This window comes from Carassius auratus, chromosome 26 (genome assembly GCF_003368295.1).
Source record: "Carassius auratus strain Wakin chromosome 26, ASM336829v1, whole genome shotgun sequence".
NCBI classification, from domain to species: domain Eukaryota; kingdom Metazoa; phylum Chordata; class Actinopteri; order Cypriniformes; family Cyprinidae; genus Carassius; species Carassius auratus.
This window is the reverse complement of record NC_039268.1, coordinates 20,008,881-20,080,969: the sequence shown is the minus strand read 5'-3', so window position 1 is coordinate 20,080,969 and position 72,089 is coordinate 20,008,881. Positions and strand designations below refer to the sequence as shown.

At 35.7% G+C, this 72,089-nt stretch overlaps 1 protein-coding gene across 9 annotated transcripts; it reads left to right on the top strand.

Annotated features, from left to right (window-relative positions):
• The first annotated feature begins 15,312 nt into the window (after positions 1-15,312).
• On the top strand, positions 15,313-68,953 carry LOC113044609 (runt-related transcription factor 1-like). 9 transcript variants are annotated; one of them, XM_026204725.1, is made up of 8 exons: positions 15,313-16,108; positions 16,193-16,339; positions 51,698-51,954; positions 52,941-53,097; positions 57,291-57,395; positions 59,002-59,169; positions 65,223-65,348; positions 66,180-68,953. In XM_026204725.1, exons 1-8 carry the CDS (start codon positions 16,045-16,047, stop codon positions 66,695-66,697), a joined length of 1,542 nt encoding a protein of 513 aa, XP_026060510.1. In that variant the 5' UTR covers positions 15,313-16,044; the 3' UTR covers positions 66,698-68,953. The 9 variants fall into 9 exon arrangements, with proteins under 9 accessions (XP_026060510.1, XP_026060514.1, XP_026060513.1 ...); XM_026204728.1 differs by having other exon boundaries at positions 15,315-15,986; XM_026204727.1 differs by lacking the exons at positions 15,313-16,108; positions 16,193-16,339 and adding exons at positions 44,623-45,272; positions 46,459-46,631.
• The last annotated feature ends 3,136 nt before the right edge of the window (positions 68,954-72,089 follow it).

Sequence of the window (72,089 nt, the reverse complement as noted above, 5' to 3'; positions counted from 1 at the left end):
CTGAGAGCACACGGACAGAAAGCGGCTGTCAAGCGTCACACAAGTTTACGTTAAAAACACACACGAGATGCAAAAACAGTCTGTTATGTCTGTGAAGGTAAACAGCTGGGAAATAAATCGCTTGTTTATTTTAGATCTCTGTGGCAGCAGCAATATACACTAAATCAATAAATATATCCACTGTCTCTTTTGAAAACTATGCAAAAACAAAATAAAATCATGCACATCACTGGCAAAAAAATATTTTTTTAATAATAATATTAATGCCTGCACACCAAAGCTCCAAAAATGCTAAATTCTGTCACATGCTGTAGGTGCTGTGATGTTAAAACCATGCAATTCAAAAACATAAATCTTAAATTTAGCCCTGAAGTTTCCCTTCTCAAGATGCTCCAACGAACAGAAGCCATGGTTTGTATTTCAGTATTGACTAACAGTTGGCTCTGCATATTTAACAGGTTTGATACAGGAAGTATTTTAACATTCTTCATCTTTAACGTATATTGTTGTCGTCATGTTTTTTTTTTTCCATCTATTCCTCTGCTAACTTCTCTTTTCAGTTGCGGTGAAATAGCTGAGTTCCTCTTTCCAGCAGTCTCATATCAGAAGCCACTCCTATGCAAAACACACACCCTGCAGCTGATCTCAGGTCAGTCCTCTACAGGAGATCTGCCCTAAAACTGAGCTGAGGTCAGTCTGCTCAAGTCATGCCATACAAGAAGAAAATGGCTTTCACAAGACTGCAATTGATAACAGACCACAGCAATGAGTAATAATGGTTATAATGTACAATTACCAAATTTATTTACCATTTTTAACAAGGGACTATGAAAAGAAAACTAAATTATTATGGTCCAACATATCTGACAGTTTCTTACCTGCTTCATTTATGAACAAATATATGCTTCATATTAACTTTATTCGTTTTCCTAATGCATGGACTTTTTATATGCAATTCAAAAATATAATAAAAAAAATTAGGCATAGATATTTTTATTTTTGCAGTCCATTTGGTGATGCTAGAGGCACAGAAATTAGTGCCACCTCAAAAAAAAAAAAAAAAATTGATCCAATATTTTATGCAGAATTTATTTGCAAATGATTCTCTTTTCTTTTTTTTTTTACCTAATTTTTAAGTTAAACCAGATTCAACTCGATTTTCAAGATCACTTCAATATAATTTAAACTGAAATGACTTGTGCAGTATAACATTTAAAGCAGCAACCATACTGAAGTGTTTGAGGTTAGAGTATGTAGATATGCATTACTGTTGCTCTTCAAATCAGTCTCTTATGATATTATATTTAAGATGGTATGCTGTCCTAGAAGTCAGCTGCCTATGTAGACAGCGACAGCAGGAAGTTCACTAGGCAGTTGATGCTAATATGTAATAGTGTGGTTGTTATGATTTGTTTCACATTGATTGATATTTGAAAGATATAATATTTGTCTGTGGCTGAGCTTCATGGGAACTTGTGGTCAGGAGCGCTGTGTGTGTGTGTGTGTGTGTGTGTGTGTGTTGTGAAATCGTGGATTTCATCATAGTACAACAGCCACAGACATTGTTCGCCTTTGTCCTCTTTGCCATCACGGGCAACCACTTCCACCACAAGCCACCGCTGATCTCAGACCAGATCAACGTCAGATCTGAGATCAGTAAAGTCATGGCTTACTTACTTTACTTATCAATAATGAAGCAAAGCGAGAGACTCCACACTGTCTTCTCAGATTCCCATCATCTGTCTCCGTTTAGAGGAGAAAAGTCTGACATCTGTAGTAATAGACCAGTGTTGTTATTGTTAGCTAAAAAATAGTTTTATTAATAAAATGATAACATAAAAAATATATATATAAACTCTTGAAAAAAGTTAAATTTATGGTGAATTTCAAAGATAAAATCTTGATAAAAGAATACTTTTTTGTGAAGTTAATAAAGATAATATTAATATTATACAAGCAAAACTAAAATACTATTGCTAATTGAAATACAGCTGAATTAAATTATAAAATAAGCAACAATTAGACAATTCTAAATCATACTTAAATTATTTTTGGCATTTATAATGGATTTCATATTTTAATTTGAATAAAGTTAGAATTATAAAAAATACATATTTTTATTTTTGACTCATAAAAATAATATAGGAAATATGAAAAATGTTATATAAATAATATTAAAATAACACTGTAAGAGGCACAAGTGTAAATTTGTGTAGAATTAATTTCCATCCAAATGGAACCCTGATGACTTCTGGGTAATTCCTGGTGCCGGTAAACCCATCAGTCCACGCTCCGTTCTCTCTGTTATGGACATCAGCGCTCTGTCTCACAAAGTGCTGCTTCTTTTTATTCAGTCTCTTTTATCTCTCTTTCTTCCAACAGCCTTTTATTTTTCAGAGCAGCTCTATAATTGAAGTTGATGTAAGTGAAGTTAGACTGAAGTTTCTGAAATAGACTCTCCGTCTGTGGCTGTGTTCTTAGTGGGAAGTTGATTTCATGGGATTACGGATGCAAAGGAACAGTTGGTGTTAGCATGTGAGGACAGTGAAACTAGCCATGCGTTGCTTACACATGTGGTGTGAATGCTGTAACCCGTTAATAAGAGCGGGAACAGAGCTGTCTGCTCACTGCTGAGGCTAGATGTGTGAAACAGGACACTGTACAACAGGCCATGGCATGCTACTGCTGGAAGTGTTTCATGTTGGACCATGCACTGTTTTATCATACCTTGACAGATCAGAGGCATTCTGCATCTTTTCACAATTTTCAAACTCTATGTATAAAAAAAAAAGTCTGCATGTGCATTCTTACTCTTTATTTAAATATTTAAGAAGTATTTTATGTACAGTAATAAAAAAACAAACACAAAAAAAAAAACAAAAAAAAAAACTAGTGAACAAAATTGAGTTTGCGGTAAATTCAAAGCTTATCTGAAAGTTTAATATAACAATGGATTTCATATTTTAAGATTGAAAAGTAGCAATTTATGATAGAATTCTTTATTGGTTTGAAAGTTTGAATTTCTTATGGATTTTATTCTCTACTTTAGTAACTAATTGTTTTCCCCTCTTTTTTCTTTTATGATGGTTTTCATATTTTAAGAGGAAATGTAAATTTCATATTTTAACATGGGAACTTATTTCCAATCCATTTTATTGATTTTGTGTTTAAAGATGTAAATTCTTGGAAGTTTGAAATGATGATGAATTTAAAATGTTAACATTGCTACTTTTGAAAAAGTTTGGATTGATGGCCAATTTAATTATTTTAGATTGAAACGCTTGAAAAACTTTAAACATTAAGATGAATTTCATATTTTAACAGTGCACTTTATGATGGATTTCATATTTTACATTTAAAACTCTTGAGCGGAAAAGTTGATGAATTGATGGATGAATTCAATAAAAAAATATAAATAAAAAAAAAAAAAAAAAAAAAAAAAAAAAATATATATATATATATATATATATATATATATATATATATATATATATATATATATATATATATATATATATATATATATATATATATATATATCTGTGCTTAATTTCATTTTAACACCTTGGGACTCTTGGAAACAAAGTCTAATTTATGATGGATTTCAGATTTTAAGATTGAAAAAAGTTAGTTTTTGTGATTGATTTCATAATTTGAGACTGAAAAGTTTGATTGGGACTCTTTGAAGCAGGTTTGAAGTGAAAGTCTACCTGAAATAAACTCATAAACTCCTATGAAACAGTAGCTGCAGCATCATCCGTGTATTACTGCACATATTGAGCAGATCTCAGTGACGTCAGCTTCCGTCTCCTCGAACATGATCCTGCACACCTGCTAACTGCTTCATTAGCTCACTTTACAGTGTGCTTGGAGGCACGTCTGTCTGTAATTAACCTATAGCTGGCGTTTGTGTGATTGTCTGCGAGCGTGTGTGTGAGCGTGAGCTGTAATTAGGCCGCCTTTGACAGCGTGGTGATCATGTGTCAGTAGTGTGAGGCGTGCTGTAATTACCATGTGCATGATCAAGTGTCACGGCTGGCCTGTTCACTGCGAGTGTGTGTGTGTGTGTGTGTGTGTGCCAGCCACTCCGTAATTAACATCTTTGATCTTCTAGAGAGAAAGTTGGCGAGAGATAAAACAGGTGGCTCAAGAAGAGCAAACAGCGTCTTTTTACCGCATTAATACACAGCCTTTATATCAACATAACTGGGTTAGTTGAAATTAAAATGATTTTAGAGTTAAACAAGCTCTGAATGCATTTAGTACATTTGTATATTTAATAATAATAGCAATAATAATAATAATAAAATAATTTGCAATAAAATAGTACATTTAGTTAAAGTGAAAGGAAATCATGTTGCAAAAACAAAAATGTGAGCAAATTTGACAAAAAAAAGGAAACAAAGAAACACTTTGAATTAAACATAAAATTCTGAAATAGAAAAAGATTAAATATTATTTTAATGTAAAATGTACTCCATTCATTTTTGGTTTTACATGCAAGATTATCTATATATTTTTGTTTGTTTGTTTGTTTGTTTTAAAAACAATGAACCGTTCCAAAAAATTAATTCGTATTTTTTTAAAAGCATTTTTTTGTTAGTAGGTGTTCATTAAATGGGTTAAAAGTGACAGGAAAGATGTTTTTTTTTATTTATTTTTTTTAACTACTAATATGTACCATTTATGTACTGATATCCCTTACGAAAGGAAAATATATTTACCAATATATTTCTTAAAATTTGTAATATATTATTTTCCCTTTTTATTTTCTAATATATTATATATTTGAATACATTGAATAATATATTGATCATACATATATTATATAAAATATTGCAAAATATACAAATGATTGCCACTTTCAAAATATTGCAGTATATTGGAAAACATAAATATTAAATCTCATATATAAGAATATATGCCAAATATACTGCTATATATTTTAGTTTCATAAGGGATGTACACTTTCGGTACTAATACGTACCTGTTTTAAGTTAAATAAGGTACAAAGGTGTGGCTTTTGAAAAAGTGCCGCCCCAATGACAACTCTTCGTATCTTTTTTCTGAGAGTGATCCTTAAACCTCATGCATCAGTCAGAGGTCAGGACCTCAGAACGACCTCTGAAGCTGTGGTCACTCGTTTGTGTTAACTTCTCGTTTCACAACTCAACCACCATCGTGACACAGACGTGACCTCGAACTGTGTTCATGAGGAAAAACCCAACGCTTTTTAACAATCTGGTGGTTTAACTTTAAGATGTGGTGTGTGTGTGGGGTCTTTACCAGCTACAACCAGGCCAGAGGCTCCAGTGTCAAGGCCAGCGACCTTTGACCCCGTCTAAACCACTGAACCGCGGCTCTAATGACTGGAGGTCGAGGGGTGCGATCGTTGTAACTTGCGATGCGTCTAAATTTAGAAAAACTTTAACACAAACATGCAAACACATCTTCAGTTGAGTAGCGTTGAAGCTGTGAGTAACGCTAATATGAACTTGCTCGGTTTGTTGTGAAATGTAAACCAACAAACTTACTTTAGAGGAATATAAATAAGCAGAAGTGCTTATTAGGTGATGACAGCATGTGGAGAGGGTTTGTGAGTGTGGGGTCAGAGGGCTTGACGAGGGGAAAGCAGATAATTGGCCCCTTGTGGATCAGCCCAAGAGCAAAAAAAATTATATATATATATATATATATATATTAAGACTCTTACACTCTATTCATAATAACTTTCTTACATTGCTTTTTCTTTTCTGTGTGAAAAGAAGTAAAAAATTATCTTGTTTTTGGTGAGAATTTTTTTATTTAATTTTATTGTATTTATTTATTTTTTCTTTTTACGTTTAACCTAATGATCATGTTTTTGAGAACTTTTAAATGTCACATTTTTAACTTTTAAATAAACTTTATTTACTTATGACTTCGTTTTTATTTGTTTAATTGTTTTTGTTTTAAACTAATTTCATTATTCGTTTATTTCGTCTTATGCTTATTTAAAATGATCTCATGCTCGTTTTTTTGTTGTAAATATAATGTAATTACATTACATTTATTTGTTTATATGTTTTTGTTGTGAAAACTTGTACATTTTATTTTATTTTATTTTATTTTATTTTAGATTTATTTTAAATTTAGCAGAATAAAAATGTAGATTTTGGCCTGTCCCATAACTAAGGAGATCTTGCCAAAAATATATATATATCATATAGCGGTGTCATAACCATTGCAATCATATTCAGTTACTTGAACTCTTGAATTCATGTTCAATTCATTGATTTACATTACAAAATAAGAAAAAATTATCATTTTAATTAAATCCAAATTTTTCACATTGCATTCAACAAACTTACTGTAAGAATGATGATTTTTTTTTTTTTTTGTTGCATGTTGCATTCAACAGAGTTACTGTAAGGAATAATGATAAAATAACTGATCAGATAAATGCTTTTTTTATTTATTGAAAATATATTTAATAATAACATAAGTAATAAGAAATGTCTGATGATCTGCTGAAAAAGAAGAGTTTCAGCTCATATTTTGTAGCCTGTTGTGGAAAGTGGTATAATATATTAACTAAACAATAATGTTTTATTAGCAGCACAGTTCATCTCCTCTCTGTTTTTACCCATGCTGCAGTGGGGCTGTTAGGGGTCGCTAACGTTTCCTCCTAACGAGGAGTTAACGATCGGACGGCCCCCGATGGATCTGACCGCTGCGTCCAGAGAGCAACAGATCCATCCTCTTCATCAGCGTTCGGCTTTAAAGCGTTATCAACACGACCCTCTAACTCGTTACCATCACTCGTTAACTCTTTAGTGACCGCTAACGCAGAAGACGGCTGCAAACGGCAGGATTCGTAAAACATTAATGGACGATTTACAGCCTTTATTAGCGGAGGAAGATACTTTAGGAAGTCCATTAAAAACAGAGGCGAAAAAAAAAAAAACTAAGAAAGCGAATTAATAATTAAAATAAACGAATTAATAAGTCAAGTAAGATATTTCTAATTGCATAGTTGTTTCTTCTAGGCAGCAGGGAAGTTAAATGCAGATCAAAGTGAGAATTTTGGTTCTCAGATTCGTTTTTTAGATTTAATAAACAAATAAAATTAGATAATAAATCAATTGCATGTACTGTAAATGTTCTCATAACAACAACAAAACCTGAGCATTGAATTAAACAGATGAATAAACAATTAAAACATTTATTCAATACATTTAAAAAATAAAATTACAAGTCCTTTCAACACCAAAGTGATAAAAGCATTATTTGTTAATAATTTCAGCAATGTTCACTCAAAAAGTAATATTCATTAGCTAACCCATGACGGTAAAATCAGCAACTATTGAGCAATATAATATATTTTTTAACTTGTTAATATTTGGAAAGTTTCCTTCTAATATGTAAACTTGTAGAGTTTTGTTGGTATTGGTTTTTTTGTGTAGCATCTTGTAATTAGCGGCTGGCGAGTGTGTGTCAGCGCTGTGTGCTCTCGCAGTAGTTGGTGCACGGCTGTGTGATGGGATGACATACAGAAGAGGGGTCAGAACCCTCTGTCACGCCATTTGCCTCGTATCCTCGACTAATTAGCAGATTAAACGCCATCGATAACACTCAGTCCATTAATTACTGCCGGCTGCAGCGCTGAGCAGAAGATGGGCTGGGGGTGTGTGAATCGATCATGAAGATAGATTCAGTTTAACTGAGATGAGTTTCTCAAAGCCTTTGTAATGAGCAGAGATTGTTGGGATTATTAGCTGCAGCTTGGGGATCTTTTGCATTTATTTTTGGGGGAATTAAAATGGGAATAGAGGGTGAATAGGAGTCTTAGAGACTCTAGAGAGTTTAAAACGTACAATTCTGACTTTATGATTTTTTTTGCACAGAATTTAGTTTATATCTTGTCACACTGAAATATTGAGTTTTTTCTAACTAGTTTTAAATACTAGTTTTTTAAGTTGTTTATATATATATAGACATTCTCAAAAACAACTTTTTGTAAAGTTTTAGAATTTTTTTTTTTTATGTTGATTTGAAGTGTCAGTTTTTGTGTTATTATTACTTCGCATATTACTTCGCAATATTTCACATAAATGCTTAGCCAACCATGGCTGAAACAAGCTTCCATAACTACAAAATGTGCTTAACAAAAAGTAATAATGCTTTTATTCAGCAAGGATGCATTCAATTGATCAAAAGTGACAGAACTGTAAATATATTCAAATATTGCACAGTTATTATTTTAAACTGTAAAAGTATTTCACTGTATTTTTGATCAGATAAACGCAGGAGGAGAGACTTCTTTCAAAACATAATCAAATCTTACCGACCCCAATCTTTAGTTTCAGATTTTTCATGTTTAATTATTCTTAAAATTGTACTTGCATCCTTGTGTGAGCGTGATGCATCTTCATATAATCATAGTAATTCAGTCTTACTCTTTGGTGCTTTTTCGGACTAAATCAGACCAGGTGTTCAAGTCTCTCCTGTGTGTGTGTGTGTGTGTGTGTGTTTTGTAGGGAGTGTGTGGTGAGTCATTTGCTATATACATTTACTGGAACGATGAGAAATGTGTGTGAAAATATTCACATCTGTCTGCGAGCTTCTCGATTTAGTGTCGTCCCTCACGTACACTTAGTGAAACTCGAGTGTATACTCAACCGCTGCTCTAACACACACACACACACACACACACACACACAGTCGAACAGACGTTAAACAACATTCTTTCAGTCAAACCCTTCTGTGAAAAACACACACAAAGTCATCTGTGATTGTGTTTGAAAGCACCAGTGATGTTTCAGAGATTCAGTGTCTCATCACACACATCTGCTCCAGCGTGGCTCAGTGATCGCTCATCACCGACATCACAAACACACACACACACACACACACACACACACAGACTGAACTGTGTGTTTGAAAAGACAATATCGTGACGATTGGACGTGATGTGTAAGTGTGACTGCTGAAGTGACTGAAAGTTTTATTTTGATGAAACGTGATGAAGCCAAAAAGTCACTCAGAAAAAGTAAATAGAGTCAAATATTAATTCAACACATGCTAATATTTCCATCTGTGTGCATCAGAAACTGAATTACTGAATCGGATTCATTTCTGAAGAGTTGTTAGAATTAATCAGTTTAAAGCAATATTATTTTACTATCATCAATATAATGTTATAGGATTAATTTGTATTTTTTATTTATTTTCATCTTAATTTAAAAATAATAATTCATGAATTTTTTCATGCATCTATTTAGTTTTCATTACATATTATTTCAGTTTTAGTCCTAGTATTTTTAAACTCCATCTTTAAATGAAACTTAGAATTATTATTATTAATTTTTTAAAACTTGCAGTTACTGTAACATAAATATGTGTGATTGTTTAGTTTTCCATAAAATTGTTTGCATTATGGCATTTTTTCATGCATTTGTGGTTTGTGAATTGCTTTGCACTTGCTTTAAATCTCTGTATATTTGTACGTTTATGTAAATCACAAAACAAAAGAAAGATGTAATTAAGTTTATGTATAATAAAACATATCATATTTTTTTTTATTTTAATTCAGTTTCTTTTAAATATGACTCAAAAACTCTAAAACTGCATACAATTTAATGAAAACTAGTTAACTAAATATAATCCTGTCTGGGTTAAACGCCTCACGTGTAATGATATCATTCTTCCTTTCAGGAATGAAGCGCACTGTGTGTGTGTGTGTGTGTGTGTGTGTGTGTGTGTGTTTGATTACATGTTGATGGGTCAGTGGTCAGAAATGCTCGTGGATGTTTGTGGATCAAAGCGCTGCTGTTGTCTTTGTCTTTCTGTTGCTTCACCTGGAGTCATGTTTCACTGTCTGCTGGGATCAGTGCCAAACTACGGCAGTTATGAACATTACCGTAATACTAACATACACAAAGATATGCACTGTTTCTGTTGTCTTTAATCTTTCATTCTGTCGTTGTCATGTTTGCTCACACACACACACACACACACACACACACACACACACTTGTTAAGGTAATCGGTCACAGAATCGACCTCCTGCAGCTCTACAGAAATACAACGGGCTGAAAGCCATTCAGACTGTTTTTCTAGCAATTTCATGTTTACATCTCGCAACTATTATCATTTTTTGTTTTTGTCACATCAGACTTTTCAATGGAATTGCATGTTCATTATCTCTATAATTCTGTTTATATGTCTTGAAATTCTGGCTTTTTTCTCAGAAGTTGTTCTGAACTATTTTTATTTGAAGTTTTGTTACTGTCAAACAAAAAAATGAACATTTTATCTCACTTTTTTTAAAATTTCTGACTTTTTCAAATTTGTGACACTTTTTCTTGCAACCCAAAGTTTATATCACAAAATCAGGCTTTTATATATATATATATATATATATATATATATATATATATATATATATATATATATATATATATATATATATATATATATATATATATATATCACAATTTTTTTCACACAATAAAAAAAATAAAAATACAATTCCGACTTTCAATCTCAGATTCAGATTTTTTTTCTGAATTGCAAATGTATTGTTAAATGTAAACACTTAAATCATAGTAATTTATCTCTGAATGTCATTTTATTTGAAATAAATAATCAAATCAAGTGTCATTTATTGTACGGAAAGATAAAAAAAAAAAAAAAAAACAGCAGTATCATGTTGGTTTGTGCTTCATGGATCATGTTCTAGTGATTTTGGTTCCTCTGCAAGGACAGATGTGTGAACTTCAGAAGAACTAACTTCATTGATTAAAAAAACCCAGCTGATTAAAAGAGACTGATAAAAAAATGACATTAAAGCACTTTTGAGTGACTTATGCTTCATGTTTTATTAGCTGGAGATTCCTGTCATGCTCTGTTAAACCACATCACAGTCAGGTGCTGAGATGTTTTCCCCATTACGTTCACTCTCAGTGTGTGTGTGTGTGTGTGTGTGTGTGTGTGTAACCATTCCAATCCCTCAGTTTGTTTTTTTTAGTGTTTTCAGCAGTAGTGAAGATAAAATCCCAAAATAAACAGATTTTTATCACTCTATACTGAGGTCATGGTTAAATGCCATAGTCTCTCTCTCTCTCTCTCTCTCTCTCTCTCTCTCTCTCTCTCCCTCTCTCTCTCTCTCTGTTTCTCTCTCTCCCTCTCTTCTTTTTTTCTTCTCACAACCAGCTGTGTTTCAGGAATATCTTGTAGTGTTTACTGATTGCATGACATTTCTTAACTATTTTTAACACACGCATCATCGTCCGGATTATTTTTTAATAAATTAATACATTTGTTTTACCAAAGATCCTGAAAAATCACAGTTTCCACAAAACTATTGTGCAGCACGACTGTGTTCAACACTGATAATAATCAGAAATGTTTCTTGAGCAGTAAATCATCATATTTTCATGATTTCTGAAGATCATGTGACACTGAAGACTGGAGGAATGATGGTCAAAATACAGCGGAGCATCACAGAAATACATTAGACTCTAACATGCATTCACATAGAAAACAGGTATTTTAAATAGTAAAAATATTTCCGAATTTTTACTGTATTTTTGATCAAATAAATGCATCCTTGGTGAGACCTCTTTAAAAAAGCAGATATCTTTGAGCAGATATGTATTACTTGGTTCCACTTAAAATATCTTACTCTTATTTGCAGTAAGTGGTTAAATCAAATCTCTAACATTAAGGAGGAGAGCATGCAGTGACTCAGGGTTTAATGATTATATTCATCATGACTCGAGTCTTTATCTACAGAGACATCGACAGAACTAAATATGCAAGGAAAGTCCCTGGTTTTATCTCCTCACCCAAACCACAGACAATGAAGCAGTTGTGAGAAAAATCTGTAGGAAAAATATTTTGTTGAGAAATTATGAGGAACTATTAAATGCATGATTTTCTATTCACTGTAATGTGCCTCTGATTATCAAAACTCAGAAATGGTTAGAAAAATGTCATGATTTGTCAAAAGTAACACATTGAACAAAATAGTTTGAAGTATTATTTTATTGTGGAACGTACTCCAGTGATCTCTGTTTTATTTAAAACTTCAAACTAATAATAAGTATTATACTAATATTTATCTATTATTTATAGTGCAGATGTGTTACATTTTAGTTTATTTTATAATTCTCATTAATGAATTGCATTCAGTTCTCATAATTCTGAATCATTCTATCTGGACACATTATATTTTTATTACTTAAATCAGCATAAATGTTAAAAAATAAAAAAGAACAACAATAAAATAACGTGTTGCATATATTTTAAAATTCTGAAGAATATTTATTGATTTGTTTATTTATTAAATAGAGGATATAAAATGTTTTCAGTATTTTTTAAATATGTTTTTGCATTGCAATAACTTTCTTAAATTGACTATAACTGTTTAACCATTATCAGTGTTCATCAGTGACAAGTGCAAGCATGAAAGCATGAAAATATATGAAGTATAGTGTGTTATGCACAATTTAAAACTCATCTACTCTTTCAGATTCTCTCGTTCTGTGTTTCGATGGACATCCAGGATGCAGCGAGGAGTGTTTTTCTCAGGGATGAGGATGTGTTTGTCGTGGGAAGACAGCAGGAGATGTGTGTGTAGGACAGCTGTGCGTCCCAGACATCAAATACAATAAATAAATAACAGATAGACAGCCCTCCTACGCACCACGCACAGTTCTGAAGCACATCAAGAACACAGAACCCTGGACCGTTTCAGGTTCCTTAGCTTTAGACTGAACAAAGAATCCTCTTTTGGGGCCACATTCACAAAAAGTACTTAGGAATAAAATTATTGACCGTATTTACTGATTCATGAAGTGATAAAAAGAGAAATCTTTAATACGTCAACAAAATAAAAGAAGACTTTTCAGCTTGGGTTCATCCAATGATCAGATTTAGTTTTGAAAATGTATGCATTACAATGCATATTTATTTTTGATAATGCATCATTTGCATATTGCATATTTAAATTACTTTCCAATACAAAAAAAAAAGATAAAAAGTTTGCAATTATTTATAACTAAGTATGGTGGTATCTATAAGCTGATTAACCTTAAAAAAAAAAAAAAAAAGATTTTGTAAACTTTTTCAAGAATTTTTTAGAAACTGTATGAAGTGTATTAGCTTCTTTCTCAAGAAGATGTTTCGTAAACCACCTCCTTTACGAAAACCAGTTCCAGTTCTTTAACATTATGTTGGTTCAAGGTCTGGAATCATGGATCTTGATTCCCAAATATTCCCAAATGGAATCTATCCCTGCCTTTGCATTGCATTTTAACTTTGCACATTAACAAATATCACACCAAAAAAAACCGTTGACTCTGCAGTTCAAAGCATTTTTGGAACCTTTATTTTTCGTGTTCTAAAATTCGAAATTCAAACTGGAATCCCTCGACGGCTTCAGCTTTATCAAGCAGGGATTGTATAGCACTGACGTCTGTGGAAGCGTGTCTGCGTGCTCTTCTGAAATCTGACTCTGGGTCGGGAGGGACAGCATCTGCTCCCAAACCTCCCGTCCAAACGGTGGAGCCGGGACACAGGTGTGGGTGTGTTTGGCATGTGCTGGAGGCGTGCTGCAGGTGCACATGTGCCAATTTGGGGCCGTCTTACCTGGAGGTGGACGCAGGTGTGTGGCGAGCAGATAATAGGGGCTTGAGGGGATGCAAGGGGCGTTTTGAGTCATGTGAGCATGGTGTTCCTTAGACGAAATGAAACGTCCTAATGGGCAGGAGGCTTGTGCGACACTTGGTCGTGTAATGCAATGCCTTTATTAAGGGCAGGTGAGACGGTAATGAGGCATGCAATTATGTCGAGACCCGGCATCATAACGCATAATGATGATTTCATTCGGACGGTTCGTATAAGGAAAATATACTGCTGCTATTATTGATGTTATGCTGTTAATAGTTGATATTGTGTTGTCTCTCATGCAGAATCAACAGATTCAAAGGTACCATGCAAGTCTACGATTTGAAGCAGGTAATGCAATGATGATGCAAAGGGAAAATGTTTATGCAATTCACTTTTAAAATAATGCATGTGTCATATGCCGTTTGATTTTCACTTTAATTGCATGTGTGTTGCGTAAAGTTAAAGTATTTGCTTGGGTTCCACTTACAAATATATAAATCGCATTGCATTAGAATTTCAACAAAGCGGATTACATCTATGGAGCAAATTGATTCGATATTTTGTTTTATAAAGCAATTAATTGCTGTGCATGAATTGTCTTTTCTAATAAATCTGGTTATATATACTGAAGATTTTAAACCGGTTTATTGTAAGTTAGTTTACAGTTTTATTTGCAAAATCAACCGGTTGGAATTAAATGTATAATGTATATGCATAGAGTATAAAATGAAAAACACATACTGTAAATAAGATTAATATTAAAGCAGGTGCAACGGCAATCATTTAATCATAATCATGCATAGCTTGAAATATGAGAAGTAATTATCAAAATGTATCAAATATATTTAATCTTCACTTTAGTTGCATATCAGATATGCCATTAAATTGCCAATAAAAACACAACTCTAGGTGTTTTTTAGAATTATGGATAAGAAGATCTCATACTAAATAAAAATATATCTAAGCCCCAATAAATGTCAATGCACTAAAAACCAAAATAAAAATGTTTTATTTAAATATTTTGGTTTTTAGTGCATTGACATTTATTGGGGCTAAACTATATTTTTATTAGTATGAGATCTTCTTATCCATAATTCTAAAATGATAATAATAATAATGATAATTTACACTGTGAATTTAGCGTCTGCTACATGCATTAATACAAATAATCATATTAAAAAAAATGATATATACATATAAATAATCACAAACTTTTTCTGGGAAGCTATTTAAATTTGCAATATGCAAATGATGCATTATCAAAATAAATATGCACACTGTATTTTGTTATCTGTGTTTTTTTTTTTGCAGAATCAACAAGTTGAAATCATCTGTGAGGCACAATTTAACATGAAAAACATCAAATATGATATTTTTTTTTTTTTTACTTTTTCAATTCAGATGCTAAAAAGCAAGAAAATGTAACCCCTAAAATTATATGGCATTGAAAGTTTTTTTTTCTATTTTTTATTTACATTTTTTTGTGTGAATAAATGCCATTTATGATGTCTCAAATGTGTTTTTATATTCTATGTGTGTTTTATACATAAATCTAATTGGATATTGCATTTTTTTTACACCAAACCTGATCAGAATGTGGAAGTTCATTGCCAGTAAATACTGTATTTTATTTTCTATTTGTCTTGCAGAATCAGCAGATGAGACAGATACGAAGGGCTCCATGTAAATTCTGACGATCTGCAGCGCCTTTATGGCGTCTGAGACACAGGAGTAATTGTGTCCTCTGTTGGGGATGGATTTGCATGCTTTAACTTATGCAGCGTGACTCGCCTCGCTCTCGTACACACACACACACACACACACACACATGCATTGACTGTTAAACGCTGCTGTGTTCTCACCTACTCACTCTCAACCCCCCTCTGTTCCACTCGCACGCTCTTAACAATTAAAACAGACCACATCTATTTCCTCCTTTTCAAGCAAATGTGGACAGGTGGAGGTTTGGTAGACCGGCCCGAGTGCCACAAAACCTGTGCAGAAAAGAGCCAGAATTATATTTGTTAGAGCATGTGACCTAAACGGCCCAATGGTGCTCGGATGCTTTTTTTTTTTTTCAGTTGTGGGGAACAGTTAAACTTGTTGCCTGACTGAGGGAGAAGCTTTCTGTGGGCCGCCACAACCACAAACCAAGTCTGCGACCGGTCACGGCTCTCTAGGCACCAGAAAACAGCGAGATAAAGATAGACGAGAGGGACTCGAGAGCGAGAGGGGGAGGGAGAAAACGTGTTGATGTCAGCGTGTGAATCAGCCAGATCGCCGAAAAAAACCACAGTGCTGCGTTTGCGCTCCGGCTCTTTTGCACAAGGGTAAGCATCAGTCAACCACAGGCTGACCGCCGATCGCAATCTGCCGTGTCGGTGAAGCATGCACAGAATCCAAGGACAGAACCGCCTCGCTGGACCGGCGCAGGGCGACCATGGGTTTCAGGGTGTGTTTTTTGGGAACGCGGAGGGCGATTGAACGAAGCCTCTGGCATGTCATCATCACGGACCTATTCTTTTGCTCTTTGCAGGGCCGAGCCGGGAGCCCTTCAAAATTCGGGAGCAAATCAAGTTGGAAGAGTTGGATTCGGACGAAGACGAGGAGAAGCAGTCGCTCGCCATGGCCTCCAACAGCATCTTCGAAAACTTCCAGTCGTACCAATCATGCTTCTCCAGGGGTGAGTATCCGATGCGATGCGATTTCAGTGCAACCCGTCTCTCATCGCCGTCCGACGCGCATCGATGTGGTGTCTGAGCAAAGCGATGACACCGAGGTGCTGGTTTGCAGTGTCAGTGGAGTACTGAAATCTTGTGGCTGAATCTGAAAACCACAGGTCTGTGGGTTAGTGAGTACTTCACTGGTTAACCTCATTCAACCAGCCGATGCATGGCCGACTCCAACACGCCGTTTCGGACGTTTCCTCATCGTCAAAGCTTCAGAAAGGGAGCTTCCAATTTTTTCAGTTCTCGTGTTCTTGTGCATGGGTTTTAGAGTTGGTTGCAAAGCTCACAACAGTGAAACGGACCCGTTTGCATAACAGCCTTTTTGGACGTGTCCTTATTGAAAAAAGCTAGAGAAAGGAAACTGCATGATTTTATCACATGCAAACTTTTTCCGGTTCATGCATTGGTTTTATCGTTATTTTCTCGCACATTGAAACAAACCTGTTGCTTAACCTGCCGTAGTAAGGCTTTCGGTCGTATTGAATGATTTTCCTTTTTGAAAAAGCTTGCGATGGAGCTGCATGAGAGTTTTAGTGCATGCAAACCTTTGTTGGTTCTTGCATTATGCAATGTTTTAGAGTTAGATAGCTTTTCTTTTACGGGAGTCCTGCACAGTGAAACTAACCTGTTGCTAAACTCCAGAAGAAAGTTGCATTGAATGTGACTTTTTGGATTGTGTCCTTGTTGAAAAACCCTAGAGAAGGTTTGATCACATGCAAAGTGAGTTTGAAAACTTTTTCGGTTCTTGCATTGTGAGTTTTAGAGTTAGTTAGTTGGGGTTTTTATGGGAGTCTTGCAGTGAAACTAACCTGTTGCCTAACTTTCAGTATCACTTCAATAGTTTAAAGGTCATAGTGAATGTCTTATTAGATGTTTACTTATTGAAAAGCTAGAGAAAGGAAACTGCTTGAGAGTTTTGTTGCATGCAAACCTTTTTTTGCATTCTTGCATTGTGCCAAACTTTGAGTTTTAAGTTGTGCAGAGTGAAACTAACATGTTTATATTATTGCTTCAATAGTTCAAGAAGTCAAATTAATTTGTGTTAACAAATTTAGAGCAATGGTAAAGAAGTCAACTCTTGACCTAATCTCAGTTCTGTTTTTTTTTTAAATAATTATTATTATTTGTAAGACACAGATCGTTTCAATGCACAGCTCTGGACTTTCCCTCCTGATTAAAGCCGGTGAAGTTTCTCAAATGTGTTTGAGTTCACAGCTGAAGCCCAAAGATGATGCTTTAGTTTCTTTCTCCTACTGAAATGACTGAGTGAAGGGTGAATGGAAATCACCCTGTAATAGTTAAACTGACTCGTTTAGCAACTCTTGAGCGGATCATCACACAGAGGTAATGTGCTCTTTATAAGTCACTTCTAACTGTTTAAACGTGCATTTCAAACGCTCATTTGTATTGTCGTTCATGCTGTGGCATCGTTTCTGTAGCTGTTGTTAATGAGGTCATGAGGTATGGTTGCTTTTTTTTTTTTTTTTTCTCAGTCGCTTCTTGAGAAAGTCTCATTTCAGTTTCCTGACTGTCTCTTTCTCATGCACACATACGTGTAGATGCATGCGAGCGCTTTCAGTTAACACAGGAAGTTAATCAGTCGCACCCGATGCATGTTTGTTCTTGAGCACATGTGAACAGCCTCGATGTAACATCTCGAAGACGAGGCCAAGACCACATGAAACTAAATAAACGACCTTTATTCTATTAATGAGGAAGGGTTGCTGAACCCAAGGCGTCTGTTTGTGCAGCTCAACGTGTACCTTGTTTTAAAATGAGATGTACACTAAAAATGTACTTGCCCCCAGGCCATCCAAGATGTAAATGAGTTAAATGTAACATTGCATCAGTGTCTCTAGTGAATGGGTGCCGTCAGAATGAGAGTCTGATAAAAACATCCCAATAATCCACAGCACTCCAGTCCATCAGTGAACATCTGGAGAAGACAAAACCTGAAACACATCCAGCATTAAGATGATTTTAACTCAAATAATCCATAATAACGCTTCCTCCAGTGAAAAAGTGTTCTGGTCTGAATCAGGAGAGAAGTCTGCACAGATCAAACTGTGTTTAAACAGATCAGGAGATGCACTTTTTCACTGGAGGAAGCTTTATTATGGATTATAGACTCTTACTTCAGTTAAACACATCTTAATGATGGATTTGTTTCTTAGAAATAATGTTTTTATCATCTGTTTGGACTTCAGTGACGAGCAAGAGATTGAATTACACTTTTCGCCCGATCTGTTCTGATGAAGAAACATCAACTGTTCTCTCTCAGTTTTTTGGCAACTATACATTTAAACAGTGCTTTTACACTTCTTTCTCATCTTGAATTATTTAACCCATCGCTCACTGTATTCTAGTAGCTCATTACAGTATCATTGGCAGTCTACTTTACATCAATGTACGTTTCCTCGGATCCCTTATTATCTGAACTGGAGAGTGTTTCTGAACATCGACGCATTGTTAGCATGTCTTTGTGCACATGTCATATTTGCATATACATTTCTATATCAAATGAGAATGTTTGTTGCATACGGTTCATTTGCATTTGCCTTTATCAAGGAAGAACTATGCATATGCAAAGCTGAAGAGCATGTCAGCGTATGTAAGCATGCACATGGAGTCTTATGCAGGCTTTTGGCCTTTTTGATCTAGCAGACACATTTCTCTTCTTTACTATCAGCGCACGAGCTGACAGACACGTGTGAGGATTTACCCCGTATCTCTGTGGTATCGGTTTATCAGATGGTGTGTGTGTAAATCTAATGCACACACACCCTCTCTATCGGAGTCGCTATTCATGCACTTGCTCATGGTTCTCAAAGAAAGTTCCCTCTTTGAGCTTATTCTTTACGTCGGCGCAGAAAGGTGTGTGTGTGTGTGTGTGTGTGTAAATAATAAGGGAAGTTTGCTCTGAGACTCTGGCTTGACGTCATCATTAGCAGTGTTGGGGAAGCTGCTTTGAAACTGCAAATTGTCAAGCTACAAGACACTCGATTTAAAGTTAAAGCACATTTGAAGCTTCAATCAACTAAACAATATTTATTATTTTTATTTTATTACAAGCTACTAACAAAATGTAAAGCTATCCAACTAGACCAGAATGTTTTTAAGTATTATATAATTTTTTTGTGCAATAAAAGCAGCATTTGATTAACTAAATATTTATTTATTTATTTTTAGTTAATTTTTAGTTAATTTTGTTTAATTTATTTTCTTATTTTAACTAGTTCATTAAAATTAACAAATTTACAAATTAATTAATCAGACTTTATTTATTGAAATAAATTAAGATAACTTAGGTTTTGTTCAAGGATTGTTTATTTTGACCCGTTATAAAATAATTTGCAAATTAATAAAATATATTTTTATTCAGCTTCTGCAATAAAAATTGTATGTATTACTTTTAGTACAAATAAATAATAATGTTTGCACTCGTAAATGTTACAAATACCTAAATATTGCAACAACAAAAAAAAAAAAATAAAATAAACATAACAAATAGTAGAAATACTGAAATAGATTTTTTTATTTATTTTTAATTTTTTTTGAAAGATATACTGATAATTTTTATTTTATTTACCTTGTTTGGTCACACTTTATTTAAAGGTCAAATACTCACCATCAACTATTACTTTTGCCTCAATTAACTCCTAATTTGCTGCTTATTAATAGTTTATAAGGTAGTTAGGTTAAGTAGTTAAGTTTAGGGTATTATTGATGTCATGTGTTATATGTACTTTATAAGCAAGCCAGTATGTTAATAATAAGCATGCTAATAAGCAACTAGTTGTAAGTGAGAACTGCACCCTGTACTAAAGTGTTACCCTTTGTTTTTAAAACAGGTGGCATCAACACATGTTTAGAGACGGATCAAGTTGAAGTTACGCTTGCTTTGGTAGACGATGCATGTTTTAACTTTATTGGAGTAGAAGTTATATCTGGATGCACTTTAATGTGCATCGGTGCGTGACTTAGATCAGCGTGGAGGTTAAAGGTTAACTTCAGTAGGCCGTGGCACGTCTGTGTCGAAGGGTGATGAGGAACTGTTTGAATGTATAAAACTGCACGTTTCTTTATCTTCAAGTCAAGCCACTTTCACCTTTATTGCCGTTTCCTTGCTCCGTGCCGTCTGGCACCCTGGCCACTGTTTCTTTCCATTTATCTCTCGGGTGTCTAACAGTGACTGAAAGTTTCACAAGGCTGCTTTTGTCCCTCTGAGGTGAGATTGTGGACAGAGATGGATTTACGGTGGTTCTCGAGACCCGTTGTGCTCCTGTGGACCTGCAGTCGTTCCAGCGGTCTCCCGCCTGGCCTCCGCTGATTCTGGTTATCTACATCCACAGGCACCTGAGAAGGAAGCCGCTTCGCCTGGTCCATGCAGATTCACAGAGGGACTTGCACAGGGTCATAAATTCCTGCTGCCCGCTCCCATGCGTCCCTGTGGTCACTGGGGTGAACTTCAAGGGTTTAGCGGAAGGAGAAGGTGTGGATGTGAGCGATGGCCGTATCAGGGCTGTGGGAATGTGGTCACCTGCAATAAATTAGCTGCTTTACCACACCAGCCACCACAAAGTAAACTCCTGATTTACCAGAGTACGTCTGCAATAAGAGGAAACAGTGCATCCGATTGGAGAAACACCGCACCTTCCCAAAGGCTTTTTACGGGCCTGTTTTCCTGTTTGAGACAGGTGGATGAAACTGTTAACACAACTTACTCTCTGTTGGACATTTTATGAAATTCTGTCTTTATGAAAATGTTGTTTAAAATTATGAATATAGTAAAAAAAATATATATATATATATTTATTAGACTTATTTCAGATTTTATTAAATCACAAATATTTGTATTATTTTGTATCATTTATATTATAGTTAATTATTAAGCATTAAATATTCTAATAATAGTCATTATTTTATGCAATAGATACAAATTAGACACTTCGTTAATTTTGCGCTAATTTGTCATTTGCATTAATGTTGAAAAACTGAATATAGTCAACAAAATATAACTTTTTTCTTTTTTTCTTTAAAGTTTAAGTAATTTTAATGGCTGTTTTAAGGCTATATATATATATATATATATATATATCTGTATTATTTATTGGTTAGTTTTAATTATTTAATTTTATTTGTTTTTATGTCTGTATTATAAATTTTTATTTGGTTAGATTTAAGCATTTAGTACTTCAGTTGTCTTAAAAATAAAAATGTTGGCTTGGTAACTAGCTTTTTAAATTATTGTTATTATTATTATTATTATTATTATTTTCTGGTGGAGCTTCTGACTCCTCGTAATACCTGAACCGTATTAAAGAGCCCTGTTCTGATATGAATTGCTGACGTCTCAATAACGGAGTCGTCTCTGATTGGCTAATATTGAGTTTGGTCCCCGGTGTGTCGCTGTGCTGAAATGCGTTTTCTGACCCCGCTCTCTTCACACGGAGCAGCTGCTGGTCATATTGAGCTCGTGTCTGCTGGACAGACCCGCCGTCCGCTCGCAATCGAGCCCAGCGTCCGACAGAAGCATGATGGGAATGTATTGAGCGGCGTCATCAATGCAGGAGATAGAGAAGCTCAAACACACTGTCCTGTTTGAGAAGGGCGTCTGACATGAACACAACACAGACACTGGTGGACTTTACTTCCTGAAAGTCTCTGGGAAATGCTGTTGACAAAATTGTGAACAAAAATATCTGTTTTTAATTACTTAAACATAAAACTATATCCACTTTAATTAGCGTTAAATAATATATTTTTTAACAGTTTATTAAAACAGCAGATATTTTCCGTAATGTTAGTCCAAAGCATAAAATATGCTAATTATACACTTCATGATTAATTATGTTAATTTTGCATTTGCATTAATGTTCGAAAAGCATTGTTTCATTTTATTATTATAGAAATATTTCAAGATGTTTGAATTTTTTTTTTGAGTTTCATTTCATCTGTGTATATAACATTGTTATTTTAGTATCATTATTTAGTATTTAGTATTGATATACTAATTAGATTTCTGTTAATATTTTTAATTCTATTCAATTTTTATATTATGTTTTCAGTTTAATTTCAGTAAAATTTTTAAGCATTTTATTTAAATGGCTATATATATATATATATATATATATATATATATATATATATATATATTTATTTATTTATTTATTTATTAATATGCTGTACTTACTTAAAATATATATATATATATATATATATATATATATATATATATATATATATATATATATATATATATATATATATATATATATATATATAATTTTTTTTATTTTTATTTTTTACTAACACCAAGTACAAAACTGATTGAAAACTTGATTGAACAGTAAAATGATTTTACGCTAATTGTGAGGGAAAGCATTAGGAAATACTATATAGACTTTTTTCCTGTAATATTTTTCATATCAGTTGAAAAATTTGGTTCATGCAATTTTATTGTAAAAGATTCTGTGCATTTAGATTTTGAGAAAATGGCTTTTAGCGGTATTTTTGTCGATAAAGAGGCCGGGTTACGGGAGATTTGACTCTGTGAAGCGAGAGCAGTGTTTATTTCACTGCTGCATCGGATGATGCTTGCCGTAATATCTTGCAATTTTTAACATTAATTAAAAAAAGTCAGATGTGTATTTCTCCAGGGAGGTTTGCTTTGCTGCGAACACGCACCAGTTTCATTTCAATAATTATTTTGAGGCCAGACATTGATTCGCTGACCACATCATATTAAATCAACCGCTGATTGGTCAGCCATCGATCTGCAGGAGACAGCCGTCCTGTTCGTCATAATGAAGACTTCATGATCAAAATCAGTTTGGGAGCCCGAACACGTGTCAAATAATACGAGATGTTTCATAACTCATATCTGAAGGGAAAAGAAAGCCTCACTGCGTATGTTCAGAAACCACAGAGAGGTTTTGTGCACGCAGATAAGAGGTCGGGAACCCTGCCTTCTTCAGTTCTCCTTCACTGTTGGCCTCCCCTCACCCACTTTTCCTGTCAGTCGACAGCTTCACGCTACGAGGGAGACGTGCTGATGAAAATAACCGTACCGCTGAGAGCCCCAGTCTCTGTTTTAGCACCTAGAGCCCTGCGTTTTACTTGAGAAAGCGGAATAAGACTCCGTTCAGGGCTCTGACAGGAAGAAGCAGCTTCTGCAAGGTGCGCGTCCCTTTCTCTCCGTCTGTTTGCTGTGCACAGGATATGTGCAAAAGCCTAGTGCAACTCTGAACTGCAAATATCCTCAGCGTGTGGCTTTAATATCCAGGGTTCGTGAAGCTGCTTTCAACCTCATGAAGCTACAAGCTGCTCGTAATAGAAAGTAGATGAACTACAGTCAAGCTACACTTAACAACACCATTAGCTGCTAATGTAAAGAATCCTTGTTATTTATTTATTTATTGAACCTAATTGAACTCAATATTTTTATTCAGATGGTTTAATAAAATTAACATTATTATTAACAATCTTTTTTTTACTTGCTTATTTTCATTCCAACAGTTAAATTAAAATCTATTTATTTATTTATTTTATTTTAATTGATCTTGTTAACTTAATTAAACTGACTATTTTCATTCCATCAGTTAAAAAAAAAATATATATATTTATTTTATTGTTGAACTTGTTAGTTATTTAAAGCAACTATTTTCATGTAGACAGACCAATATAATAAACAAGTTAAAAATAAAATGCATTTATTAATTTTTTTTATTAAATCTGTTAATTTAGTTGAACTCAATAGGTTGAAAATAATTTTCATTTTAATTGAACTTGTTAATTGAATTGAATGTATTAATCATTTTCATTTAGAGAGATCAAATAAATAAACAAGTTAAAAATAAAATGCATTTATAAAAAATTTTATTCTGTTAATTTAATTTAACTAAATAGGTTAAAAATAATTTTCATTTTAATTGAACTTGTTAATTTAATTGCATGTATTAATCATTTTCATTTAGAGAGATCAAATAAATCAACAAGTTAAAAATTAAATGTATTTATTTATTTTGAACCTTGTAATTTGAATTGAAAAATATTGTATTTTTTTATTAAGATTTATTCATTCATGAACCTGTTATTTACAATGAACTTATTATGAAAATCTTCATAGAAGATGAAGCACATTTTAGGGGAGCATGTTCAGCTGCATGCAAATGTGCGACGTGAAAAACGGTTTGTAAACACCTGAATGACTCTCGTGCTACTGAAAAACTGTGGTTAGGTTTGTAGCTTCGCCAAACTCAGTAGCAAATGTTCATTTCATTAGAAAGGTCATGAGCTTGTTTGTTCCTGAAATTTCTTTGTTGAGTGTTTGTATGCGTCTGGACTCAGTAACAGAAGCCTGTCTGTGGTAACGCAGCGGTGACTGTGGCTAACTGGCTAGCCGCACTTCCGTACCCACATGCAAAGTAGCCTAACCAGAGATCTCATTCAGGCAAAGACATGTAGTCATGTAGAAACATGCATGCAGTAAAAACAGAACTACACTAGTCATGGGCTCACCATCTACTGCCTACACACCAGGCTAAAAGAGAACAGTCTCAGAACTCTGGCTAACGTTCTTGGGAATCTAACCCATAACCATAATATCTCAGGGTTACGAACAAACATCATTCCAGTAGAACGATCATTCAAACTTCGTAATGTTCTCAAAACGTTGGCACAAAAACATTTATACATTTGATTTTCGGAGTTGGATCTTTACCTAAGATGATTTAGAGGACATTCAAAAGTAACATTCCTGTTTTCAACACAATAAAATGTAACAAATGTAACAAGTGTGGATATCACATTTCATTTAAACCTGCAGGAAAATAAATAAATATATATATATATATATATATATATATATATATATATATATATACACAACGTTAAGGCATTAATTCCGAGTCCTGATCGTTGTTTTGTGCAATATACTTGGAGATCTTTTAAAGTAGACATTTGTGCCAAGTTCCAAGCGGTGCCAAGCCGTGTATAATAATACAATAATACACACCTCATTTGATTTATTTTTACTTCTTCACGTTCTTTCGATGTCTGTGATGAAGTAAATGAAGTAAAGTGATACCCTCCTCCTTTCTCTTTCCCAAGTGCACTGTATAGCTAAAAGTTTTTCTGGAACCTCTTTAAGGTCCCATGAGGGGAAATGGTTAGAAGAGGACGAATCAAACCAAGCAATGCATGGATCCATGGGAACCCCGTAGGCCTTCATGGCCGACCTTAGGCACAAATATAAAAACAGAGAAGAGGTTTCAATTCCATCGTGCTCATACAGTTCTTGAAAACGTAACATGCAATTAGCAACCAAGGAACCCTAGAGAGAGAGGACGGAGACAAACCTTGATGCCTTTTATTTGAAAGGCCCTATGATATAATTAAAAGTTCAGAAGAGCCAATCCCAGATTATCTTTGGTAAACTGCAGAGTTTCAGATTTACCATTCCAGATTTATGAATCTTTTTTCTGTTCCACTTATGAATCATAAAATTAAGTTTGTGCAAAAACTTTTGTAAGAGCAGGTGATGGGATCATAGAACTAAGAAAATTGATTTGTGGCATGAGTCTGGCATGTAGCGATAAGGGCATCGAAGTCCATCTTTGGAGATCTTGCTCCACCCTAGTTAAAGTTTGCAGATAGTTGGCATCTGGAATAGTCTGAAGGGATAAACAGAAGAACTAATGGAACATTACATGGTAGTCTAACTTTTTTAGCCATGCAATTAAGTGGAAGCAAAGACGAATTAAACTTTCCAAATATCTTCAGTATCCAGGACAATGTAGATTGTAATAAACTGCTGAAATAAACAGTAATATATCATCCGTATAGAGAGATGTATGTTGTTTGTATAGGACTTCACTGAAATGTTGATGTTGTCTTTAATGTTCACATAATCGGGAACAAAAATTTAAAAAAATACTTTTTGAACATCAAAAACATTTAGAAAAAATTCTCATAATGTTAAAAAAAGGTTCTTTGAACTAACTAGAATCAAACAAACAAACAAAAAATGTTTAAAATTAGCAACTAAAATTTTACCGACTGATTTGAAATATTTTGCATAGAAAACAAATTTGAAAGCTTTTCAAAACTTTCAAACAGGAATTTGTCAAGAAACATTGAAAATTGATGACAAACCTTCCTTGGTAATAAATTCATGGTTAAAATAAGTACTTCTTAAAATACTTTTTGACCCGAAATATAATGTTATTTGAACGTTTAGTTTACATATTCTAAGTCCAGTTTCCTTGTTATAAACACATTTCTCAAACATTCTACTAATTTTAATTTTATAATATCAAAATATAACATTTTTTAAGGTTGTTTTTAATATTTTAAGAATGTAAGTCCATTTTTCTTTCTGCGATTATAACGTTATTAAATGTTTCAAAAACGTTTTTTAGAACATTCATGAAGTACAAAAAAACATCATAAAGACATTTTGAGAGTGTTGATTTCTAAGTTTTGTCTCAACATTATGAAAACATATATAGTAAATATGAACGAACATTCCATAAACATTGCTTTAAGAAGTTTTGTCCTTAAATGTATGACTTTTAAAAACGTTCCTGTTGGGTCGCTTTTTGCTTTTGTGGTTAAAACTTTTACTTTACAAATTTTGGTTTACAAACATTTATTTAAATATCAGTTCATTTTAATTCTACACAGCAATTCTACATCCTATATGTTACTTCGATTCAAATTCAGGAACTGAAATGGAATGTAAAAAAAAAATTCACACACAAACATCCGGTCATGTGGTCTATTTTGAATTAGTTAGATTTTTAGAAAAAAAGACCACAAAACACATTTCAGTGGTTAAAGTTCTAGCAACCAGTGACATTCTGAATCTGAAACGACAGGGTTCACATGCACGCTTCTCTTTTCTGTTTAATGAGTGACAGGCCAGTCATTGGATGGGGGGTGACTTCCTGATGGCACATCCTTTGCAGCATCAGTTATTGGGCCTGTGTGTGTGTGTGTATGTGTGTCATTAGATGTCACAAAGACCCTTTCAGTTAGACTGAGAGTTCCTAACGGTGGCCTTACAGCTGCAGCTTCCTTCCTCTGCAGTATCTGCTTCACAGGAAGCTGTTATTCAGTGTTTTCACAGTTGCAATATTTAGTCTAAATATTAAAAGAACTGTAGCAACCAACCCTTACAAAACCTGTGGTGTTACCATGTTGCAGCGATAGTTTCAGATGGCTGCAATATGGCACTTTTATATATACTGTGGTGCTAATATGGTTCTTTGAAATGTAATGTGGTTCTGTTATGGTTTTTGGACATGTATCATGGTTCTTTTGTGGTTTTTATATATGTTTAATGGTAATACTATGACATTTGGACATGTATCATGGTTCTACTATCGTTTTTATATATGTTTAATGGTAATACTATGACTTTTGGACATGTATCATGGTTCTACTATCGTTTTTATATATGTTTAATGGTAATACTATGACTTTTGGACATGTATCATGGTTCTACTATCGTTTTTATATATGTTTAATGGTAATACTATGACTTTTGGACATGTATCATGGTTCTACTATCGTTTTTTGGAAATGTATAAAAGTCATAGTAAAACCATGATATATGCATTATGGTCATACTATGATCTTTGGACATGAAATATGGTGCTACTATGGTTTTTGGACAAGAACCATGGCATTACTATGGTTTTTGGACATGTATCATGGTTCTACTATGGTTTTCATAGATGTATTATGGTAATACTATGATGTTTGGATAAGTATCGTTTTTTTTTTCTTGGTCGGAAGTGTGCCCTCTTGTGACTATTGTGACAACCATATATTAAATTTACATTTAGTCATTTTCTTATCCTTTTTTCTTATTCTTACTCTTATCCAAAGTGACTCAAAAAATTGGGGGATACATAAAGTGATTCTTCTTGAAGAGGCAAACAGACACAGGAAGTGCTTGTAATACCAAGTTTTAGACATTGTTAAAACAAATAAAAGCTAGAAAAAGAAGGAAAAAAATAAAGAGAAAGAATTTTTTTTTTTTTTTTTTTTTTTTTACGATGAACCCAAGTAATTTAGAAAGCTGTCAATTAAAAATTGTCAGGGATTCATCATTCCAGATAGGGGTGGGAAGTTCATTCCACCAGCCAGGAATGGTGAACAAGAATGTGCTGGAAAGTGATTTTGAGCCTCTCTGTGATATTATCATGAGGTGTTGCTAACTAGTGGATCTCATACTTCTGGAAGGGATGTAGATTAGGGTGGCCATTCTTGCCATGTCCTGGCCAGGATTTCAATATTGGCTAAAATATCCAGGTTTTGGCTTTGGTTTCCTGTTAACATACTTAATGACGGTAATGATCATTTGGCCAATAACCTGCAGACTATCGACCAATCGTGGTACGTGAGAAGGTGGGATCTACAGAAAATGGTCAAAGTGATGCAAATACGTGTACATTTTAGTGTCTGAATGGAAAGCAGCATTGAGCTGACTGATCGGTGTATGACATCGAAGTAATGTGAGAGCGATTCAAAAGCACAAGAAGCCATTGCAGCGCAACAAAGCCAAAACGTGGATATTTTAGGCAATATAGAAATCCTGGCTAGTGCGTGTCCTGTGAAAATTGCACGAAGTGCCACCCTGATGTAGATTCATAATAGTGAATGGAAGTAGACGGGTGCTGAGCCTGTGGCTGTTCTTTAAGCAAGCATCAATATCTTGAACTTGATCCGAGCCGCAACAGGTAACCAGTGCAGTTTGTAGAAGATCAGTTCTATCAATGCATTCTGAATCATTTGTAGAGGTTTGTCTGTGCTTGATGAAAGTACAGCCAGAAGAGCATTGCAGTAGTCCAGTCTACAAATGATAAGGGCCTGGACAATAAGTTGTGCCACATGTTCTCTTAGAAAGGACCTGATCTTTTTGATGTTGTGCAATGCAAACTTGCAAGATCGAGCAGTCTTTGCAGTATGATCTTTGTAGGTCAGCTGGTCATCAAAGGTTACACCAAGATTGTTGACCGAAGTTGATGGGGTAATTGTAGAAGAGCCTTCCTGGATGGAGTAATCATACTGTATAGTTGGAATGGCAGGGAAGACAAAGAGCTCAGTCTTTGCCAGGTTGAGCTGTAAGTGATATTCTTTCGTCCATGCCAAGATGTCCACCAGACAGCCTGAGATCCGTGCAGCTACCGTTAGATCATCATCTGTTTGAAATGAAAGATAGAGCTGTGTTTCATCACGTAGCAATGGTAGGAGAATCCATGTGCATGTATGATTGGACCCAGTGATGTCACGTATATGGAAAAGAGAAGGGGTCCAAGAACTGATCCCTGAGGAACCCCAGTGACAAGTTGATGTGCTTTGGATACCTCCCCTCCTCAAGCCACCCTGAAAGACCCATCAGTCTCCACTGAATGGCCACTCCTGAAACTTGACTGGTTAGTGTCCAGTTTGTTGTTCTGTGAAAGAAACAATGATATCTGTTTGAAAACAACTCTTTCGAGGGATTTTGCAATGAATGGAAAGAGATACAAGTCTGTAGCTGTAAGAGAAGTGTTTAATGTAGGTTTTTTGAGCAGTGGGGTTACCCGAGCCTGCTTGAATGCAGTGGGGAAGGTGCTTGTGAGGAGAGATGTGTTGTTAATGTGTGAGAGTGCTGGTAAAAGTGTAGTAGAGATTTGTTCTAGAGGGTATGTTGTAGGATGGCTAGAGAGGATCAGTTTTGATATTTCTGACTCAGTGATGGGACAGAAGAAGAAGATGGGAGTTTAGTACTAGGTGTGGTTGGTTTGAATTCCTGTATGTGGGAGACTGAGAACTGACTAACTATCTCACTGGTTTTGTCTGTGAACAATGTGGCGAAATCATCAGCTGTTATAGAAGTGATAAAGGGGGACAGAGGAGATAATTTAATGTTTTGAAGAGATTACGTGTGTCTGGAGTGCTGTTGATCTTGATCTTGATCGAAGACTGATACATCCTCAGGTCTGACGGATCTTTTGATTTACAACCATTTTCTCTCTGCTGCCCTGAGTTTGGTCCAGTGCTCACGAAGAACATCGGATAACCAGGGGTTTGAAGGGGCAGCCCGTGCTGGCCTGGAGGAGAGAAGACAAATATTGTCTAAACAAGAGGTTAAACTAGAGCATAAAGTAGCAGTTACTGCATTAACATCCAGAGATGAGAAATAGGTGGGTGAGAGAAGAGATGAGGATACTGTGGAGGATAGATGGGAGGGGGAAAGAGAGCAAAGGTTTAGTCTAAAAGTTACCGGTTTGGGGGAGGGGGCACACAGGGAGTCATGGACTAGTGGTTAGAGAGTTTGACTCCTAATCCTAAGGCTGTGGGTTCGAATCTCGCGCAAGGCACCAAACTCCCAACTGCTTCCCTGGCACAGCTGCATAAATGGCTGCCCACTGATCCGGGTGTGTATTCACGGTAGTAAATGTAATGAAGAAATGGTCAGAGATGTGTAGAGGTTTCACCAGAATGTTGTTTGCAATACAATTGCGTATGTAAATTAAGTCAAGTTGGTTGGTTGCCTGATTTGTGCGTGCTTGTAGTGGTAAGACATTTGAGATCAAATGCAGCAAGGAGTGAAGACACCAAAGACTGAAAGTGGACTGCTTGTGACATTACAGCATTTTCCAGAGACAACAGAAATGGTTTGGAAACACATGACAACTGTTTCGTTGTTCGGTGAAGTCGCGCAGGTAAAGTCGCAGGTCTTTACACTCGTTGGTCTTCACTCAAGGAGGCTGAACCCTTCGGCTGATGATTCCGAGTCAGCACGCAGACATCATATAAATTCACAGTCTAAGACACTAAAGTAAAAACAGCTGTGGCCGCCTTCTAATTAACACAGGCAATAGCCTATAGCAGGGCAATGCCTTCAAATCGAAACTACAGTTCGCACTTAAATGCAGGAAGGGAGCAATGCAATATACACAGGCTCCTTCTTAGCGGAGGGCAATTATTATAATCGCCAGTAAATGCAATCAAAAATGCAAACGCCTACGAAAATACAAAGTAGAAATACGCAGAAAACTAAATATTCCTTCCTAGCACCAAGTAATAATTCGAACAGCAGATCTATAAATAAGTATATTTTAAGCAAAATCATTTCTGACAGTTAACATAATTTTAGTACTGATCGATCATCAAACTAATTAAAATAATGTAAGAATAAAATAAAATTGACATCAACGAAAAATCATACGATTTGACAACAAGTCATGTTGGACTAATTTAAACTTTCTGCGTCACGACTTAATTATAATATTATAAAACAAATGTAAAAATAGAATAATAAATAAAGGTTATGTGCTCTTAAAGTATAATTTCTAAAACAAATTGTGAAAGGCAGGAAGCAACACAAAGAAGATAAAAGTTAAGGACTGGGTATTAGCTCATGATGTTTATGCTAGCAACAGAGCCTGGGCCAGCCCTGAATTTTTAAATCTAAATTAAATTAAATTAAAATTAAAATTAAATTTATGCATTTAGTAGACGCTTTTATCCAAAGTGACTTACATTGCATTCAAGCTAACAATTTTCTCCTAATATGTTTTCCCTGGGATACGAACCCCCAACATTGCGCTTGCTAACGCAGTGCTTTACCATTTGAGCTACAGGAACACGAATTGAAATTAATTTTTGACATGGTTCTACCATGGTTTTTTGATATGTACCTTGGTACTTTTTTTTTTTTTTTTGTCAAGTACCATGGTGTCACCATGTTTTTTGAACATGTGTCTAGATACTACTGTACTTTTTCTACATGTAATATCATACTACCATTTTTTTTAACTCACCATGGTACTACTATGTTTTTTTTTGGACATGTAACATGGTACGACTCTGGGGTTATGGAATGTATCTTCAGGGCTCCAGACTATAATGGTTGCATTTGAAAAACAAAATCTACTGTATACTATGTATTTTTTTTTAAAGAATAGAACCTTAGTTCTTAATTCAGAGTTAATTTACATATTCTATGCAGAGCTAATTTACATATACTCTCATGTTTCTGCAATAGATTCCTCGGCACTATTTGACTGCTATCATCTCAATCATATGTATTTACATATTCGCTCTCATCTTCGTCCACCTGTCTTTCTTTGGCTTCGGACAGACGGCTCACTCTCATCACACACACACAAATAGTTCCATCTTGCACGTCTCCTTTTAAAGCCCACATGGGTCGGTCTGCGTGTGCTTCTGTGAGAATGCCATCCACAAACTTAACGATGCACGTCTGCTGCTGTAATTATGTCCGTGTGACTCAGCGGCTCTTGGCGCAGTTTGCATCACCTGTTTCCAGCGCAGTCATCCAGGCGCCCATGTGTGTGTGTGTGTGTGTGTGCTCATGGTGAGCTATGCTTAGTCAGAGGAGAGGCAGCGAGTGGCAGAGCAGTTGTCTATGTTTAGTCACAGCAGCATCAGTGATACAGCACACAGTCGGACAGACTCTCCTCTGCTCGCCGTCTGGCCGAGGAAGAAAGCCTCAGTCATGTCTAGACACCGTGTCTCGGTCCGTTTAGCGCTAATGCTTAAACACGGCTGCGCTGGAATGGACTGACACGAACTCTGTGTGTGTTTCCGTGTCTTTCTAGACATGAGCACTGAGAGGAACATACGAAAGGACTGTCTAAAATGATAAATCTCCATAAATATATTAAGGGTTAATTTACAAAAACAACTCAGTTTTTAACCATTTTCAAAAAAAATGTTTTTTTTATTTATTTTTTTATTCTGAATTCCAATTAATATCAATCAAACTGCATTCAGGTTATTTTGGTTAGGTTAAAAATTACAAATAATAATAATAATACAGCTAACTAACACAATAATAACATGATAACATAATTAAAAACAGGAATAAACTTTAATATATAATTTATTAGTTTAGATAGTTTATATAAATAATTTTTCATTTGAATATTAGTTTGTCTTTGTTTTTTTACCTAACTAACATCTCTTAAAGCGGCAGTCAGTATTTATTATTATTATTATTATTTATAAATTTTTTGGGTTAAAAATTATCCAAAATGAAGTTTTGAGCAAGTACATAACTAATAATCTCCTGTTTTCAAAACTGTTTATTATTTTTAATGAACTTAGACTTTCAGACTAATTATTCCTCTGATAAAGTGGCAAAAATTAAGGTTTGGAATGAAGCGATTATTTGATGCTGTAAAAAAATTGCCTTTTTTTCCTTAATTGTACAATTTTTTTATTCCACTACTAATTTATACTATCACTACCATTAATTATTATTATTGTATTAATTTTCTAATGTGTTTTCTCTATATGTTATCTTCATTTGACAGTATAACTGAAAATAAAGAAATGAAAAAATGTAATTTTGAGTTCATCTTGAAATCAGAAACATCTTTTGATTGCAGACTCTGGTATCTTGGTAAATCTGAGCACAGTTTGAGAAATTGCTGAGATTTCTAATGGAAGGAGATCTTGGGGTGTTTAGGAGAAACATCTGGAGACTTTCCATTTGTTCTCCATTCAATCTCTCATGCATGTGTAGAATAAATAAATGACCTTTGTGCTTGTTCATTCCAGTAGTCTTCAGACAGTAATGCAGATTGTCTGTATGATCCCACGCTGTCCTCACCGTCTCTGTAATCTATGGGAGTGAATTACAGACTGGCCTCAGAGGCCCCGCCCCCTCCTCATCTCGGCCCCGCCCACACCCTGGGGGAGCCTGGACCATGTGGCGAACTGGCCGAGGATCTGAGAGTCCCGCTGGCCTGTTTGATCTACGCTCCGCGCCGCTCCGCACAACATCCGCAGCACAGGAAGAGGATCTCCAATAAAGCCTCTTCATTTCCTTTTATTTTCATTTCTCTACAATCTCCTTCCTTGCTACAAAAAAAGCTTAGACCTACTAAACTGGATCGACTTGTGTTCAAGTGAACCTGGACATGGTTTTCTTGAGACTCACGTGTTATACTAAAATGCAACGACCACATCTCACTAGTCCCGCTCTACTTTAGTTTTTCCTCATTGAATATCCCGTTTAATTCTAAAATGCACCAGGTTGCATAAGTAAAATGCTTCCATTATTGACTGTTCTGGTGAAGTCGAGGCCCTGGACATGCAAACAGACTCAGTCGTGCTGTAGATCCATGCGGCCGGTGCACTGATACACTCCTCCATGATCCAGCACAGACGCCGGGCCAGAAAATATTGATCAGTGTGTGCCATACAGCATGAAGAGACTGGCTGAGGATCGGAGGGTGTTACCATTGATTGCAACATGGCTCTTGACAGGAGCCTCTTTGTTCCTCTGTAGACTGTAACTGAGAGCGCTAATCGCTCCGTCTGATGTCCTATAGACACAAATGATCTGCTGCGTGGAAGTGCATTTCTGCCACGGAACAGAAGAATAAAAAAAAGGAAAATGCAATTTTAATTTCACTATTATTCTTATCAGAATTTGTGAGAAAAATTGAATTTTGAGATTACAAAAATCAGAATTGCAAGATTTAAAATCTGAATTGTGAGATGAAAAGTTGCAATTTTTATTTGTTGGCAGAAAAAAAAAATAGATAAATTATGAGATATAAAGTAAAAAAAAAAAAAAAAAAAAAAAAAAAAACATTAAATTTCAAGAAGAAAGTTAGAAGAAGAGTAGTATTCTGTAGTATTTTACTTCTTCAATATTAGAGTATTTTGTCTTACTGCACTGCAGAAGTGTTGTTATTGTAGTTAAAATAAATAGAAATGAAGTATAAATATTAGATATAAAGTTTAAATGAAAACTAGAAATGTTCCATTGGAAACTAATGGAAGTAAGTTTAACGTAAAGTTCTAAAATCACTAAAACTAAAATTAAAAAAAATATATATATATTAAAGCTAAATATAAATAAATAAATAAGAAATCCAAAAATGACTGAAACTTAACCTAATATTAAAATAAAAATATACACTTGAATAGTATATGAGTTATAATAAAATATCAATATCAATTAACTAATTGAAACTTAAAAAAGATATTCATCCATATTAAGATGCATAATAGCATTTATGCAGTATTGCTTCTCAAAAGACATTTTAATTGTAAAATAAGACTAAAATCCTCATTAAGAAAGATTTACAGAGCCGTATCTCATTGCTAATACATGCTTTTCCCAAAGAAGATGATACATTTGAAGCCTTTGGTGAAACAGTATTTAAAAAGAGTGAAAACTTGTATAATAATCTAGTTCTTGTCCCGCTGAAGATGTGGCATGACAACAGTATTCTCCGAGACTCTTTCTCATCTGTCCTGTCTGATTCAAGTGTGCACACTAGAAAGAAATCATCTGTCACATCTGGCCTACTTCGTTTGATTACTTTTGCAGCAATTAAGTGCTGACGGTGATGCTCAACGACGTTTCAGAAGCATGCGGTCGCTCGAAATGCACGCGGCCGCTTCATGCCACTCCGTCCCGTCACCGCTGTCCCAAAAGTTGTGAGACCGCAACAAGAAATGCCAATATAACGGTCGATACTGGCACGGAGCAGCACATGGTCAGAGCCGCTTCTCCAAACCACAGAAAGCCTCCTAGACTTTGATAATGGAGCATCCGGAGCTCCGATGGGATCCGTCCCGAGTGGACCTCCACCGTACTCCTGCCATGTGGTTAACGACTTCCTCCTCCTCGTTTAGGAGCTTTCCCTGTGTCCGTTGCTAATTTATTAATCTGTGGATTTCTTCTTGCTGGAATGTTCTTCTGGCTAATTTGGTAGGCCCTCATCCGCATAATAGTTAGAGTGGAGAGAGCTACCAGAGGAGGGCTGGAAGTGACTTTTGTCCCAGGACTTTCTGAGTAATTAATTGATTTTGTGGGTGACTAATGACTTTTTTATTGAGCAGTTTCCTCACGCTCCTGGAGGGAGAAAGCCGAACTGACCGCACCGAAACTCTGTGGCCTAGATAGGGCTTTCTGAAGAGAGCACACACAGCAGGGAGAGACATTACGGCCGAGGAACATTTAATAAAAAATAAAGACAAACTAACATTTTCATTTGTAGCGACTAAAAAGTTTGCTTAATGGAGAATTTTAAATGCACACTGCTTTAAACTAAAGATAAATGGAAATAAACAAAATATATATTTAAAAATGTTGTATGTATTTAATATTAAATATTATATAATTTATATTTTAGAATTATAACTTTAAAAAAATGGTTATTTGTAAACAAATAATTAGAAATATTATATATATTTTATGTTATAAACACTACCATTCAAACGTACTTAAAAAAATAAATAAATAATTCTATCCATCAAGGATGCATTACAGTGATCAAAAGTAACAGTAAATACATTTCTAATGTTACAAAACATCTCTATTTCAAATAAATGCTGTTCTTTTGAACTTTCTAGTCATCTGTGAATCATGAAAAATAACATTTATACGATTTTCCACAAAAATATTGTGCAGCACGACTGTGTTCTACATTGATAATAATCAGAAATATTTCTTGAGCAGTAAATCATCATATTTTCATGATTTCTGAAGATCATGTGACACTGAAGACTGGAGGAATGATGCTGAAAATACAGCTGAGCACTCATTTACATAAATTTTTGTCACATTTGACATAAATTAACATAAAAATAGCTATTTTAAATTGCTATAATATTTCTGTATTTTACGCAGGATTCTCAAAATGCAAAAAATCTCTCTAGTTTTCTGGTTGCGTATAGTTTATCTTTTGTTGCATGAAAATCTAATCATAAATGAATTGCTAGTCTACCATACATTCAATCAATCCCATCATTACACCACTGCCTCTTTAAGCATGCGAAGTTTAGTGTGTTGTTCAGCTGCTGAATTAGACCTGGATATGTTTTATATGACCCTTCAGTCAGGTTAACAGAAGCTCTGTGTGTTTATCTTCTGTTCAGTGTCGTGTGTGTTTGAGTGCTGCTGGTTGTCAGTGTCTGAAGAGCCCATCTGCCTCCGCTGACCACAGCTCATCCAGCATTGACCGCCAGCGCTGGTCCATCGTCCGTCTGCTCACACAAAGCTGTTTGTTTGCTGCTGTGGCTCTGCGGTCCACGCTACATAATCACAGACTCGCCACAACACTGAGAGACTCGGCTCTCTGTCTCTGAGCTCAGACACCGTTTGTTGGTCAATCCCAGGGCTTGGGTTCAGAGTACTGTAAACAAGTCTGCAGTGAAACACTTGATTATTGAGACGAGGAAACGTGTGCAGCTGATGAATGAATGAATGAATGGAGGTGCTTGAGTCTGAATCAGTCGGGTTTAATTAGAGGCTGTGTTGTGCTGAACAAAGCCAGTTTTCACAGAGTTAAGTTGTGTCTGCATGATTCATATGGAGACAGATGTCACATCATTACATGCATTTCTCAACTATGAGTAAGAATATGAGTGTAGCATTAAGGAATATTGTCTGTTATCATTTATTCGCAGCTTTAAATGCATCACGTTTAATTACACTAAATACACACTAAAGTTAGGGGATGGTAAGATTTTTATGTTTTTGAAAGTATTATTATTAGATCAAAAATACACTAGAAATTGTTAAATATTATTATGATTTAAAATAACTGTCATCTATGTGAATATCTGTTAAAGTGTAATTTATTTCTGTGATGCTCCGCTGTATTTTCACCATCATTCCTCCAGTCTTCAGTGTCACATGATCTTCAGAAATCATGAAAATATGAAGATTTGCTGCTCGAGACACATTTCTGACAATATTTTTGTGGAAATCGTGATAGATTTTAATTTTCAGGACTCACAGATGAATAGAAAAGTTTAAAAGAACATTTATTAATCGTTTCTAACATTATTAATGTCTTTACTGTCACTTTTGAGCAATTGAATGCATCCTTAATGAATAGAAGTATTGATGTTTATTCTTACTGAACACAAAATTGACAATAATTAAATTACAAATGTTTTGCTTTAATAAAAAATATAATGCATTTTTTATATTCTATACTGTGTATTATAAACGAAAAATATTGTATGCAAATTATATTTCATAACATTTTATTTTAAAATACACTTTATATATATTTTCTTTATGAGGTATCTCTTAAGAAGCGTGTTTTAGTTTCTCTTCAGGCTGTAGTGGGATGGTGAGTTTCCGTCTCCGTTATCAAACTTTCCTTACGCATCTCTGGCTCTCAGTCCTGCCACATCCTCTCGTTCCTGCACCAAAGACAGCTGCTCATCACAGATACCCTCTGCTGGAAGATCTAGTCCAAAACCTTCCTCCACGGAGCTCCGTTAATTCAGCTCCCTTGCATATCTGCTTCTGCAGTGTCTTGTAAATGTTATGTTCTTCTCATTGAGCATAAAGCCGTGGGTCGAGCCGAAGCGTCTGGCTGTGGACTGGATTGAATTCAAGGTTAATAACGCTGTGTTTGAACATCATTGCATGGAAAGTTTCTCAGATATTGAAACATTATGTCAGCGTGTTCATGTGAAATCCATTTTTGGAGTAGTTTTACAGGAAACCTCAGAATTATGGACATCAATAATGCTGGGATATACGTGTTTTACTGGAATCGTTTAATCAAGGTAATTTTGGGGGAAATAAATTAATCTAATCTTCTCTGTTGCTTTGTGGTAAATATAATCATTAATGACCAATAATGGCATTATTCTGAAACGCAACAGAGTAGATTTATCACTTTACTGTAGATTTATACATGACAGAAATGTATTTATGATAGACCATCTGCGGCTCACAAGACTTTTGGGTTGTGTGGTTGCTAGGTCATTGCTAAAGTGACCTGGCGTTTTTTGTAGGTAGTTGCTAGGGTGTTCCGGAAATTAGATCACAAAAGTGAGGGTTGTTTGGTGGTTTTGGGTAGGGTGTACTTTTTGGTTGCTAGGTGTTTATTAGGGTGTTCTGGATGGTTGCTAGGGTGTTCTGTTGGTAACTGGGTTAGGGTTTTTGGTATGGTGTACTTTCTGGTTGCTAGGTGTTTATTATGGTGTTCAGAAGTGGTTGCTAGGTTGTTCTGATGGTTACCGGGTGTTTTGGTACAATGTACTTTCTGGGTGGTCGCTAGGTAGTTGCTAGGGTCTTCTGATTATTGGTGTGTGTTTTTACTAGGGTGTTCTTTCTGGTTGCTGGGTGTTTATTAGGATGTTCTGGGTGGTTGCTAGGGTGTTCTGATGGTAAGTGGGTTAGGGTTTTGGGAAGGGTTTTCTTTCTGGTTGCTGGGTGTTTATTAGGATGTTGTGGGTGGCTACTGGGTGTTCTGATGGTTGCTAGGTGTTTATTAGGGGTGTCTAGGGTGGTTGCTAGGGTGTTCTGATGGTAACTGGGTTAGGGCTTTGGGAATGGTGTTCTTTCTGGTTGCTGGGTGTTTATTAGGATGTTCTGGGTGGTTGCTAGGGTGTTCTGATGGTAAGTGGGTTAGGGTTTTGGGAAGGGTTTTCTTTCTGGTTGCTGGGTGTTTATTAGGATGTTGTCGGTGGCTACTGGGTGTTCTGATGGTTGCTATGTGTTTATTAGGGGTGTCTAGGGTGGTTGCTAGGGTGTTCTGATGGTTATTGGTAGTTTATTAGCGGTGTTCTGGGTAGTTGCTAGGGTGTTCTGATGGTTGCTAGGTATTTATTAGGGTGTTCTGGGTGGTTGGTAGGGATCTCTTATGGTTGCTAGGCGTTTCTTAGGGTGTTCAGAGGTGATTGCTAGGGTGTTCTGATGGCAACTGGGTATTTTGGTACAATGTACTTTCTGGGTGGTTGCTAGGTAGTTGCTAGGGTGTTCTTTCTGGTTGCTGTGTGTTTTTACTAGGTTGTTCTTTGTGGTTGCTGAGTGTTTATTAGGGTGTTCTGGGTGGTTGCTAGGGTGCTCTTTCTGGTTGCTGGGTGTTTATTAGGGTGTTCTGGGTGGTTGCTAGGGTGTTCTGATGGTGACTGGGTGTTCTGATGGTTGCTGTGTGTCTATTAGGTGTGTCCAGGGTGGTTGCTAGGGTGTTCTGATGGTTGCCAAGTATTTATTATGGTGTTCTGGGTAGTTGTTAGGTATTTATTAGGGTGTTCTAGGTGGTTGCTAGGGTGTTGATATGTATCACTTTAATATTATTAGGGATGCACAAAATATCACCTGATATTTAATGTGCATCTTGTCTGTAATACTGGTTCTATAATCAGCGTTAAATCTCTACATCAAGCATCTCTAAGATTTATGTATGACATAAACTTAGAAATTTCTTCATAATAGATGATCTGCAGCGGTCAAGAGTTTTTCGGTGCATGTGATGTGTGTGTGTGTGTGGGGGGGGGGGGGGGGGGTTCGTCAGCTGCACTATATCTACTCATCCATTCAAACTGCACTAAATAGTGCCCGAGGCGGATCTCTAGTCGTCTCCTCCCACACACAGAGCTCCAGGCAGTGGCAGGCCAAACCGGGCCTAACTCACACCTATACATTAGACTCTTACAGGACACTCCAAACCACCAGAGGCCAGCGTCTGTTCGAGTTTGAAGCCTCTCCTGATTTTCCTCAGCTAATATCTGCTGAAGCTGTCTAGTCTCTCCTGATTTTCCTCAGCTAATATCTGCTGAAGCTGTCTAGTCTAGTAAACGTCTGTACTGAGAGCATAAATCTGCGCTTCAGTGTCAAAAGACTCAAATAGTCAGCATTTTCTCTTCATCTTGTAGCGCTTTCTGCTACCACTCCCTCATCCGTGTGCCAGAATATCAATCAGCCATTTCAGAGGAAGTGCTTGTCGAATGCCAGTCTTGAACTAAAGGGGCTTCTGCTAGGTAGCTACTAGCCTATTCTGGCTGATTGCTAGGTACTTTCTTACTGTCTCAAATAAAATGACTCACTGATCCTTCCTTTAATTTCTAAAAGCACACTTTTCATCATGCTTGAGTGAAATATTATTCATGCCTATAGCTCAAATGTTTAGAGCATTTATTATGTTAAACATTTAGAGGCTTAGAAATGTTGTTTGAAATAGTGCTGTCAAACGATTAATCGCGATTAATCGCATCCAAAATAAAAGTTTTTGTTTACGCAATATGAGTGTGTGTACTGTGTATATAATAAATGTACAAAGTACCCACAAATATATTACAACCTGTCCTCCAACCAATACGCTCGTATAGGTCGTTAGTCCAAATCCCTGAAATGCAACCCATCAGAGCGTATACTACAATCGTGCCCCTATCGGCAACAGGACATTTTCATATTAATGTTTTGCACTCTTTTATTTGCACTATGTTTCAGGTTTCGTGTAGCTCAGTTGGTAGATTATTGCATTATACGACTATATGTAATCAAGCGATTATTGATTCGGTCCCAAAGAATGCACATGCTCAAAATGTAAATACTCCATAAATCATAATTTACATAATGAATTTATGTGAGGGGTAGGTTTAGGGGTGGAGTTAGGTGTGGTCTTTCGCGCGAATAAGCCACCTACTTAAATATGTACAAATTACTGTGAGTTCAGTGTAAAAAGTCCACACATTCCATTTAAATAAATGCACATTTTGATTGATAATGACGTTGCACGTCATTTCATGACGACAGACGCAACGCGATCCTGTCATTATTCTTACACTCGCTAGAGGGCGCTTAACTTTAAAACGCAAATAAAGGTCGGTGAAAAGCTGCTCGCACAACCCTTTTTGTTGGAGGACAGGCTCTATATTATGTAAACAAAACTTTTATTTTGGATGCGATTAATCGCAAGTAATCATTTGACAGCTCTAGTTTTAAAGTTACATGCACATCATTTTTCAGTGCATTAATACAGAATTAATTCAGTCACATTGGCTTTATACAATCTGTTAATTTCTGCTTTAATCCACTGTAAATGTATCATTCAGCTGTTTGATATTAATATAGTTGATTGTGCGCAGTTTTTTGTGTGTAGCCCATTAGAGCGTGCATCAGTCGGATCTCTCATTACAGTATACGAGACTTCTGGGAGCCGTGATGGAGATAGATTGAAACTCACAGCGGGATCGTTCCATGTGCTGTTGTTTCCTCTTAAGGGCCGAGACGGCCCCTCTGTGAGCACTTAAAGCTACGCTGCAAACACAACTGTTCTGAAGCAGGTGTTCACTGGCAAAGAATCAACTCAGTAGTGCTCATGGACCAGACTGGAGGACCATGGGAAAAGCAGCGCCTTCGACTGCGGTGACGTCACACAGAGCGCGTCTCCATACGGGAACGCTCTAAACGGCAGCAATGTCAATACAGCTGGATGAAGCCAGCGTGTGTGTGGCCCTGAGCAGAGGACAGCTGTGCCTGTCCTGTCCACATCCTCACACACATACAGTGTTATATTAAAAGTACATCACAATGTTGAATGCTCCTGTGTTAGTCTCTGTACTTCTGTTCCAAAACACAGTGACCTGTCTGCTGTCTACATAGGCAGCGGCCTTGTAAGGCAACATTCTGAACGTCATGGAACCTTGGAAGTAGAACAAACTACTCACTTCACATAAATAGCGATCACATGGAAAATCACAGAGATTGAGTAATTATAAAATAATGCTATAATATATCTCTCAATATATATGGGGTAAAATAGTTACTTTCAACTTTCATGATGCTTTCAGTATAGAGATTTCAAAAACTTTGACCAATTACGTAATTCAATTATTTAGTGGAAAATTCATATTTATATAACACTGCTGAATATATATCATATCATAAACACTCATAATATTATCATATAATAATATAGTGTACACACGAATTGTAATTGTGTGTGTGTGCATTTAATATATGACATGAATGAGTATTTGTGATACATAGTGATATTAATTAAATTAACTTGAATTACTGTATATTATTGAACTTTGAATGAATGGATGGATTTTTACAGTAAATTGCTTCATCCATACTTCTTTTAAAGCTACCTTTTAGCAAAACAAGTTATCTTAAAAGGCAGCATATTGTTGGTGCTGTGCTTTTAGGAACAGCTTTTGTGTCATGTGTTTTGTTACTTATGATGGCTTATAATGTTGTCTAGTTAGGCAGCTCACTAGGTTGTGCGTGTGTGTGTGTGTGTGTGTGTGTGTGTGTGTGCGTGTGTGTGTGTGTGTGTGTGTGTGTGTGTGTGTGTGTGTGTGTGTGTGTGCGTGTGTGTGTGTGTGTGTGTGTGTGTGTGTGTTTGTGTGAGGGCAAAGTGCTTTGCTCTGTCACTTGGCTGTGCTGCTAAACGATATGTCAGAAAATCAATTAATTACTTTTAAGCAGCAGTTAACGGCATCCACACAATATACAGCCGCATGAATTATTAAAGAGCACGAAAGCTGAGTTACCCCCCCCCCCTCTCTCTTAACTAACCTCCAGCACAGTACAGAAGAGAAACGACAGAGACAGACAGACAGACAGAAAAAGAGGAGGTTAGAGAGAGGACGACTGATCAAAAGAAGAAACAGATTGATACATTTACAGAATGTAGAGCACGTTCTGATGTTGCCGTGCAGTTGCTAAGGTGTTCTTGTTTTTAGAACATTTCTATGTTGTTGAGAGGTTTTGGGTTTAATTTTTTCCCAAAGGAATTTATATTTGAGACCAATTCTAAACTTAACTGAGACCTGCATTAATTCCTCTAAACTATGAAACTTGTGCAATACATGCATTATTATTACTATTATTATTACTACCTTATTTTGATCAGTTTTTATTGAACACTAGATGTTGTGAATAGAATCAATGACTCATTTTATTCAGTGGATAATATGAATTAAATAAATAATTAAAATAAAAAAATAGACATTATCTCTCTAATTATTGTTTGCATTTTGTTCACTATTTGGAGTGTTTTTTATATAACCCTAATTTGATTTGATGTTACATTTTATTACTATGTGTAAATCTATATTATTGTTGTTATTAAATTAAAAATGTGACATTAATCCAGACGATTTTATCTGTTTTTATACATTTCAATTTCAGTTTGCTATATTTGTATGTAATCATAATTTTATTTAATGCCACATTTTATTCACTAAATTAATCATATGAAATCTATATTATTAATAATATGATTATTTCAGATTTGGGGGAAAATGTCACATTAGAGTAAATTAATATATTTTTAATCAAACTAATTATACTCTGATATGTTTGTGTATAATAAGAATTTAGTTTAACGTCTCATATTATTCACTGAATAAATCTGTTATTATATCCTATAAACAGAAATGGAAATGTTGCAGATAATTTGCATATTTTTTTCAGTGTATTTACTGTACAAACCCTTTTTCCTCTCTCTCTCTCTCTCTCTCTCTCTCTCTCTCTTTTAAATGAAATTGCCTTCAGTAAGTCATGCATTGCAGTGTATTGAGCTCGTGATGGATTTGCGCAGTAGTTTTGGCATCATTGATTGTGGGCCCCAGGAAGCGATTATTGATCCTGTGTGCCCAGCAGTGCTGGCCCCGGGGTGGCCGTCTCTGGGGGCCCGTAGGGGACAGACAGCCTGCGGGCAGAGGGGAAACGACATCTAAATCTGTGCCGTTAGTGTGCATGTAAAACTGAAAAGGCTAGGACTGTAGAGACAGCCGTGTGGTCTGTTGAATCTGCTGTGTCTTTCCTCATCTGTGTGGTATCGGCAGTGAAGCCTGTCAAACACATCCCAGTCCGGCACGACTCTGTGGCTTACCAACCTTTTCCTGCTCCCCTCCCAGACACCCCAAGTCCTCCGAACCCTTTGAAACTCCATCTGTGGTCTGAATTGAGTCTTTGCCAGTATCTCTGATGCCAGCTTTCATATGGAGACCAAAATAGACATAGACACCCATCAACAACCGCTACAGTCACTGGCAGATCCACCATTCACTACATAGGCAGCGAGGTCATGGGTCATACATTCACATCTATGCACAAGTCAAGAGTTTGATTCACAGGTAATGCATAAACTGCACCTTCAGTGATATACAAGAGCACAATGCATTTTGCATTCACTATTTCTCCATTTGACAGACGCTGATGGCAAAGTTTGTGAAACTTTGACTTTGGCATTGTGCAAAAATGTAGATGCATACTGTAAATGTAAATAGAACTTTGTGAATGATTTGAAACTGATTTGAAAATATTTTTTATTTTTATTTTATTTATTTATTTAAAGTTTATTTAACAGGGACCATACAAGCAAACATAGTTACAATACAAAGCCTGTAACTGATGAGCAGCATATAGAGATTATAGCTAGTGCTAATTTTGTACTTTATTAGATTAGTATAAGCTAATTGGCATGATACTCCGATAAGCATAAGATACATAACACAGATATTGGATAAAATAATCAATGTTTAATTAAATAGAATTATTTTTATGAATATATTTCTGTTGTTCAACTGTTAGCGGTTGGTGTTTTTTTTTTTTTTTTTGCTCACCAGGGCTATATTTATTTTTGTCAAAAATACAGTGAAGACAGTAAAAATTGTGAAATATTATTTCAATTTAAAAATCAGTTTTCTGTGTGAATCTGTGTTAAAGTGTAATTTATTTCTGTGATGCTCCGCTGTATTTTCAGCATCATTACTCAGTCTTCAGTGTCACATGATCTTCAGAAATCATGAAAATATGATGATTTACTGCTCAAGAAACATTTCTTTGCTAATAAGAAAGTTAAAAAGAAAAGCATCCGCCATCCTTTGTAACACTATCACTTATGTCTTTATTGTCACTTTTGATCATTTTAATGCATCTTTACATAATATTTATAACTTTTTTGAGTTCTCTAGTTCTGTCAAAATCCATGTACATGGTTTAAAGATCCCAGAAACCAAACTACTGATCAGAAGAAGCTATAATGCTAATAACATCAACAACTCAAAGTTCAGTGAATGAATCTGCTTTGCATTTAAGTGTGTTTTCCTTCATTTCTAATGCTCTTCTTCACACACTTCACCTGCTCTCTCATGCCTAACTTCCCCATGTTCACAGCACGGAGAGACGGCTGAAATCAGAGGCTAAATGAAATGAGCAGGTTAGAAGTGCCCCGGGGCAGTCTCCTGAGGCCATGCTTACTGATGGGATATATTAGTCATGACTCTTCTCTGAATCTGTGTTTTGTGTAACATGGAGCAGGGCAGGAGACGTCAGGCTATAAATGCACCGTGGAGAAGGAGGGAATTCGTATTTCGAATCCTGGACTGAATCAGAACGGCTCGAAATGAATCCGTGCCCCTTCAAAGCGTCCGGACCCATCTCGTGGGCCATGTACTTCATGAGGAAAGGCCGAAACAGCAACGCACTGTTTGGTAAAGACAAAACTCTTGTGGTTCGTCGTCCCCTGTTGTATCTGTCACGCTTTCGTTCTCCATGAATCACACCGTCCATCCTTTTTTCTGTTTTTCCTGCTCTGTAGTTTCTCTTGTTTTATGGCTTTAGAATGTGAAAGAGGAACTGTTGAAATCGGGAACAACAACTTCATGTGCCTTCATTGTGTGTGTGTGTGTGTGTGTGTGTGTGTGCGTGCACCATCAGGCCTTTGTTTTTCAAGATAATTGTATATTCGTTCATTTGGTTAAAGCTTATTATTAGTGTTAACCAAATGCTAGTAACATTATGCTGACATTTTATTAAAACAACAACAGTTCTCTTTCGGAAATGTTTTTAATTATAATTACTGAATTAAGTTTAGAGGAAGCATTTGAGGGATGAAACTAGGTGTATCAAACTGTTAAAATCATATTTTAGTCAGCGTGTGCGTCCTCCATGGCTCGACCGAACATGTTCGGATATCTGTAACCCTGCAACGCTTGTCGATATATTTTATAGCCGACTACAAGCGCTATCGATTGCTCAACTTTCAGAGATCAGATTTCTCCAAATCAGTAAAACACAAGACCGAGATCCTGCACATCCAAGACCTGCGGTGCCTTCGTGCTGGAAAATCATTTATGATTAGCATGCATGTTATATTATTTTCCCTGGAATTGATCTTTGCTTTCAGATTCCAGCTGATTTCAGACCGTTATATGACTTTACTGAGCCATCTTTCTTGTTCTTCACTAAAAATCAGTCTGCGTAGATGTGTTGACATGCAAACACACATAGAAGACACTTTATTGTCAGATTAACCGAAATGCATCGTATTAGTTCACCACGAGCTGAAACAGAAAGACTGACTCGAGTACACTTTGAGTAATGAACAGGATGAGTTGTACCGAGGCTGCGTTTTCATTAGCATGCGACTGATATCAGGATTTGCATGTTGTTTTGTGTTTCATGTTGAGTAAAGACCACAAGGAAGGTGAAACGTGAATAACACGGATCTCATAATGCAGCTCTTTACATTTTAACAAATGAATCAGGCCCTGTGAACAAGATCTCTTAGTTCTCCGTTACTGTTATTATGAACGACTCTGCACAGTGTGATATGACTAATGCAACGTTATCTTGGGAATGTGCAACAGTTGCGGTGTTACAGAATGCATGATTTAGTTCTTTATTAGAACTTATGAATAGAGTCCATCAGACGTTGCTCTTCTGTTTAAATGTAACATGCTCTTTCAAGCATCTACTGAAAATGATAGATGTAACGATAGTGGATTTGGCCTCAACTGTGATTCTTCAAACTTGTTCTATATGTGCGCTTCCCATCCTGTGTTTATCCGGAGCATGAGCTATTCTGAACTGGAAAAGTGCATTTCTTAAAACAAGGTGTAAGGCTATTATTATTTGTAATTAATTATTATACTCAGTACTGTGCTTTCTTTAAATAATTGGCAGTGTTTTTGTGCACTTTCAGATGAATTGAGATTCTGGTGATTTTACTGAAAGATGACGAGACATTTCTGTGTTGTTTGCCGTTTTCACTTCATGCGTTCATTCAGTTTGAGGATCTGACAGATCCATAGGGCGCATGTAGAGCGTCTGCTGCCCCCTTTTGGCTACAAAACACAGATTAGATCATTACCAAGTCGGTTTCTTTTACTTATCCACTTTTGTGGCCATTTTTTTTTTTTTTTTTTTTTTAAATGTTGATTTAACTTTTTCCTTCCGACTATTTTAACTGGAATTCATATTTCTTGCTTTTTGTCATTTATATCTTTACATTTAAGTCTTTTTTTTTTTTTTTTTTTTTTTTTTGGATTTGTCAGCTTTTTAGTTGTTGTTGTTTCTTGATGTTCCTATAATGAAATTCTTGTTTGCATGATTTACTAGCATCACACTAGTTTCCTGGAGAACAGCGTGGTTCTTTGGAGTTTCCGTCGTGTTCTGCTGATATCATGTTCCTTCTGATAAAATAAAAACAACATCTGGTACCGAAAAACTTTTTTTTTTTTTCCCATATACTATATGTTTTTCTTATACTTTTAAAAATGTATGTGATATCTCAAATTGATAGCTATATTAGATTATATTAAAACAAACAGTTTTTGCTTTAATTTAGCCTGCATTTTAGCTTCCATTTGATAAGTAACTTAAATCCAAACAATTCAACACCGGAGCATTTGACGCGAGCGCGCGAGGAATTCCATTGACTGCTCAGATCCACTTTTCTCCCCGGTTCGGACCGTCTTCTGATTGGTCGAGCCGGTTGAGGTCTGTCATCGCTCACCAATTAGAACGCTCGGGGAGGAAGGCCTATGCAAATGAGCTCTTGTGGCTGGCGTTCCTGCGCTGCCCATTGCCAGTAAAAGCGCGTCGCTGCCGGGAGATTCATTCACAACGCATCATCCTTTCCATCAGGAGCGGCGTCCTGGAATTTGGAAGAACACTTTCTCTTTTAAACAGCTCTATACAGTGTTAAAGAGATGAATGCATGTGTTTTTTATAGAGTTAAAGACTGAAAGCGAAAGCTGTGGCGTCAGGTGCGCCGTTTGCACGATGCGCCACTTTACGCACACTTTCTAAAGGATACGCGAGCGCAATATCATCCTCTCTTAATGGCACCTGCTGAAAGAACAACAACGTCTCCATAAACTGTCTCGAGTTCGGTTCAGACTGAACGGCACGGGTTGCACCTCACCAAACGGATAATAAGACGCGCAAACTTTCCACCCCGCGCTTGAGCTCGTACCCTTGATCCCGCTGATCAGCTGCTCGTCTGGAGCCCTGGATCCTGATCTTGATCCTGACTGAGAGGGTGTTCAAAAGATACCAAATGGTTTTTCTTTGGGACGCCAAATACGGTAAGCGCGTTTCTCAGCTCTGCGTAACGGCGGTTTGGCGAGTCTATTTTTACGCGTCACGTTTTATGATGTCTGAATGTTCATAGCTGTTAATAATCATGGAAAGCTTTAACCTTAAACGATATCGTGCTGTAAATGTGACATTCCTGGTCAAAAACACTGCCGATTCTCTCTCTCTCTCTCAACTTCAGTTCACTTCGCGTTATTTGCCACGACTAAATCTATAGTTAAATCTGCAAAGCAGTGTAAAATAATTAGAGTAATACAAAAAGGCAAAAGGATTGAGCAGGTCGTTTTTTTTTTCAAACAGAATAGCATTGCATTAAAATTAGAAGTGAGTCGGCAAAATGAATAAAAAGCAATGCGTTTATGAATAACTAAATCAATATTAGTTATAAAAAAAGATATTTAAAGTAAAGGTAAATATGAGTGGCAAATCAAATGAGCTGATTCATTAAAAATGTATATAAACTGACTTTATTGTATTAGATGTATGTTGTCCATGATGAAGCTTTTAAATGTCATTTTAATATTTATAATCAGAGATTAATTAGTATTAACTGTCCGAAAAATAAAATTAAAATGTTATCAATATGTATATATATATATATATATATATATATATATATATATATATATATATATATATATATATATATATATATATATATATTTAATTCCAAGTGAATCAGTTGGAATCATTATGTTGTCAAAAAAAAAAAAAAAAAAAAAAATAGAGAATAATAGAGATGAGCTACACAGACCCTCATGACTCTCAGTGTTTTTAATTTAATATTACATTTTTACCTCTTTATTCTTAATATTGCATTTTAACCTTTTTATATTCATAATGAGGACAAATGGAATCATCTTGATATTTATGTATGCTATTAAAATATTTTTAATGTGAAAAAAGTAATTGAGCAATGATTAGAGTATGAAACCATTCATAAAATCCGAAAGCGTGTAGAATATGTATGAAACCAATTTGAATATAAAGTTAATATTTTTAAAAGCTCGACAGAAATGTTTTTAGAACAAAAGATGAAATAATTTAAAAGTTTTGTTTTTGTCCCACGAACTGTGGTGTATGAATATCTCTTTGCATTGTCATTGTTTTTAAATCCTCATATGTCTGGACCATGTGTGTAAGTGCATGGCTTCCGGAATGTGTGCTGTTCTGTCTGCAAATGCAAATCTGTTTTCTACACCTCATCTCCCTCACCCCAAACAGCCATCATCAAACTCCAGTTTTAGCCTGATGTAGCGACTCTGTCTGGTGATATTGGGCGGTGGGTTTGGAGAGACTGCAGTGGCTCTCTCTGTGCAGCGCTGTAACGTGTGTAACTGCACTCTTGTGGCATGGGTTGTGGTTGGCTCGAATGATTGTGGTTGGCAGAGCCATGGGCTCCGGCGCAGAAGTCAACCGGGGTAACAGCACCAGAAGCTGCTTGGAAAAAGTGTTTTTTTAAAATGTAGTATTTTGTGCATGACAAAAACTAAAAGACAGAAGTTTACACTGAGCACAGCTGCAGATGACGACATAGTGTGCAGTAAAGTAACAATGGAGTCAAAGGATGTAAATAAGGGAAGCCATGCATTATGGTGATTTTACTATGTTAAAGTAGTGTTTTAGTGGCCCTGTTCAAAGTAAAATGACTGTAATATAAGTCCAAAAGTGTCTTAGTGCTTTTAAGACACCAGTGTTTAATAAATAAATGATTTTACTAGAAATTATTATTCTGCTTAGTAATACACTGTGCCAAGCTATGCAACATCTGAGATTTACTTAATTAACATGTGAAAGTGATGGTTTGTTTTATGCATTTTTTGCATTTTTCTTAATGTGACCATGCATTACAGTGATTTTACTATAGTGTTTTTTTTTTTTTGGCCCAACTTAAAGTAAAATCACAGTAGGCCTGCTACAAGTGGTTAACAGTGTTTAAAAAATAATTATTATTTTGTGTAGTAATACAGTGGAAAGAAAGGCAACCCTTGGTGCATTAATATAGAAGTGTGGTAACAGGTGTGCATATCAATAGCATCCGCTGTTGCTTATTTAATCTCACTTTAGATCTGTAACTCATTTTTTCATGAAACGTATCAGATATAATTTTTGCAAAATTGTAGACTTTTCCTGTTGTTGAGTTGAGTGAAAGGCCTAATGCACGATTGCGTTTCAGAACCTGCGCCTGGGCGACGCTTCACGCCTCCCTCGACCACCCTGAGCTCGGGGAAGATGAATGAGGGGTTGCCCCTGGGGGCTCAGGAGAGCAGCGGCGCCGCCCTGATGGGCAAACTGCGTATGGCTGACCGGAACATGGTGGAGGTGCTTTCCGACCACCCAGGAGAGCTGGTGCGCACCGACAGCCCCAACTTCCTCTGCTCCGTCCTGCCAACACACTGGCGCTGCAACAAGACGCTGCCCATCGCCTTCAAGGTACCTGACCGCAGACCACTGGTATCTGTGAATGACATCTTATGGTTTAATAATATTATGCATTATGAAAAACTATGCATGCATTTTTTTTTCCAGGCTCGAGGACGTTTTAAAATCTTACAATCGGGCATTGGCCTTTTTTAATGCACATCCTTAATTAAGCTAATGATTTGGCGGGAAGCGTCAGTAATTGTTGTTAATCTCCTGTTGTCACGGGTGACCGCAAAAACTTTCATCATCGTCCGCATTTGGCAAATGACGGTAAAAATGCGAACCACCCAGTCTTGCCAAAACCAGAGCGTAGTGCTGTGAGGCATGTGTGTGCTCTGAAACAAAGAGCTGAAGAATGTGCTGACATTTACAGTTAATATGCAAATAACCTTCTCATTTAGTTTAGATGTGGAGATAATGCACAAGTAGATGTAATGCAGGACTGTAACTTGGATTTGAATGTTGTTTGGTTCTCGTATTTTCTTTTTTTTACCCTCTGCCCAATGTTTTTGCTCAGTGATAGAGTCATTAAATAAGATCTTTTAGTACGTCTTCAAACGTTTGGGGTCAATAAGATTGCAGAAAATAAAGGAATTAATACATAGATACATTTAAAAAAAAAACAGTAGTTGAAGTAATGATAGTAAATCAAAGCAATAAATTACATTTTACAATGTATTCACAGAAAAATGTTTTGTAAAAATGTTGTATAACTGAGCAAACAAATAAAGTGTTGGCGAGTATAAAAACTTCTTTAAAAAATAATAATATATATATAATAATATATATATATATATATATATATATATATATATATATATATATATAATCTTATATACTTCTATCATATTGCTAATATTATGTTTTTTGATTGTTTTCGTCTTCTTCATTATTCGTCCTACATTATCAATGTGATAACTCACTTGTTTTTAAAATGCAGTTTTGACAAAGGCTTAAATGTGTCTTACATATCTTCTTTATTCATTGGTTGACAGGTGGTTGCCCTCGGTGACATCCCAGATGGCACTCTGGTCACAGTGATGGCCGGCAATGATGAGAATTACTCTGCCGAACTCCGCAATGCCACAGCTGCCATCAAGAATCAAGTGGCTCGTTTTAATGACCTGCGTTTCGTTGGCCGCAGCGGACGAGGTAAAAGGCATATAATGCTTAAAGTGCTCCTCACCTAGACATACACATGTTTGAGAAGAGGAAACAGTTGATGAAGACTCACCGCTGAGCCGTGACGGAGATATTTTAATGCCAGTGTCTACTTGTGTACATGCATGGTTAAATGTGTGTGTTAATGTGTGTTCTGAAATAGAACTCACACACGTCAGTGCAGACTGTTACCTGTCGCTTTCACTTCCTGTGGTGTGTGGCCAGTGCAGTCAAATACTACAGATCTTATCTATTTAAATCACAACGCTTTATATACACTTGCTGTTCATCCAGTCCTTTGTACCACCATCTGATTATCGAACTGCTGTGGTCACAAAGCGATTTTTGTGGCTTGTATTTTAGATGTTTAAAGCAAGCAAAATGTGATTTGTGAGAAAATGAGGAGTGACTTCTTACTGTATTTGTGATGTATGAATCGTCCAGCTTCCGTAATGACAGAGTAGTTAGTCAACAGAATGACTGGCTTCTGGAAAAACGAGGGGTCCCGCAGGGCTCTATTCAAGGCCCGATGTGATTTTGCTGATATAGCCCTCAACGCTAACACCACAGCTTTTAACCTACATGTCCGGGCCTGTGATAAATATACAGATGCATACACACTCCTTTGTCCTGCTCTCTTTTGTCTGTGTCAGCATTTGAACACAGCATAATAGAGGCACAAAGTCTATGTTTGCAACAGGTGTGCTTGCATGGTTTGAACACAAAATGCATGCATTGAAAATGCAAACTGAGTTTGTGTACAAAGAAAAGCATAAATGTTTAGTCAAGATTGTTAAACAAAACATATTTGTCCATTTTACTGCATGAAAGTCTTGCTTTTCAGTGCATTTCAGACATGCACATCCTCACAGACTGTTGTTTATCTGAGAAACGCGATGTTTGAGAGCACCAAGAGCAGCTGCGGTCTGCTACGATGGAAGTGATTAGGTTTAGTGCCGGAAAAGAGTGCAGATTGAGAAAAAGCAGTAAGAGGATGTTAAGTAAGGGATAAATGTAACTAATGTATTCTCTGTATTATTCAGACGAGTAGATAAGACAACAAAGACTGTATCTGTGTGGGGTTTTTTGTCCATCCATCCATGTTTTCGCAGCATTGTGATTCACTTGATGTCTTCAGGCACATTTATATGTACAAAATGTATAAAGTTGCTTGCTTTGTGAGTTTGACTTGCCCATGCACACCAACACACCGTACAGTGCTCTACAAAACAGACACATATAAACAAATTATAAACAAATTCCCCAACATCACACACGCACACATGTAGGGACGTCCCCTTGAGAAACGCTCTACACTTCCTCCCTGTTTGGGCATTGAGCCTCTCAGACAGAACGTCTCCCATCCAGACGCTAAACCACTGAACCACAGTGTGTGTGTGTGTGTGTGTGTGTGTGTTAGTGCAGAAGGTTTTGTGATGAGTGTGTTACACAGGAACAGATGAGTCAGTGTTTTGCATTTATATTTCTTGAGAATTCATATACAAAATAGTACTTTTAGTGCCATATACTGTATACCAGAGTAATGTTTATGTTTAAAAACCAGTCATATACATGTGGAAGTTCCATGGTTTCAGATGATTTTGACATGCACTATGGTGTTTACATGATACTCAAAATAACGCCATGCTAATACCATGCTCCATGTCCGACAACATGGTATTACCATGGTACTGGGTTCAGAAGGTATTATCATTGGACTCAAAGAAACTTCAAAGAAGTACAATGGCCCCATTTCCAAAAAAACATGAGCGATTGCTATGGTATTAAAATGATCCCCCAAGGAACTTTGTGACAGTACCATGGTATCAGATAGTTGGTACTTTGTTGGTAATTAGTAATACCATTGCACCATGTCCTAAAAAAGTACCAAAGTAATACCATGGTTCATGAATTTTAGAGTAAAAAACTGTATAGATATTATTTAACACTTACCATGGTACTAAATGATTACTGTATTCATATATCATAATATTGTATTTACCATATCCATATCTATTTATCAATTTATAAGGCTATACTCTTACACTAAAAGTGCCATGGTACTACCATAATTTTTTGGATGTGTCCATGTTAGAACTTTGGCGTTCCATAGAAATGCCATGGTAAAGAACCATTAAGTGCTGTGTATATAATATTACCACAGTAGTGGCTGTTTACTACGGTATTTATGGGGTTCTCGAAGGTACCTCAAAGATTACCTCACTGTATGTCCAAACACATATTACTGTAATTATCATATCATTGTATTCAGTTGTCTAAATGCATAGTCATGCATGGTTTTTACATGCAAAATATCATGGTATTTTTTTGATAAACTGATTACTCTGAACGTTTAGTTGTAGAAGCAGAGTGTTAGCTCAGTGTTACAGAGTTATAAGTGTGTTTTCCTGGATGTGAGATCATTGCAGACAGAAGTGGATCGGTGTTGTCACAGTGACTGTGCTCAGAATAGCACCTGGCATCGCACTCGAGCGCTGATCTTTGGCGCGGTCCGTGTTTGTGTGTGCGCCGCACATCTGTGCACATGTGTGTGGTCAGGCCTCGTAGTTTGTCAGATTTTGGGGAACAGCTTGGAGTTTTTCCCAGCTCTATTTTTCTGGCTGAATAGCGAGCAGCGCGTGTGCGTGTAACTGTACCTTGCTTTGGCTGGCGAGCTTGTGCCCGTTAGCGGCGTGTAACTCAAACCCGCTGTTGGCACGCAAGCGTCCGCCTCCCTGGGGTCCATCTTATCATCATAGCGATGAGTGACAGGTGAAGGCATCAGGAATTGTGGGTACAGCTCCCATAATCCTCATAGTCAAATCGACTTGTGTCGTTTGGCACATGTGCACGTTTCACCTCATAATGTCAGTCAAAACATGAGAAACAGCTCATTATGAAAGCGTGCATCTCATTATGGTTTGAATGCGTTTGTTGAGTCATCGCAAGAGCAGCTAGAGTGAATTAATAATAACACTGACTTTTAGGGCATTGGGTATTTTTAAAGCAGTTTTATTTTTCAAGACTCATTAGGAGCTAGGATTTGTTTCACAAAATTTCACCTCATTTGATAACAGTGACAACTAAATGACAATTATCCAGAAACGTAAAAAACGCAATTCAAGTGTGTTTGAGATGCACACCCTTTTTTATTTATTTTTTATTTTAGGAAATGAATACCTTTATTCTGCAACAATGCATTCAGATGATCAAAAGTGACTGTAAAAATTATAATGCATCAGGGTTTGCACAAAAATATTGTACAGAACACCTGTTTTCAGCATCGATAAGAATCAGAAATGTTTCTTGAGCAGCAAATCATCATATTAGAATGATTTCTGAAGATCACTGAAGACTGGAGGAATGATGCTGATGAAAATACAACTTTGATCACAGCGATTAATTAGATTTTAACAGATATTCAGTTAGAAAATAGCAGTTTAAAATCATAGTAATATTGAACAATTTATACTGTATTTTTGATAAATGCTGCCTTTTATTACTTAAAAACAATGGTTTAAATAAAATTATTATAAATCAAAGTAATAATAAAAAAAATTATGTATGCTTGTTTTTTTTTTTTTTTTTTTTATTTATGTGCATGTTTTTTGGCATTACAGTATACAGTTGAAGACTTTTTGCATTAAGGTGTTGAAAATCTCGCTGTGGAATCTCAATTCCAAACAATCCTAAAAAATTAGTTTCATATATTTTTCTCTTGACTTTGGAGGGAAATGCAATCTTGGCTGATTTTATGACTTTCACCTTTCTTGGTTGTTTTTATTTGTAGGCATGTATATTTGTGTCTCAGTGCATGTGAAATCTGTCCGTCTTTGAGCCGCAGCTCCTCTCTGTATTATTTCGGACTTCATACTCGTCCATGTGTCCTCTGTTTATTTGTGGACTCGGTTTGGCCCGAGTCTCTCCTGTGCTCTCTGAACTGTCTCTGTTTAAGGACACAACAAAGACGACTTTAAATCCCCTTCTGTGTCTGATCATGGAGTCTTTATTGTGACACGAGCACTTATGATAACACCCGAATGTCTTCATCCAGAAATACACGTGCACTCGGTCTCGTCTCTCTTACTGTGTGTTACACTCCTTTAAATATATGCATCTCAGAAAACATGCTAGATATGTTCTGCAAATGCTGAATTTCTGATCTGCTTGTCTGTGTTTTTCAGGCAAGAGTTTCACCCTCACCATCACCGTCTTCACAAACCCTCCTCAGGTGGCCACGTATCAGAGAGCCATAAAGATCACTGTGGACGGACCCCGAGAACCACGACGTGAGTTATCATGCACCATAAACATAAAAATATTAAATAGTGCATATTCACACACACTTTTTGAGGAGATACATGTCACATATGAACTGCCAGCTTGTGTTTTTACTGTAATGTTGGTTATCACTGTCTTTGATCAGTGTAAAACAGTGAATTAAAGCGGTGCATGTGTTTGTCTGATGTGGTTTGGCTGTTGGTGACCAGGATGGGTTTCGTTTTGTCTCTTCTGTGATTTCAGTCAGTTCGTCAAGTAATGAGTGAGGTTTGTGTTTGATTAGTTTGTTGGTTGACTGGAAACTTTTTCATGCCAGTTACTGTACAGGGCAGTACATAATACAGTGATGGTATCTGATGTCAATACTACGGTACTGAATGTTTTTACCATGTGTATTAGACGGTATTCAAGGTATGGTGAAGAAATCCTGTGTTCATTTTTGTCAGTGGAATGTTTTTATTTAAAATAATGCTTTAGAAATGACAAATGGAACAGGAAAAAAGACATGGCTGAAATTAATATTGACAGTGAAAACAGTGAAAAATGTATTTTAGTATAATTTGTTATCGTTTAATGATATAATTTTTAAGGTTTAATAATAATAATAATTTATAACATGTATTGTTTCTTAAGATTTTCATTTAAAAAAAAAGATTAATAATTATTAATTATTATTATTAATATTATTTTTAATGTATTTAAACTTGACTTAAGTATATTACATTATTATTATTAGTAGTAGTAGCAGTTGTAGTAGTAGTAGTAATTACATTTTGAATAATAATTTAATAATTATAACAAATACTTAAAAAAATTAATATGCATTAAATTATTATTATTATTACGTGCATTTATATTAAAGTACCAGGACTGGCATTAATACGGAGTTATCTTTCCACAAATAGTTTGTATCGGAATGTCTCTGAATCACATTGGTCAGACTAGTGTACAGTGTGTGTGTGTGTGTGTGTGTGTGCGTGCGTGTGTGTGTGTGCGTGCGTGTGTGTGAGTGTGTTCTAATAGCATGTCTTTATATGAGTGTGTATCACGCTGTGCTCTCGTGTTGGTGGCTCTATTCCCCGTTGGTCCGTTATTCCGGTCGGGAATCTGTCGGACGGCGCCACCCCACATATTCTGGGTCTGTCTGGCGGGATGCACTGGCCTCGTCTTCAAAGCGTTCAGACACGCTCTCTGATTTCAGCAGGACTTCCTTTCCTCGCGTGCGCAGACGCCTGCGCGGATGAGTGCGGCTGATGGTTTCACACAGCTGCGACCGCGTCTTTTCCGTTTGCCTTCTTCTCTCATCGCCTGTGATCATTAATCCCACCGTGCTCTATGTGTGAGGTCAGAGCGACTCACACACTCACACACACATCGGACACCACAGCACCCCCTACTGGAGCAATGACATGCTCAATCAGCTTCATTAGATTTAGATTAGGAGATGTACAGAAGTGTGTGTGTGTGTGGTCAGATCATGGTGTACATGTTGTGTGTGTGTGTTTGTTTAAATGGCTTTGATTGTGTTAATGGACAGTGAGTAACTAAATCGTTCTCTCTCATCTCCATTGTGTGTGTGTGTGTGTGTGTGTGTGTGCGCGTGTGTGTGTCCAGGCCACCGACAGAAGCCGGATGAAGCAGTAAAGCCAGGCGCGTTAGCTTTCTCTGAACAATTGCGGCGAAGTGCCATGCGGTGCAGTCCACACCATGGCCCCGCCCCCAACCCCCGCCCCGCCCTCAACACGCCCCCCTTCAGCAGCTCCGCCCACAGCCAGATTTCCGGTGAGTTAGACTGCAAAAACTCTGTCCCTCACGCACATCTACATCACAGAGCAACTCGAGGGCAGACCTGTTTTTTAGCTCTATTCAATTCCATTCTGTCCTATATTCTATTCTACTCTTCTACTAAATGAAGTCCTGTTTGTTATTCTAGTCAACTCCATTCTGTTCTGTCTTATTCTGTTCTATATTCTACTCTTCCACTGAGGGCAGACTTGTTTGTTAATTCTATTCACTTCAATTCTATTATCTTCGGTTCTGTCTTATTCTATTCTATATTATACTCTTCTACTGAGGGAAGAACTGATTGTCAATATTGTTTAGTTCTATTCAATTCTATTCTATTCCCTTCAGTTTTGTCCTGTTCTATTCTATTTTTATTCTACTTTTCTGCTGAGGGCATAGAATTGCATTCAATTCCATTCCATTCTGTTTTGTAGTTCTGTCAAGTTCTATTCTATATTCTAATCTTCTGCTGTGAGCAGAGCCATTTGTTCGTTCTATTCAATTCCATTCTATTAAATTCTGTTCTGCTGTTCTGTCTGTCTTCTATTCTGCTCTTTTCTACTCTTCTAATGAGGACAGACATGTTTGTCAGTTCTTTTCAGTTCTATTTAATTCCATTCTATTCCTTTCTGTTTTGTCTTATTCTGTTCTATATTCTACTCTTCAGTGGGCAGAACTGTTTGTTAGTTCTATTCAATTTCATTTTTTTTCTTTATTTTTTTGATTTCCTATTCTATTCTGTGTTCTGCTCTTCTACTGACGGCAGACTATTCTATTCTATTATGTTCTATTCTATTGTAGAGGATTTTACTAAAGACTCATTAGAGTCATTATTAAATTAAATTAATTTTATTGTGTTCTTCAGTTCAATTTATTTCTATTCCAGGCATTCCCAAACTTTTTTAATTTCCTGGGTAAGTTTTAATTATTTTATTTTATTTGTTTTATTTACTAAAATCTAAGAGTATTTTACATAAGTGAGAATATAAATTTCTATTATAAAATATAATAAAAATAGAAATAGAAATAAACAAATCAAAAACAGAAAATAAATAAATAATAGAAAATAGAAAACTTTCTGTAGTTCCCTCTCAAACCCATTTGGGAAAACCAACTATTCTGTTTCATTTTGTTTAATTTCTACTAATTTCTATTCTATTCGTTTCATTTCGTTTCGTAGTCCTTCACCCATTATAATCTGTCAATAGATAATTCTAGGCATCACTGACCTCATTAGAGTCAGTAGTAAAATCATATTAATTGCTTTGCTGGAATAGGAACCATTCATGAAATCAATCAGAATTTCCTGCAAACGCTCGTGTTGTGCTTTTGCGTTAGTGTGTAATAGTTCAGGGTTAGTGAAAGGAAGTGTGTGTGTGTGTGTGTGTGTGTGTGTGTGTGTGTGTGTGTGTGTGTGTGTGTGTGTGTGTGTGTGTGTGTGTGTGCAGCATGTTGTTTTTGGTTCTGCTTGTTCCTGGCAGGTGACGGGGGGAAGTGGGGACACATCACACATCATCAGACATTCAGACATAACAAATACAGCGAACAAGGCCTTCTTTGATTGGAGCTTAGACAAGCATGCCAGAGCATGCCGCCACACACACACACACACACACACACACACACACACACACACACACACAAACAGTTGAAGGGAAAGTTTACAATCAGCAAAAGCCTCGTGGGGGGCACAGATGTGTTTTTGCTCTTTCATCATTTCTTTTGTTTCATACTACAGAGAAGCCAGACTTAAACATTTGTACAGAAGAATGTTTGAGATGTTCACCACTCAAGAGTGTGATGTCTTATGTGAAGCACTTATTCAATATTTAATAAACATTTCTGGTAATCTGATTATGATTTCAGTTATGAATAAGCGGCATTCACACAGAATTAGTATTTTGCATTGAAAACAGCCAGATGGAGTTCTGTTTTAAGTCTCTTCTGCTCACTACAGCTGCATTTTATTTTATGAAAAATACAGGTAAAAATAGAATATATTATTGTGATTTAAAACATCTGTTTTCTACGTGAATATATAGTTAAATGTAATTTATTTCTGTGATGCACAGCTGTGTTTCCATCATTATTACAGTCTTCAGTGTCACATGATCTTCAGAAATCATGAAAATATGATGATTTGCTGCTCAAGAAACATTTCTGATTATTATCACTGTTGAAGACAGCCGTGCTGCTCAACTTTTTTTGTGGAAACCGTGATGAAATGTATTTTTCAGGATTCACAGATGAATAGAAAGCTCAAAAGAGCAGCATTTATCTCTTGTGACATTATACATGTCTCTACTGTCAGTTTAATGCATCCTTGATGAACAAAAGCAATACTTTCTTTCAGTCTCTGGAACAGTAGTGTATATATTCACAGCCATCTTCTGAGAAATCGACCGATTACAGCTCTAGGTTACAGCACTTCTGCTTTTCATGCGTCGTTTAAAACATTTCCCAATCTGTAAACACAGCCCTCCCGCTCCGAAATACTCACATCCTCTCAGTTTCTCTTCCCCTTCATGGGTGCAGATGGGAGAAAGGTGTGTGAGAGAGAGAACGACAGAAAGACGAGCACCTTGCAAATGCGTAGCGAGGAGGAAGCGGAACGCAGAAAAGAGGAAGTGAGACGTGTTTGACAGGAAGCAAGCTTGTGTGAAAATCCCTCATTCAAACTGCAACCAAATCGAGCGCTGTTTGATTTTATTCACTGAAATAAGGCCATTAAATGAAATTAATGATGTTAGTGCTGGTACCAGTCTTCCTAAATCACCAAAGTGTGCATTTAAGAGTCATTAAAAAAATCATTTTACAGATCTGCATGACAACTAGTGACCGTTTTGATTTCCGCAAAACCATTTTTTCTAAGAAACGTCGGCCGAAGTGATGATGGAGTGATGAAAGGCCTGCATGTTTCCTGCCGGTCAGAAATAGCAGTGGGATTACGACCAGCGGAAACCGTTATTAAGTCATTCGAGGGCACTCTTTTTCTCTCCTTTGTTGCTACTTCTCTTTTCAAACCATGGAAATCAAAAGCAGCTGTTTGTTAGTGTTTGAGCAGATCTGCAGTCGGCAGAAATGAGGATGTGCATTTATTTAAATCTGCATCTGCTTTTGCAGCTCAACCTAAAGTGTGCTTAGATTAGGAAAGTTTGCAAACCGATTATATTTTTATGTGCTTTTGTTGTATTTGTTTCTCTCTTTTTTATTTTTATTTTAGTTAATCCTTATATGTGACCCATGGACCACAAAACCAGACATTGAGATTTATGAATTATCTGAAAGCTGAATAAATAAGCTTTTCCATTGATGTTTGATTTGTTCGAATAACAATATTTGGCCGAGATGCAACTATTTGAAAATCTGGAATCTGAGGGAGCAAAAACATCTAAATATTGAGAAAATCCTCTTTAAAGTTGTTCAAATGAACTTCTTATCAATGCATATTACTAATCAAAAATTAAGTTTTTATATATTTACAGTAGAAAAATTCATAAACATCTTCTTGGAACAGGATCTTTATTTAATATCCTAATGATTTTTGGCATAAAAGAAAAAATAATAATTTAATAATTAATAATGTATTAATTTAATAATTTATTTAATAATTTATTTAATTTAAAATATTAAAAAAAAACCTATTTAACCTATTTAATTTTATTTTTAAGCACCTAATTAACTATTTTTAATTTTGAAATTAACTATTTAATTTAATTTTCATTTCAGTTTTAGCTATAGTTTATATTTTTTTCAGTTACATTTCTAATTGTATTTTAGTTTAAGCTTTTATTCTGATATGTATTAATACTGTTAATTTGGAAACTTTTGGCGTAGGTTTTTTTTATTATTATTTTTGGTCTCAGATCACTAGAACAATGTAACATTAACAAACCCACAGCCAAACTTCTTGAATATCCTCAGATGCTTAGATTTTTCCCAGTAGTTTTCCGAAAGTGGATGAATGGGAGTGAATGGGACTGGCTGAAGGGGATTTTGGAAGCTGGAAAGTCTGATAACTGAGACTTTGGTTAAAACATTCACAACTTTGATCATTCCACAAATCCAACCTCAGACCATCCCAATGAATTCTTCTTAGGAAAATTATTTTAAAGCCACTTCTAAAAGATGTGTTTCCAGTCATTACAGGAACACATTCCCAAGTCGGCTCTTCTCAGTTTCTATCTAGAAATTATTTTCTTAACCCATATGCTGTTCATTTTTCAGTGGATGACAGAAAGCGTTTAGTAGAGCTGCTCTGATTGCCAGTTGATTGCCAAATGTTTTTGCCATGTATATATATATATATATATATAATATTATATTATTAATTATTTATCTTATTATGATTAATGATTAATTGCATGCAAAATGAACGTTTTTGTTGATATATGTGTGTGTGCTGTGTATATTTTTATGTACGTATATATTAAAACACACACAAATAGTATATATTTTGAAAATATGTACATATATTTACCTGTATATATTTATATTCATATAATTTATATAAAATATAATTATATTTAATAAATAAATAATAACATATTTTTTATTATATATATATATATATATATATATATATATATATATATATATATGAATGCATGTGTGTGTAATTATATATACATAATAAATATACACAGTACACACACATAGATCATGTACACAAACTTTTTTTTTGTATGCGATTAATAATTGCCCAGCACTAATATATATATATATATATATATATATATATAGCTTTATATTTATTTAGTTTTAAATATTTATTTAGTTTTATTAATTTTAGTACTTCAACTAAACCTTTTTTTTTTCAGTTTTTTTAAAGCTTTATTTATGCTTTATTCAAGCCTCTTTTGAGTTTCATTTCTATTCTTTTATTTGTTAGTATTAGTTAATAATAACAGCACTGATTTGTATGTGGCATAAATTTGGTGTGTATTTCCCCGTCTCCTTTTTTAGTAGCTGTGTGTGTGTGCATGTGTGCGTGTGTGTGTGCGTGTGTGTGTGCGTGTGTGTGCGTGTGTGTGTGTGCGTGCGTGTGTGTGTGTGTGTGTGTGTGTGTGAGCCCAGTAAAACATGAGTGCCGCTCGCACCGGATGCTGAATCCGCCTCCAGCACCCACCCAGCCATGTGTGACTCCTGCTCCAGATCACCAGCCCTGAGTTTGGGGAGAAGAGGGGGATTCTGGGAGGCCTGGCATCGGGCCGCGCTCTGGCTGCACTTGAATCGGGCCGCACACTCTTTGGCTGCGGTGCTTAATTTGCTTCCTCTCTGATGGCTCTCCCTCCCCTTCTGTCTGGAAGTCTGCAGGCGATGGGCGAGCGTTTATTAAACCTCGAGGAGAGAGAGACTCATACTGAGAGAATGTCTTCTCCTCCTCCTGCTCCTCTCACTCCATTATTCAGCGTCCTCGTGTTTGTCTTCATTACAGATCTTTTTTTAATACTCTACTGATTCTGATTGGTGTGTACCCTGCCTGTATACTTTTATTCAGCAAGGACGCATTAAATTGATGAAAAGTGACAATAAATACATGTATTATTAATGTTACATTTTTTTTTTTTCAAATAAACACTGTTCCTAAGAACTTTCGATTCATCTGTGAATCCTGAAAAATAAAATGTATCAGTTTCCACTCAAATACTGATTTCTGAAGATCATGAGACACTGAAGACTGGAGGAATGATGCTGGAAATACTGCGCTGCATCACAGAAATAAATTAGATGTTAACACATATTCACATAGAAAACAGCTGTTTTGAATAGTAATATTATTTCACAATTTTACTGTGATCAAATAAAGGCAATCATTTATTACAGTATATTATCATCTGATACCAACACTGCACTGTTTTTAAGGGATGTGAACGTGTGTTTACTGGACAGAAAAACTGTAATGCATAAAACGTGTGTGTGTGTGTGTGTGTGTGTGTGTTATCAGTAGCCATTAATAATATTTCTGTACTTTTGAGTGTATTTCTTGGATTTGCTAGTGCAATGGTGTGGTCACAAAGTCACTTATTGAATATGAATGTTTTTTACAGACTCTAGGCAGATGCAGACGTCTCCGTCCTGGTCGTATGAGCAGTCGTACCCTTACCTGGGTCCCATCTCCACCCCAGCGGTTCACCCCAGCACACCCATCTCTCCCAGCCGCAGCGCTATACACTGTGAGTTCCTTCATGATGCAGGGACTCTTATTCTGTACTCTCTGTGACCAGTTTGATACAGTCCATCAAAATTAGACTTTTTTTTTTTTTTTGAACTGATGGCTGATATAAACATGAAAAAGAACAGTGCATGCCATAAATGAACATAATTCATAATTACATATAACTAAGTCAAAGGTTCTTCATGAGATTAAGTTTCCCTTCTAGACCAAAATTTGCAACCGTGCTATTTTAGTATTGTTTTGTATATATTATCTCTATATATGTTTTTTTTTCTTGCTTATTTACTTTAAATTCTAGTAAATTTGTGCTTTTAAGTTTAAGTTTTGTTCAATTGTAGTGTTGATTCCATGCTTTTAAACTTATTTCAGTAAGTTCAAACAAGCTTAACTTTATGCATATATAGATGCAAAAAAATACATTTTATTTCAGCTTTATTTCATAGAAGAACAAAAAATATTTTTATACTTTTAGTTAACAATTATATCCATTTTGTGCAAAAATTAGATGTTTCTGCAGACAAAACGACCCCAGTAATCTCACACGCATCTCAATATGAACTCTAAACATTCCTCATCAAATGATATGAGCTGCTCCACATTCATTTTCAGCTCTGAACTTTTACTAAATGACGACTACTGACTCATTTGTGCCTGTCTTTAAAGGGTTAGGTCATCCAAAAATGAAAATGTTTCTGTCATTGAGTACTCACCCTCATGTTGTTCCAAACCTTTGTTCGTCTTCACAACACAAATTATTCTTGAAACCCGTGAGCTCTTTGACTCTTTGAGTTTTTTTTAACTGTGTAACCATTCCTTTGTGTTCCTGCAGGTCCAGATCTGACGGCGTTCACTGACCCTCGCATGAGTCTGGAGCGTTCCTTCCCGTCGCTGCCCTCGCTCCCAGACGGCCGTTTCTCGGACCCGCGGGTGCCGTACCCCACCGGAGCGTTCACATACACACCCACGCCCGTCACCAGCGCCATCGGCATCGGCATGTCGGCCATGAGCAGCCCGGCAGGCCGCTATCACACGTACTTACCCCCGGCGTACCCCGCGGGCTCCTCGCAGGCTCAGGCCGGCCACTTCCAGCCCGGCTCGTCCCCGTATCACCTGTACTACAGCAGCGCCGCCGGATCCTACCAGTTCTCCATGATGCCGGCCGGAGGAGGAGGAGGAGGAGAGCGCTCGCCCCCCCGCATCTTACCGCCCTGCACCAACGCCTCCACAGGCTCCGCCCTCCTGCACCCCTCGCTGCCCAATCAGAGCGAGGTCCTGGTGGAGGCCGAGGGAAGCCACAGCAGTTCACCGACCAGCCTCTCGGTGGAAGCCGTCTGGAGGCCGTATTGATGCTCGCTTGACCAAGGAGGCAGGGCCGGATTTACACTTGCTCGTCCAGGGAGCCCCAAACACAACGATGAGATACATCTCTGTTTTTATTATACGATGAGCAGTATCTACAACAGTAAAAGAACCAAAACCTCAGAAGACGAATGTGAATCAGTCCACAAAAAACAGTCATAATTTTGAAATAGAGATTTTTGCATTATTTGAAAGATGAATAAATAATGATTTTTGGCATAAACAGGAAAATCTATGATTTTGACCCATACAATGTATTTTTGGCTATACCTGTGCTACTTATGAATGCTATTGTGCACATACAGTATGTGACGCTGGAGTACAAATCCAGTCTCTGGGGGTGTATTTGTAGCAATAGCCGAAAATACATTGTATGGGTCAAAATTATAGATTTTCCTTTTACGCAAAAATCATTAGGATATTAAGTAAAGATCATTTCCCGTGAAGATATTTTGTAAATCTCCTACTGTTAATATATCAAAACTTAATTTTTGATTAGTAATATGCATTGCTAAAATTAATTTTAACATCTTTAAAGGTGTTCTTCTTGATATTTCGATATTTTTCCCCCCTCAGATTCCTGATTTTCAAATAGTTGTATCTCAGACAAACATCATCCTATCCTGACAAACCACACATCAATGCAAAGCTTATTATTCAGCTTTCAGATGATGTATTAATCTCAGTTTTGAAAAAGTTGACACTTAAGACTGGTTTTGTGCTCCAGGGTCACATATAACAAATAATAGGCTAAAAACTGACAAACTATTTCCATGTTTTCCACCTTTTTTATGTACGGAAATCACGGCGTCACAGTACAGACACGCATTCGCTCTCACAAGCAGAGATCAGTGAATAGAAAATTATTATCAGCGATGCCCCGTTTATGAATAAATTAGTTTACATGACATTTCTCAGTAGTAAAGTTCTTGAAGCAGTTAAACTTACACATTCACTATTAGTAGTAGAGACATCAGTGCATAGCAATGGCAAAATATTTTAGTTCGCTGGGGTGATATTATTATATTAATAGGGAAAATGTGATTTGCCTATGTCACCATAAGAGGTAAATCCGGCCCTGGGCGTCTGATTGGACTCGACAGATGGACTTTTTTTATTCACAGCGCAGCATGAGACTCGTATGTTTTTTAAAGTTGTGGATAATTTGTATTGTTATTATTAATATTATTGTTATTGTTATTATTATTATTACTGTTGTCTGTCTTGTTGTCACTGTACAACTTTGTTCATCAGTGCCAGATATGTTTAATGTAAAAAAAAAAAAAAAACCTCAAGGCCGGAAACAGACTTTATGCAAGTTCTCAAACGCAAGCAAATTAACACAATTTTAGTGTTCATAAATGCATGTAAAAATAACAGTTCCACCAAACAAAAATAAAATATATTTGCAACTATCTAGACTTTGCATAAATATGGTATTATAAAATGAAACATTAATAATGCATTTTATGTTTTTTATTATACCCTGATTACTTATTGCTATCTTTCTTGCTTTTGTTTATTCTGATGATAATTCAATAATTAAATATTTAGATACATTTTGCTTCATAAAATAATTAACATCAAAAAGGCAACAGTTGCAAATTAACATTGCATAAATATAATGCCATATCCCATGAATTTAAATAATTAATAAAATATCTGTAATGCATTTTATGTTTAGTTAAATACGATTTACTCTAACGTCCGTCTACAATTTTGTGCATTCTGACACATTACTGAATGTAACGATGCATGACAAATTGATCTTGTTTGTGTTGAACTTGTGTAGAGTCTGTTTCAGGTCTAATACTTTTAAACTGATCCACAATGAAGAATCCAAATGCGATCCGTTCACGATTGAATAGTGTGAATGTGTCGACAGATGCTCAGTGAGTTTCACTGTAGTTGAAGCGAAGAAAGCGAAGCCTCGCTCTTAAGAGCTTCAGCAGACTTCTGACTCTTTACATTTCCAGGTTTACGAGACTTCGCCCGGTCACTGCCTTTCACGGTCATTCTCTCCGCTAGATTCACAGCCAATTCAAGCTTTCTGACTGATGCACTCGTGTCACGCTTTGCTGGATGGGAGATGGAAGAATCATGGACCTGATTTTTGTGTAAATAGATTGTAAAAGACTCACACACTCGACACGGTTCTCAACTTCCACAAACCTTTTGAAATGCAGCTTCATTTTTTCCTTTTGTCAACATTTCTTTGTTGTGAAGAAACTGCTTATTTCTAAATCATGTGTGCTGTGTTTCTTTCTTATTAGTGGTGTGTTCAGCTTTTGTAATAATCTACCCTGATGGTATCCTACTGTAGTTCATTATTACATTCACACAACATGGACCTCACACACTAAAGTACATGCATGGTAAGTGATCCAGTTATCATAGTACCTGGTACAAAAAATTGAATACAATATACTTTTTTAATCTTAAAGAGTCCATTGCAATTGCAGACAGATTTTTGCACAGGCAAGCAAAACTCCAGTTTCCTTTAGAAAGTGATACTGAAACACAAATATTGTTTTAAGGCCAACATGAAATCAGAACTGGCTCAAATTGCATACACCTTTTTGTGAATGACTAATCCAACATTTAGAGTTTTAACCAAGCAATCAAGATTCAAGATTTTTATTTTTCACATGCACAGTAAAACCTGGTCAGCTGCTTTGGTTGTGTATAAATAGTAGGTAAAAACGTTAACGTAAGAAACGTAATAATAATAACAAAATACAGCAGCAATATGGTAATAAATCAGTTATTTTAGCATAATTTAGTATCATAGTTTTTGTTCTTATTTTGATAGTTTTAATTTTTATATCTTCATTGTATTTTTAGGTACAATTTTAGAAATTTTGTTTCATTTTTAAAATCTTTTAATGTTCAGTTTTTATTGTAGAGTGTACAATAGTGTATAATAACCCTGTGAGTCTCATCCAATATCAACAGTGCAGTTAAATCAGTATTATTACTGAAATATTACTATATGTTTATGAGTAACAAGTAGTTAAATGTACAGAGAAGTGTAACCAAACAATAATATGTTCAAAACACGTTTTAAAATTTCTTGGTTTCCTGAATTTTTAAAGAACATTCATTTTGTAAATGTTTTTATTTTTTATTTTTATGCTAGATGAATATCCGGCTGAAGTGTTTCAGAGGGGAAAAAAACGTTCAATGAATGAGCTAGAAATGTTTTGTGCCAACAGTTTGAGAATATTTTTAAACATTTAGCTTTTTTAAGAATTTGCTCTGATTAAGTTACGAAAACATTATTTCTGAATATTCTCTGAACTTTCAAAACATCCAACTTTTTAAAACGTTATTTAAACATTACGGGGACATTCTGTAATATCACTTTTATAAACATTATTTGAAAGTTTCTTTTTTAGAATGTTCCCCGTAACAAGATTATGTTCCTCGTAACAAGATTAAAGTTACTTTTTTAGAATGTTCCCCGTAACAAGATTAATGTTACTTTTTTAGAATGTTCCCCGTAACAAGATTAAAGTTACTTTTTTAGAATGTTCCCAGTAACAAGATTAAAGTTACTTTTCTAAAATGTTCCCCGTAACAAGATTAAAGTTACTTTTTTAGAATGTTCCCAGTAACAAGATTAAAGTTACTTTTCTAAAATGTTCCCCGTAACAAGATTAAAGTTACTTTTTTAGAATGTTCCCAGTAACAGGATTAAAGTTACTTTTCTAAAATGTTCCCCGTAACAAGATTAAAGTTATTTTCTAAAATGTTCCCAGTAACAGGATTAAAGTTACTTTTCTAAAATGTTCCCCGTAACAAGATTAAAGTTACTTTTCTAAAATGTTCCCAGTAACAGGATTAAAGTTACTTTTCTAAAATGTTCCCCGTAACAAGATTAAAGTTACTTTTCTAAAATGTTCCCAGTAACAGGATTAAAGTTACTTTTTTAGAATGTTCCCCGTAACAAGATTAAAGTTACTTTTTTAGAATGTTCCCAGTAACAAGATTAAAGTTACTTTTCTAAAATGTTCCCCGTAACAAGATTAAAGTTACTTTTCTAAAATGTTCCCAGTAACAGGATTAAAGTTACTTTTTTAGAATGTTCCCCGTAACAAGATTAAAGTTACTTTTTTAGAATGTTCCCAGTAACAAGATTAAAGTTACTTTTCTAAAATGTTCCCCGTAACAAGATTAAAGTTACTTTTTTAGAATGTTCCCCCAGTAACAAGATAAAAGTTACTTTTCTAGAATGTTCCCCGTAATAAGATTAAAGTTACTTTTTTAGAATGTTCCCTGTAACAAGATTAAAGTTACTTTTTTAGAATGTTCCCTGTAACAAGATTATGTTCCCTGTAACAAGATTAAAGTTACTTTTTTAGAATGTTCCCAGTAACAAGATTAAGTACTTTTTTAGAATGTCCCCCCTAAACAAGATTAAACATACTTTTTTAGAATGTTCCCCGTAACAAGATTAAAGTTACTTTTTTAGAATGTTCCCAGTAACAAGATAAAAGTTACTTTTCTAGAATGTTCCCCGTAACAAGATTAAAGTTACTTTTTTAGAATGTTCACAGTAACAAGATTAGTTATTTTTAGAATGTTCCCCCTATCAAGATTAAACTTATTTTTTTAGAATGTTCACAGTAACAAGATTAAAGTTACTTTTTAAGAATGTTCCCAGTAACAAGATAAAAGTTACTTTTCTAGAATGTCCCCCGTAACAAGATTAAAGTTACTTTTTTAGAATGTTCACAGTAACAAGATTAGTTATTTTTAGAATGTTCCCCCTATCAAGATTAAACTTACTTTTTTAGAACGTTCACAGTAACAATATTAAAGTTACTTTTTTAGAATGTTCACAGTAACAAGATTAGTTATTTTTAGAATGTTCCCCCAACAAGATTAAAGTTCCTTTTTTGAATGTTGCCAGTAACAATATTAAAGTTACTTTTTTAGAATGTTCCTCGTAACAAGATTAAAGTGACTTTTTTTGAAAGTTCCCCGTAACAAGATTAAAGTTCAATTTTTAGAATGTTCCCCGTAACAAGATTATGTTCCCCGTAACAAGATTAAAGTTACTTTTTTAGAATGTTCCCCCTAACAAGATTAAAGTTACTTTTTTAGAATGTTCCCCATAACAAGATAAAAGTTACTTTTTAGAATGTTCCCCATAATAAGATTAAAGTTACTTTTTTAGAATGTTCCCTGTAACAAGATTAAAGTTAAATTTTTAGGATGTTCCCCGAAACAAGATTATGTTCCCCGTAACAAGATTAAAGTTACTTTTTTAGAATGTTCCCAGTAACAAGATTAGTTACTTTTTTAGAATGTCCCCCCTAACAAGATTAAACTTACTTTTTTAGAATGTTCCCCGTAACAAGATTAAAGTTACGTT

What these genes read in the sequence shown, in the direction of transcription:
- LOC113044609 (XM_026204725.1), top strand. Translation starts at nt 16,045, where the DNA reads ATGCACAGAATCCAAGGACAGAACCGCCTCGCTGGACCGGCGCAGGGC. An exon ending in GGGCGACCATGGGTTTCAGG is followed by an intron (nt 16,109 to 16,192) that starts GTGTGTTTTTTG and finishes TGCTCTTTGCAG; the next exon opens with GGCCGAGCCGGGAGCCCTTC. An exon ending in CGCTGCCCATCGCCTTCAAG is followed by an intron (nt 51,955 to 52,940) that starts GTACCTGACCGC and finishes ATTGGTTGACAG; the next exon opens with GTGGTTGCCCTCGGTGACAT.